Source organism: Elaeis guineensis, chromosome 6 (assembly GCF_000442705.2).
Source record: "Elaeis guineensis isolate ETL-2024a chromosome 6, EG11, whole genome shotgun sequence".
Lineage (NCBI taxonomy): Eukaryota > Viridiplantae > Streptophyta > Magnoliopsida > Arecales > Arecaceae > Elaeis > Elaeis guineensis.
The window spans coordinates 35,752,023-35,804,522 of record NC_025998.2 but is presented as its reverse complement, the minus strand read 5'-3'; the positions used below and the strand labels follow the sequence as shown (position 1 = coordinate 35,804,522).

The 52,500-nt window shown below is 38.7% G+C and overlaps 2 protein-coding genes across 7 annotated transcripts in view; one reads left to right on the top strand and one right to left on the bottom strand.

Annotated features, from left to right (window-relative positions):
- LOC105046842 (protein RRP6-like 3) overlaps window positions 1–14,645 on the top strand; it is a 27,478-nt gene extending 12,833 nt beyond the window's left edge. For 2 of the 6 annotated variants that reach the window (XM_073259472.1, XM_073259471.1), the window contains exons 6-12: window positions 4,747–4,867; window positions 6,457–6,644; window positions 6,741–6,779; window positions 9,429–9,940; window positions 10,018–10,516; window positions 11,679–12,328; window positions 14,375–14,645. In XM_073259472.1, coding sequence (XP_073115573.1) covers window positions 4,747–4,867; window positions 6,457–6,644; window positions 6,741–6,779; window positions 9,429–9,940; window positions 10,018–10,516; window positions 11,679–12,328; window positions 14,375–14,444 — 2,079 coding nt within the window. In that variant the 3' untranslated portion in view covers window positions 14,445–14,645. Of the gene's footprint in view, window positions 1–4,746; window positions 4,868–6,456; window positions 6,645–6,740; window positions 6,780–9,428; window positions 9,941–10,017; window positions 10,517–11,221; window positions 11,425–11,678; window positions 12,329–12,431; window positions 12,490–14,374 lie in introns of those variants that run through there. The other 4 variants (XM_073259473.1, XM_073259476.1, XM_073259475.1 and 1 more) reach the window with 4 other exon arrangements.
- Window positions 14,646–18,260: 3,615 nt separating this feature from the next.
- On the bottom strand, window positions 18,261–44,153 carry LOC105046818 (NEDD8-activating enzyme E1 regulatory subunit AXR1). The gene is made up of 15 exons (XM_010925544.4): window positions 43,969–44,153; window positions 42,168–42,340; window positions 41,930–42,093; window positions 39,493–39,603; window positions 39,290–39,369; window positions 39,049–39,199; window positions 38,852–38,945; window positions 26,324–26,412; window positions 21,286–21,359; window positions 21,036–21,198; window positions 20,594–20,679; window positions 19,132–19,215; window positions 18,860–19,040; window positions 18,684–18,789; window positions 18,261–18,584 (listed from the first exon to the last, which is right to left on the bottom strand). Exons 1-14 carry the CDS (start codon window positions 44,007–44,009, stop codon window positions 18,706–18,708), a joined length of 1,575 nt encoding a protein of 524 aa, XP_010923846.1. The 5' UTR covers window positions 44,010–44,153; the 3' UTR covers window positions 18,261–18,584; window positions 18,684–18,705.
- Between the last annotated feature and the right edge of the window lie 8,347 nt (window positions 44,154–52,500).

The window sequence follows — 52,500 nt, the reverse complement described above, 5'->3', positions numbered from 1 at the left end:
TGCTGAGAGGAAGAATAGGACCATAGTTGAAGTGGCAAGAAGTATGCTCAAAGGCAAAGGACTTCCCAACGATTTGTGGGCTGAAGCTATTCTTACAATAGTATATATTCTGAACTGTTCTCCAACAAAAGCGGTTCGAAATAAAACTCCCTTTGAAGCTTGGACTGGAAAGAAGCCATAGGTAAATCATTTAAAGATCTTTGGTTGTCTTGCCTATGCACTGAACAAAGCCTCGAACAAGGATAAATTTGATGAAAAAGAGAATTTCTATTTGTGGGCTATAGTGATAAGTCTAAAGGCTATAGATTGCTGAATCCACATAATAAGAAGTTGGTTGTGGCTCGGGATGTTTTATTTGATGAGCTGGCAGAACTGGAGTGGGGCAGCAACACTCAAAAATCGAATACATAATCAGATTTTTCTCCAACAAACAGAACAGAAGAAGTTCAGCAGCAACAGTCCTCAAATTCTAAAGATTTTATAGCTAGAATTGCAAATTCAGAACCTGAAACTTCATCTTTACCTCCTGTTTTGAAAAAGATCAGACAAGATCAGGCGCCCTCTTGATAGGTATGGTGATTTTTGAAGTTATTATGCTAACCAAACATGTGAATTTGCTTTGTTTTCTTGTGAACCTTACATGTTTGAAGAAGCAGTGAAGGAAGAAAAGTGGATTCAAGCAATGGATGATGAGATTGCAATGATTGAGAAGAATAAAACATGGGAGCTTGTAGATATTCCTAAAAGGAAGGATGTAATTGGCTTGAAGTGGGTCTATAAGATAAAGTTTAATGAAGATGGAAGCATTTAGAAGCACAAAGCAAAGCTAGTTGTAAAGGGCTATTCTCAGCCGTTCAGAATTGATTTCAATAAAATATTTGCTCTGGTTGCTCGCATGGAAATAATCAGAATAGTGTTGGCCATTGCAGCATAGCTAGAATTGCAGGTATTTTAGCTTGATGTAAAGTCAGCTTTTCTTAATGGAGAGCTTGAAGAAGAAGTATATGTTGAGCAGCCTCGAGGATATGAGCTTGAGGGCAAAGAAAAAAAGGTATATAGGTTGAAAAAGACTTTATATGACCTTAAACAAGCCCCCAAAGCCTGGAACAGCAGAATAGATTCTTATTTCCAGCAAAATGGATTTCTAAGGAGTCCTAATGAGCCTTCACTATATATGTAGTGTGGGCAGAATTTTATGTTGATATATTTGTATATAGATGACCTAATCTACATGAAAAATAATCAGAAAATGCTTGCTGATTTTAAGCAATCTGTGATGAAGCAATTTGAGATGTCAAATCTGGGAATCATGAAATACTTTCTCAGGATCCAGGTCAAGTAAGCAAAGGGTGAGATTTTTATTTCTCAAGAAAAATATCTGTTTGATCTTTTGAAGAAATTTCAGATGCTGGATAGTAAACCTACAGCTATTCCTTCAGCTCTTAATGAAAAGCTAAAGCAAAATGATGGAGGAAAGAAGGCTGATGAAGGTGTGTACAGAAGTTTGGTTGGATCCTTGTTGTATTTAACACACACAAGGCCTGATATTATGCAAGCAATGAATATGGTGTCAAGGTTCATGAACTAGTCTAGCAACTTGCATTTTGTTGCAGCAAAAAGGATCCTATGGTATCTTAATGGAACTAGGAAGCTGGGAATCAGGTATTCAAAGGAAGTTGATTGCCTTTTATTTGGTTTTACTGACAGTGATTGGGCAGGTTTCTTGGAGGACAGGAAAAGCACATCTGTCTGTGTGTTTTGTTTGGGATCAAATGTCATTTCTTGAAATTCAAAGAAACAGCAAACAGTAGCTTTGTCATCAGCTGAAGCTGAGTATACTACGACAATTGAAGCAGCATATGAAGCTGTTTGGTTAAGAAGATTGCTTGCTGACTTAGGTCAAAAGCAAGAAAGGCCAACTGTCATTTATTGTGACAATATGTCAGCTATTGCTATGACTAAAAATTCGGTTTTCCATGCCAAAACAAAGCATATTGAGTTGAGGCATCATTTCATTCGAGATCTTGTTCAGAAAGGAGAAATTCAGTTGGATTTCGTCAGTACACATAAGCAGCCAACAGACATGCTCACTAAAGCCATTACGATAGAGAAATTTGAGAAGTTCAAGGCTCAATTGAAAATCACAAATTAAGAGGGGAATTTGTGAGTAATCTGTGATTTTCTAAAAAATATCAGTGTAGGGCCCGGTCAACAATCCAGGTGGCATTGTAGAAAAGTCAAAGATTCTGGAAAATCTCCTTAATGGCATGCAATAAGTTCCTAAGTCAATTTGTTAAGTCTTTAATGTTGTAAAGAACAATAAGTGATTGTTCTAGTTCCAAAATGAGTTTTTTGACTTCCAAAGTTGTATTTAATGCTTGATTTTCGTCCACTGCATTATGGCCTTAAATATTGTAAGCTAATAATAGAAAATATGTGAGAAAAACATAAAAAAGATTGCAGGAGCAGTAGCTCTGCAAATTTAGCTTCCTATTTTCAGTTTTCAGCAAATATTCTTCAGATTTTCTCTAAATAAACACTTTCCTACTTGTAATTACTCTCTTTTACCCAACAGTATGCATATGCATATGCATAGCTATGCATAGGCATATGCATATGTCTATGCATATGTATATATATATGGATATACATATATATATATGTATATATATATGTATATATGCATAGCTATGCATAGGCATATGCATATGTCTATGCATATGTATATAAATATGGATATACATATATATATATATATGTATATATATATATGTATATATGTATATATATATATATGTATATATATGTATATATATATAAGTATGTGTGTGTATATGTATATATAGGAAGTGTATCAAGTGAGAAGAGTGGCTTAATATGAGAGGTGAGAGAACATAATAATAACCCTTGGATCCACATCAACGGTTCAGATGAAAACGTGGTTGTCCAAACTATCCAAATACCCTTATGGTTTATCCATTCCTTCCTTTTTTAGTTTTTTTAACGCGCGCGTGGTGCTCATCTGAACCATTGATGTGGATTCAAGGGTTATTATGTCCTCTCACTTACATCAAGCCACTCCTCTCACTTGATACGTTCCTCATATATATATATATATATATATATATATATATATATATATATATATATATACACACACACACACACACATAATACATATGCATAATACATATGCACGTGTGTGTGTACACACATATATATATACACACACATATATATACATATACACACACATATATATATACACACATATCCACACACACACACACACACACACACACACATATATATATATATGTATATGCATGTGTATATGTGTATACATATACATACATACATATACATGCATACATACATACATACGTACGTATGTATATGTATGTATGTGTACGTAACCATAATCATCATAACCATTATCTTGTCACTACTATTTTGTGGTATATATACACTCACAAAGGCATATTTCAGATGGCATGTGTATATGTATGTATGTATGTATATAATTCTTTAAAGGTGATATTGCATTAGGTGATAAGAAAGATCCTAAATTCATCAGTGTGAAGAAATCAGATATGGAGAAATCTTGCATTGAGAAAAGTTCCAATATATAATTAGGAGGAAAAAGCTCACATAAGTTGGTCCTTTGGTTGTTTAAAAAATTATTTTGCAATGTTCATTAGTTCAGCATATATTGTGATGTCAACTGAATAGAGATTTTGTATTATAATGTTAATTTTCAGCATTATCAATGTGTTGGGTTAATAACCAAAAAGAAAATTCAATTTCAACATGTTTCATCTACATAGGCGTAATTTTTAGCAATTCTTTTTTGATACATAAAGCAGTTACTTTTTCTTCTTTCATTTAGTGAGGCACATTTTCTGTTTCGCTTCAGGGCTTAATGGTACATACATACACCTTCAGCTAATTTTATGTTCAATGAACAAAGTTTGTACTTCGTTGAATGTAGACTTGTCTTTGACACTCTTTCCTGCTGCACTCTGATTGCAGAAAAAGTGAATTCTTCTGAAAGTTTATGGTTTAATACAGTCTTTGCAACTTCACTGCTGCTGTTCCCATCACTCCTGTCATTTCTTCGATGCATTCACCAACATAATTTTGGTTTATTGAATGATGTTGATGGAATTGCTATTGAATTTGACCACTTTAGATCTGCCTTTGAAATTGCATTAGGAATTCAGTCTTCTGAAAGTATAAAAGCAAACTACAAAGACACTATATAATGTTAAGCTGGAACTAAGCACCACTTGGTTGTTTGTATCATTTTAAAGATTTGGCTTTGGTGTCTCCTTAATCATATATTTGTTGGTATATCATCCTTGTTCCACTTTCAGCGAATGAAGGCTTCTAAGGCCATCAAAATTGCTAATGGTTGACTCTGGTGACATCGTATGCAAATCTTATTGTATATGATGTGTCATCGTATTTTTATGTAGTTCTATCCAAACGTTCAACAAAAACTCATGGTGGATGGCTGTCTTGTCACTGTTGGTCTGCTTTTGTTTTAGTTTACCTACATTCTGATTATTTTCATTCTTCATTCATTAAACACATTTATGCTGCAAAATTAGGATACCTTCATTATACCTCAATACTATTTTCTGATGAGCTATATTTATTTCCTTAAAATGTATAATAATTTGTGTTTATGATCTGTTAGCTGGTAGACAGCATTGGCTTATTCATTCCATGTCCGAATTACAGCGTGAAGATTGGAGAGTACGCCCATTATCAGTAGAAATGATTGAGTATGCTCGTATTGATGCTCACTATCTGCTATATATTGCTGACTGTTTAGCCTCTGAGCTCCGAAGAAAATCCCCTGGTATGTTATTATTCTTTTTATTTAAACATGATATCTATTGTTTGGGCTCATGGCTTATATGTTCTGCTAAACTTTTTGAAGCACGTGGCTTGAACCTGACTGATTCGTCATGGAAGTCTATCATTGAGAATTTATTGTATTTCATGATTTATCGGCCAAAGGTTGCAAGGAAAGTTAAATCATGGAATATTTCAATATTCAATTTGGTTAACAGAGCCCTTTAAGCGCTCTATATATTCATATGGAATTAGTCCAACTCTTTTTTTTACTATAGTATTTGCTGTATCTTAACTTGGCTTTAATAACAATCCCATCCTAAATTTCTGTGAGTTTTATGTATAGTGCCAAAATATGCGGGCAGTATTGAGAAGTTCTCTTGTTGCATCTGACAATGCAATTTATCTTGATTGTTGTCCTTAACATATAAAATATGACTTTTCATGCATTTGTAACTCCCAAGACTTCATGAAACTTGGTATTGCTACCTTATCATTGAGTTTGACCCCTTGACTGATGTGAATACTTATTTGAATTGATCAGGTTACTTGGAAATTTTTATTCATTAAATCTACTGGGAATGTAACAGGTCCACACATGCAATCTGAATGATGATTACAAATGTGTACGATTGCTGCACCATAGCTTTCTTTTTTTTACTATAGTATATGCTGTATCTTAACTTGGCTTTAATAACAATCCCATCCTAAATTTCTGTGAGTTGTATGTATAGTGCCAAAATATGCGGGCAGTATTGAGAAGTTCTCTTGTTGCATCTGACAATGCAATTTATCTTGATTGTTGTCCTTAACATATAAAATATGACTTTTCATGCATTTGTAACTCCCAAGACTTCATGAAACTTGGTATTGCTACCTTATCATTGAGTTTGACCCCTTGACTGATGTGAATACTTATTTGAATTGATCAGGTTACTTGGAAATTTTTATTCATTAAATCTACTGGGAATGTAACAGGTCCACACATGCAATCTGAATGATGATTACAAATGTGTGCAATTGCTGCACCATAGCTTTTTGTTGTACAAGGACTAGATCTAGTGTTTGCAATATCTTCCTAAAGCAGTTCTGGACCAAAGTGATCCCGTAAAGGAAGTTTGGAGGCCAATATTTATTAAATTTTGCAATACTGAAACAGCAGCCTTTGTGAATATGCTTGGAGTTGGAATCATGTGTACATGCTTATAAGATGACTGGCTCTTTGTTGGTGTTAGTGATGGACATGTAGTGGATTCTTTGCATTATTCTATTGAAACACATGCTACTTAGGTTACACCTGTTAAGAGATGCTTTTACTGGAAATGCCTTCTTTATATTTCCTTTCTCACTATTTCCATCCAGATCAGCCAAGGTCTTCCTTGAACAGAAAATTTTAGTCTATCTCCATACTGTTGGCTTCTTCCATAGCCTGTACAATTGCTCCTATTTGTTCAGTCAATTTACCATCTCTGGATATTTGCAAGAGAATTGCCTAAATTTTTTATTTAATGCTCGAGCCCAACCATTGCCATGGTGGTTGTACTTTTATAAACCGGTTAGCAGTTATTTAATCAACAATTACAATTTAATCAGATACATCAGCTTGTCCCGATGACAAATTCAATTTTTTCTTCGAGGCCAGCCGTCGTTCAAACATGGTGTGCTTGCAACTTTATGTAAAAGAGATTGAATCTACTCCTGGTGCTTCTGCTGCAGCATCTATATTATCACGTAACCTGAGTGTTCAAGGAGTTACCTCCTGGAAAAGTAGTGAAATAAAGGTATTCCTTGCTCTTCTTTTGTATTGACCCTAGTTTGCATACTTCATAATTTGATGATCCGTTTCATATTGCTTCTATTTCTTTTTTTGATTTCAGGATCTGATCTGGAAGCTGTGCGCATGGAGGGACTTAATGGTTAGTTATCTTATCCTTGATGTGTGTTTGATAATTGCCTACTGACTTTCTTCCTCCATGGTAGTTTGAATTGCTAAGAAGTTGCCATTTTAAAAATTTGGAGAGAATTGATTGCAATGATACTTGATTTGGGAGTTAGTGATATACATTCCAAAGCCTTGCTCTCATCTGCAATATAATAATGCTCTAAAGAACTAACTACAGCTTCTTAAATTGTTTGTGGAGCACTACTACATTGCTGCAACCTAGTGTGTTGTCTACCAGCTTCAGCTACGTGCTAGTCTGGTTTGAATGGCTTCCGTAATCTGACAGCTGGTGCATGCCAACAGAGATGACTTGCAATCTGCAGATCAGTTGCTGTATTTATACTTGTGAAACAAAATTCTTATTTCTACCATGCATGCAAACAATTACTGACATTTTGTACTCTAGACAATCCCAAAATCCTGTTATCCTTCGTGATTTTTTTTGCTCATGATACGTCTATTAATCTTCAGTCTGTAACTTGGAATAAGTCATAGATTCCTGAAGTGGACATGTGACAAAGGACTGAAAATTTAGAGGATGGTGTCAAACTTCCGCTATGCAGAATTGAAGTGTTGTGACATCCTGTATGTGCATTATGGAACTTAATTGCCAGCAAGACATGGGTATGATATATATATCCTTTAGCGTGTATTAGTTTACTTGGTCAGCATGCATTGGCATGGACCAATGCAAAACTGACCCAATTTTATTATTGTGAGCCCAGGCATATGGCTGGGCACAACAAGAAGGCACCACATGGTGCAACCTAAGGCAGCTTGGTACAAGAAGTGACATTTCCTGGGATCTCAGCAAGGTGTTTTCTGGGCTTCGTTATCCCACCGGTCAATACCTAATCACAGTAATGATATTTCAACTTCTTTATCGTATCAGCAATCCTTGTGCCTCCTACGAGGGTTGGCTGTCTCTTCACTTAGGATTCTTTGAAAAATATTGCACTGATTCAAAAATAAATGAAAAGAACTCTATTTTGGAGTGTCGACGGGTGTATAAGTGGCATAAACAACTATTTGGGCTCAAACTTATTCATACTATGTATATACTTACCACATAACAACAAAAAGAATAAGATAAAAGAATTGGTTAGTATCTTACTGTATGCTCAAACTGATGGATAATTGTTTTTGGTCTGACCTATGAAGAAGTCTTAGAATTATGTAAGCACATCACGTTACCACCTTTGTTATTAAATGATTAATTTATGAACATACTCAAGTTTTATAAAATATTGAACTTTTAGCACATCAGATGCTGATTTGTGGCGGGTAATATGTAGTAATTGCTATATATAAAAAATGAAAAAAGCAATAAAGGGCATTCATGAGTATTTTATTCTCAAACAAAACCACAACTGTTACAAAGTAATCTAGTTCAATTGTGTGATCTAATTTTATGCTCCAGTATATCTGTAAGAAAGGTGCTTGTCTATATAATTAGTGCTCAACTAATATCAACATGTGTTTCTCCGAAGCATGGCATGTTGATGAGTTGCATATAGGATGCCAAAGTTATCTGATGGATGATTGGTTCATCCCTTCAATCTCAGCTGCGTAATAGTGTGTTATAAACTTTTAAATCCCGTGGGACAGAGGTGTCCTGGTATCTGTATGGAGCTGGATGCCTTGTTCTGTCCCGTCATGTCCCGACAACTATCCCATAGATATCCTCCATCTTCCTTTCTTCTTTTCTTTCTTTTTTTCCTTCATTCTTTTCTTTCCTTCTTTTTTTCCTTTTCTTATCACTGCCTTTCCTTTTTTTTCCTTTTTCTTCTTCATTTTCTTTCCTTTCCTCCTTTCCGTCCTTTCTTTTTCTTCCTCCCTTTGAATCATTTTTATTCTTCTTCTTTCCTTTCACCTTTTCCTTTTCATCTTCCTTTCTTTCTTTCCTCTTTCTTCTTCTCTTCCTACATGGATGGATTTTGGAGTCTCGACCTTGTCCCGATCCTGTTTTCTCATAGGAACACGATGGGACAACTAGAACACCCCCTGTCCCGTTGGGACATAAAACATTTGTGTTACACAAAGGCAACCTGTTCTATGACTAAGTATTTTTCCTGATAGGATTCTCCATAGCTAGATTTTCTATATATGCATGTGTCGCTTCATCTCTCTTATTCAGTTGTTATTTTAATACTGATTTTATTACAAGAGCTGGATTAGAATGACTTGGTGTATCTAAATCATGTGTCTCTTGCCTTCTTTCTTATATACAGACCCAACTAATATCGAGTCTATTGCCTACATGGTGATGCCATCTGTGCCTGCAAAGCATATATATAATTCTTAACCTCAAAGCATATGCATGAAAGAGAGTGCACAGATATCAAATGCCTTTTGAAGATATGTTTATGGGTTTTACAGTCAATTTAAAAATTATGTAATCACACACCTTATCTGTTATTGTCTTTGATTTTAACATCTGTACAACATTTGTCATATCATCTTCCCCTCACCATGTTGCATCCTTTTGCTGCAAGAATGTTGACAAGCTGATTACTAGGCTACTCTTCATTCAACATTCTCAGAACTGCTGGACATTATTTTTGTAGAATTTCTATATATTTGCATGCTGTGTTTTTACTCTAATTCCTTGACTATAATTCAGGCTCGAATTCATGATGAAAGCTTAAGATATGTCTTATCAGATCAAGCTATTGTTTCTCTTGCGGTGAGAATTCCAAAGGAACCAATTGAAGTATATGATGTCATACAGCAAGCTGATTTGGATAATGGTTCTTCAAATATCTATTCTATCTTGCCATCACCGTCACCTATTGTCAGTACCCACATAAAGGAACTTTGCTTTCTCCTTCGAGAAGCGAGTGCCAATATTGATGATGTTTTTAGAAGATTTCTGCAGAAGCACCTGGGTCCTATTGGATGCTGTCCATTGTCAGCTTATAACTATGCTATTTTATCTGAGTTCAGTTTGAAACAAACCAACACATTATTCATGAAGCATGCAGGAGAAAAGTTTACTTCAACGATTGGTAAAAAGGCATCCCGTGAGCTTTTTGTTCAAAAATTCTCCTGCAAATCCCCAGTGTATCACAACTGCAGGATCTATGCGAGCGATGGAAGATTGCTTTGTTATTGTGATCGCAGAAAGTTGGAATGGTTAGTGGCCCTTGAAATATTCATATTTAGCAGACTATATATCATTGTGTGACATTTACGTTGTTATTATACTGCAGGTACCTTAAACGAGATTTGGCAAAGGTTGTTGAAGATGATCCTCCAGCAATTATGCTCCTTTTTGAACCAAAAGGCCGTCCAGAAGATGAAGATAATGACTTCTATATTCAGAGTAAGAAGAATATATGTGTTGGATGCGGAGAAAAGAATCACTACTTACGTTACAGAATAATTCCATCATGCTACAGAATGCACTTTCCAGAGCATTTGAAAAGCCATCGTTCTCATGATATTGTTCTACTTTGTGTGGACTGTCATGAAATAGCTCATTCTGCTGCTGAAAAGTATAAGAGGCAGATAGCAGAAGAATTTGGGATCCCCCTTTTTGTGCGAAAGATAGTTGACTCAGGAGAGAGCACGGTAGCAACTGTATCATCAAAATCTTTGGGTGTAATTGAGGAAACAGGTGTGTCCCCCTTGCAGTTGCGAACTGCAGCAATGGCTCTTCTACGCCATGGATCCAGCATGCCGGCAAGAAGGTACGAAGAGCTGATTCAGGTCAGGAAATGCAACTTTAAAGCATAGTTATTTGCTATTTTCAGTTTGCACCATTTGCAGCTTAGTATCTTTGAATGATGAATAGTTGTATATGCTGTTTATTTCATACCTTTTGTTCACTTTATTATGAGGTTTGCCTTGCATAATGACCTCTTTTGCCAAGAATACACAAAAGCATTTTCTATCTCATAGCAATAATTATGCTGGTGAAGAATGTCAATGTGATGGATTTATTATTTTGGATATCACTTTAATGCATTTTCAAATATGAGAAGTTTTTAAGTTTGATCTGTGAATCCTTGATGCTCATCACTGGAGACTTCTACGTGATCAGAATCAGATGTTACAATGAGACTATCTTCTCTTAATTCATTTAAAGTATCTTCAAAATGTTAGATTTTTCTTTCTTTATTTGTTTTTTGTTTTTCCCTTCATGTCTTTGTTAGTACAAGTATCAAGCCACCATACAACTTTACTGTTATCACAAGTAAAAAGTTTTTGTTTTACCTTCATTTGAGTATTCTTGTTCATTTTTATGTAAATGTTTGCTTTCAATGCAACAATGTTCCATAATTCACCTCTGAGACCTGCTGTGGACTATTACTTGCATCGAGTACTTCTAGAAGTTTTTTATGTTCTCATCACTTAAACACATTACTCTGTTTGCTGACTTATGAAAGTTCAATGCTTGTCTTCTTGGTTCAGAAACCACTTCCTCTGTGCAACTTGCTACTTCCATCTTTTGTCTAGTTGAACTACTTTCTTGTTAAAGAGAATGATCATAGCTTAGTTTAGGAGTGGTCTGTTACCACTTGCCTGCAAAATGAGATGAAGTGGAACCAATTCTGTTGGTGATGATATTAAGAATCCAGTGCTGCAACTTACTTGCATCATATGGCTCTCTCTTTGAATGTTGTATTCATTTCAATATCACATCTGCCCACCATGCAGGTATGGAAGGATACCACCATATTCTCAGGTAAACATATTAGAATCTTGTATCTGTGAACTATTAATTGAAGATGTCCAGAAGTTCTAGCAGGGAACCCTATTCTGTTTACCTTTTCTTATTATATGAACTGCTTTCTGCTTGTACTGGAGATTGTCATATTCAAGAAAGATGCTTCCTACACCTGTTGTTATTTATTTCCTTCCCTTGCAGATCGTAAAGGCATATTTTGGGGGAAGAGAAATATCTCGCGAAGACCTGGAAATGGCATTACTTGTTGGCATGAGTCCTCATGAGAGAAGAAGACTTGAGAAGAAAAAAGGATTATCCTTTAGACATCATGAACAGAGCATTATCTATAAAAGTAGCACATCTAGCAATGGTGAAACAATTGAGAACAATATTAAGAGGAACAATAGCATTCATATATCTCAGGAATCATTAAAAGATTATGTGAAGAATATTGATGGTAGACAAACAAATACATCTGCTAGTGATATGCATGCAGGTTTGTTACTCAGTGGAGATAATTCTCCTAGTGGCAATGTACAATGTCTTAACAAAACAGAGGAATGGGAACGACGAAATATTTGCATTTTAAGTAATGGGCATGGACATGGGGACCTACAGAAGGAGACTTGTGAAGCTGTTCTCCCATCCACATCTTATCAAGTTCCCTCTGCAAAAGCTGCAAAGAAGTTATCATTGTTGGGGCACGGGCCTCATGGTAAACAAGTTGTGGAGCATTTACTAAATAAATATGGGGAGGATGGCATTCGCCAGTTTTGCCAAAGGTGGAGGCAAGTGTTTGTTGATGCCATTCATCCTCGTTTCTTACCTTCCGGTTGGGACATAATGCACAGGTAAGCTCATCTTTGATCCTGTTTATTATTTTTCCATAGTAGATCTCAAGGATATCTAATGCATTTGCCTATCTTCTTTGTTTTTTTTTGATCCACTCTATAGTTACCTTGGACCCATGAAAGGAGCGGGAGTGTAGTGGTGGTACCTTGTAGTTATATGGGTGATTGTTTCCAACTTTTCTATACTTGTGCTACTAATTATTTTACTCAAGTAAGTTATTAGAATTTATCCAATTCTAGTGCTGAAATTGAACGTAAGTCACATAAATCCAATTTGTGAGTAATAATGGTTATATTTAGGTAAATTTATGCCTTTATAAAAACTTGTTTGGAGAGTAAGGATTGCTAAACCACCCCAGATCAAGTAGTTTGGACATACAGAACCGGACCAGCTAGTAACCAAGATAGTTCAACTAGTCAATCCGATTTGAATAGGATTTTATTAAAATCCTCTACCGTCTCCCTATCCTCTCCGCTTTCTTGATTTTCCTCTCTCTCTTCCCTCCTTGTCTCTCAATTCTCCTCCTCTCCCTCTCCCCCTCTCTCCCTCTCTCCCTCCTAATCTTCCTCTTCCTTCACCCCTCCGCAACTCTCCTATGACAATATCAAAGATGTCAATGCCGGCGTCGATAGTTAGGGTTCCGCGACAATGACTTTACAACTAGGGTTAGGGTTTCGTTGCTACCATTGAAGCTAATGGTGTCGGAAGGAGGTATGCATGTCCGTCCCTTTCTCCCTCTTTCTCTCTCTCTCTCCCCCTCCCCCCTTCCCTTTATTTCGATACACCTCAGGTCGGCACAGTATGTATGAATTTTATACCAAATCGATGGTTGGTATGATCTCCAATACTAGTTTGGCGAACCTATTATAGACATAATTTACTTGGTAGCATCACCTCATTTTGACCAAATGGAAATTATAATATTTACACATTCTGAAAATGCAATTCCCAAAAGCTTAAATGCCTAGTGACTTCATTTTGGAAAAGTGGACTGCTTTTCGGAAGCTAGGTCACTTGGTTGTCATTGTCTGCGAAGTAAACAACTCACAGTTGCAAGGTTACAAAAACATAAGTGGGTTTCATGGAAAAAGAAATGCCTACTATGAGCACTAAATAAAAATGAACAGTGGAAGAACTTCAATCAGATCCAAAACATATTTATGTCTATTGTTAAGACCTTTTTTTATTTAGAAAAGTGCAGCACGGCCTTGTGAAATGCTTAGCTTAGCTTAGGCCGTTGCATCAACTGGTGGTCAGTCTTCCTTTATTTTTTTTATGTGGACACATGAACCGCAAAATTTTCTGCTTTAGAAAGTGCAAGTAGATTGGTTTGATTTTTTGTTTGTACAGTTCACAATTTAGGTGCACCTTGGCTAGGTCACTCTAGGGTTCATCCGATCAAACGTACTCCATACGACTTGGTTTGGCCATGTGGTGGGCTTCCGGGATGGTGAGCTTTAGAGTTATGTTTTATATGTTTCCTTGGGGGGAGTTTGTTTGTAATTCAAGGGGTCACTTGGCCAGGACTCAAGGTTGCATTAGTGTGCCAGTAGGTGCTGGCAAGAAAAGGAAAGAAAATGGTGAACAAGTAAAAAATAGGAAATAAAATCCATTATGGGGTGTTGATTAAGACTTTTTGTTGAGGGTGTGATTAGGTGCTCCAAGTTTTTTTTGGGTGAAACGTGCTTCAAGTTGATGAAGTATTTTGCGCTATCTGTACCACGAGCTTGGTTTCTATAATCTGTACAGTGGCAGCTTGTACAACCACCCAAGTATGTCATATTTTGTGGTACAGATGGCGAAGTTCATCACTATAGCCTCTATTCATTGAGGAAATAAGGTGCTGAAATATCATTGTTAGTGCTTGTTACAACTATTAGCAATACAAATGATGCGAAAGATCTTCTTGATGATGCAATTAAAATTACATTTTTTATGATGCACATATTTGTAACTGAATTAAGATTTTATCAGATGAATGAATTTTGTGCTTAACCACCATACAAATTCTGATTTGTTGATAACTCTGATGTCTCTTTTGACAGTGGACGACGGGATTTCGGTGAGTATAGCGTCTATAATCCTTCAAAGAAAGCCCTTCACACAGCAAACTAGTAGAGGTAGGATCTTAATTTTGTTCCACTTAGAAGCTGCTATCTGTTTCATTTAGAAAGTCATTTGTTGTGATGTTAGAGGATCCTTTGAGAGTGTTGTCTTGATGGGAACAGTATCCATTATGTTGGAAACGGGTTGGAATTAATGTCTTCATTGGATAGTAAATTATTAAATGATGAAAAAGATGAGAATGTTTAATCATGTCTTTATTTTTCAGTTGTAGTTCTCTTTATTCGGTTCGTTTGGTTGGGATTTGTCAGATTAAGGAGAAATATTATAATTTTTGAAAATAATTTATTTGGATAAATGATTGTAGAGAAAAATAAATTTTATCATATTTGATTGGTGAAAAAATTGCTTTGAGAAATGACATTGAAAAAAAGTTATTATATCTGGTTGTAGGTAATCTTATAAGAATATTTTTAAATTTTTAATAATGTCAGTGAACAAACAATACAAGTAATAAATTTTTTTATTCAATCTTTTTGTTGACCATCATTAGTTTACGTGGACATTTCAACAGAAATATATTTACATAAGTTAATAAATATTTTTAAATTAATCATATATATGTTAATATTTTTTATCATTGATAATATTTTTGGTATATTAATAAGTTTTATAACTATATTTATCAACAAATATATTAATTACTAATAATTCCTACACCAGATTTATTGATAATTAATAAATATTTATGAATTATTTATTAATAGTTAATAGTTAATATTTAGTAATAAATTTATTAGTACATTATAATTTATATATTAACCATATATACAATTAATTGATATAAATATTTATTATAATCAATGTATAATAAATACATATTGATATTAGTATCTATTTGGTAAATATTAATGTACTATATTATATAATTAATGTTGGGCATAAAATACCCTCGGTCGAAGTTCTTGGCAGGGTCGACCCTCGCGAGTCTCTTCTGACTTTCAACAACTGTTGGTGAGCTCCCGTCGCTCCGTCCGGACTCCTACGGGAGTCGGGCTCCGTCCACGATTTCTACAGCAAGGAAGACTCCGCCCGGACTCCTACGGGAGCCGGGCTCCGTCCACGACTTCTATAGCAAGGAAGACTCCGTCTGGACTCCTACGGGAGCAGGGCTCCGTCCACGACTTCTACACCAAGGAAGACTCCGTCCGGACTCCTACGGGAGCCGGGCTCCGTCCACGACTTCTACACCAAGGAAGACTCCGTCCGGACTCCTACGGGAGCCGGGCTCCGTCCACGACTTCTACAGCAAGGAGGACTCCGCCCGAACTCCTACGGGAGTCGGGCTCCGTCCACGACTTCTACACCAAGGAAGACTCCGTCCGGACTCCTATGGGAGCTGGGCTCCGTCCATGACTTCTACAGCAAGGACTCCGCCCGGACTCCTACGGGAGCCGGGCTCCGTCCACGACTTCTACACCAAGGAAGACTCCGTTCGGACTCCTACGGGAGCCGGGCTCCGTCCACGATTTCTACAGCAAGGAAGACTCCGCCCGGACTCCTACGGGAGCTGGGCTCCGTCCACGACTTCTACACTAAGGAAGACTCCATCCGGACTCCTACGGGAGCCGGGCTCCGTCCACGACTTCTACACCAAGACTCCGCCCGGACTCCTACGGGAGTCGGGCTCCGTCCACGACTTCTACACCAAGGAAGACTCCGTCCGGACTCTTACGGGAGTCGGGCTCCGTCCACGACTTCTACAGCAAGGAAGACTCCGTCCGGACTCCTACGGGAGCCGGGCTCCGTCCACGATTTCTACAGCAAGGAAGACTCCGCCTGGACTCCTACGGGAGCCGGGCTCTGTCCACGATTTCTACAGCAAGGAGGACTTCGCCCAGACTCCTACGGGAGCCGGACTCCGTCCACGACTTCTACAGCAAGGAGGACTTCGTCCGGACTCCTACGGGAGCCGGGCTCCGCCCACAATTTCTGCAGCAAGGAAGACCCCGTCCGGGCTCCTACGGGAGCCGGGCTCCGTCCACGACTTCTGCCGCTGGTAAGCCTCGTCCAGACTCCTACAGGAGCCGGACTTCATTTTTTATTTCGATTGCAGGAAGATTCCGCCCGGACTCCTACAGGAGCTGAACTCCGCCTACGACCCCCAACTGCAAGAAGACTGCATCCGGACTTTTACGAGAGTCAGACTCCGTCTTCTATCCCGGCTGCAGGAAGACCTCGTCCAAACTCCTATGGGTGCCGGACCTCGCTACCGACTCCAACCGAACTTCGGCCAACAAGTCTGGATCCCCTGACAAGCCACAGTAACGGACACCACTGCTCCACTCCTTGCGGCGGACCCTGCGTAGCCCCATTACTCCCTGACAGGCCGTATTAACGGCCACGACTCTGCTCCACTCCCTGCGGCGGATTCTGTGCGAGTCCACCACTCCCTGACGAGTCACGACAGCGGACACCGTTCGATTCCCCGTAACTGATTCCACGTAGCGAGCCACGGCGATAGCCACGATCTCACTCCACTACCCTCCGCAATAAATTCTTTCTGACTCTGGGCGGTCCACTACCAGACGGTTACAGGCGTTGCTATCAATTTGTTGCCCCCTCCCTCTATAAAAGGGAAATCCCAGATATGTTATTCTATAAGCTCTCGTTTTTACCTAAAAACTCTGTTAAAATTTTCGTTCGAGCACTCCATTCTTGTTGAGGCAGAGAACTGACTTGAGCGTCGGAGGGTCTTGCCGGAGCAACCCCACCTCCGGTTTAGACTTCTTTTGCAGATCCCGGCGGCGACCGCGACTCCCTCGACTCCAACTTCTCCGGTGCAAGCGAATTTTTGCACCAACAATTAATATAATAAATTATATAATATAATTATTATAAATTAATATAATACAGATGGGTTATTTCCATCGAACAATGATATTTTCAGATTACTCTACTCACTCAGATTACTCTACTCGGTATTATCACTCCTGCTGATTTTTGTTTTATTTTTTCTCTTAGTAAAATAACGGTGAAATTTATCATTTAATTTACATCTTTTATCGTCTTTCCATATTACATCTTTTATCGTCTTTCCATATGAAATCTGGTAATCGGATATGGAAGTTTATTTTTCTATGCTACATTATGCCCACCGCAAGCAGCCAACAATCCAGAGCACGTGTTTTTGGTTACCGGAGAAGGTATTGTTTTTATGGGCAATATCATGTCCGTCCCCATACTGGGCGTGGCCCCATAGAATGGGATGGTCTTGATAAGTGATGTATTCACCCTATGTACGGTCGTTACCTGTCCAACTTCACAAAAACTCGTTGACCAACATTACTTAGAAATTAAATTCTTAGAGAACAATTGAAGAATTTTATTATGACATCAAGAAGGAAAATAAGCGCGATGCCATTCTTTTTGTAATTGGTTGCTGCAACCATAAAATGGCTCCCTAATTTGAAATCAAGTCGAGAAATTGCAATTACTGGTATCTTGCGGACGGTATAGAGGCTCAGGACCTCTGGAACATAAGGTGCCCCAGATTGCTGTGTTACTCCTGGAACCGTTCTTGGAACAGCTCATACCGGGTCCTGTCATTCATTAATTCGCAAACTCGTGGCATCGGCCGATGCAAGCTTTCAGTATTTGGCCCACCAGATTTGGTGCTGCGTAGGTGAGAAGCTCAACCTGCCTGCGGTAATGAGCGTATTTGCATTATCATTTTATTAATTTGTACTCCATTTCCCCTTTCTTTTTCCTTCTTTTTTATGGTTTATTGCTTGTGGTAGTGGTGGTGGGGCTTGTGGGGTGGGAGTGGTTTGTTGGCTTGATGATGGTAACTAGAGAGATTTGGCATGTCGAAAGGACGCAGCTTAGGACCATTTCTGTGTTTCGAATCATTCCCCGTTACACAGATTCCTGATATGAAGGCAGGCACAGTCTACAACCTTTCAGCAACTACGAGCGGTACGCATACATGGCCAACAAATGAACCATTTGGGATGAAGTTCTGGCTAATATAATGATCACTACAAGCAATGTCCCCCAAAAATTTTGTATCATAACAAGTAGACCTCTTCAATGGTGATCGCCGACTTCCTTTTTCTTTGGCCTTGCAAGACTTGCAAGAATCTCCATATATTGGTTTCGAGCAAGGTCCGATGTCACCGGCAGCCAGTCCTATGAGCAAAAGAAGAGGATTTAAGTTCTCCCGGGCAAAAAAAAAAAAAAAAAGAGAACTGAAAATTTCATTATCCCTTGGACACAAAGTTAGGATACCTTTATCAGCTGATGCTTGCAATTATAATGCCAAGGCTTGTGATTTTTGATCAATTCCATTAAATACGAATGTCCCAGTCAATGGCACAAACTGCTCAGTCACAAGCTGAAACAAGCCATAAATACATGAGCATGCTTTTGCAGAAGAGCTTAATAAGAGAACTTAAGAGACAAACCTTGATTACTTCTTGGGAAGCTACTCCCCCTATGAAGGCAGCAACTGCATGCAGCTCTGCACCTCCAAATCTGCACATTTCATTGATTAGATCTTCGGATAACACCGGACCATGGAATCCCAAGTCGCTCAATAATCCTACTGCAATAGTCTTCAATCTTGAAATGTCTTCGTCCACTTCACTGTGCAAAACCATCTTGACATAGTTAAGCAACTTTCATGACGGAAGTTGACACAAAAACAAAAAAACAAATCAAGAGTTTCCAGACATACCCATCAAATATGCCAGGAAATCTGTTGTAATTAGCAGCAAACCGGTCAACAGCTCGAAGTAGAATATAAAAGCCAACAGCAAAACTGCAAACATATAAATAAGTAATTCCTCAAAAGACGCTGCTTTTTGACCGCTACTGTTAATTAACACATCAGAATTGCATAAGTTTCAAAGCATTTTGCCTATAAGCACCCGTATATCAAATAATCAGCATGTAATTTGAAGTTGAATTACGATTGTTAATATCTACTATACATCTCAGGCATTCTGAGATCCACAAGTTCCTTAAAACTGAAATGTTTATGATGTAACATGTATTCGGCACAAAAAAGGGCATTGAAATCAGAGCTTAACCATAACAAACAAGCCTAAGGTTACCTATTGCATTCCACCTTCAAGTTACAGCACATAAACAATCATGCTCTTGCAAAATAGTCTGATCAGGTAATCAGCAGTCCTCAAGGACGTCCAAGTCAACTGTCACCTCATAAAGCTTTCTTTTTTCCTCTTTGTTGCCCTTTTCTTGGGGCAAGGTTAGTGTGACAGACAAAATGGGGCAAGCCTTTTGCTAGCAATAAGCCACATGGACCAAACTGGGCAAAGAGTCCATCTTTTGTTCCACACATTGTCCCATGGAAACTTTACGCCATATGCAGCCACCAGGATACCCAAAACCCACAACCTCTTGCAAACAAAAGGCACATCTAGGGTATGCTTTTATACTCATTCTCTTTTATAATAATACAATAATCATGGAAGATCAATTAAAAGCATAGAAAAAGGAAATAAGCAACATTCATGGTCTTGGAGAGAATTAACCTACTGCAAGATATGCTTCCAACTTAATAGCCATATTATAATCTGACCATATAATTTGGACATTATAAAGTTGCACAATCAAAGTTCAATGGAATGGAAACACGAGGCAAGACAATAAAGAAGCCAGTAAATAAAGAAAGCCATGGGATGAAAAAAAATCTGGAGGAAAAAGACACATTTACAGGGCAAAGCAGTTAAGGAAAAAACCAAAAAAAAAAAAGGTATCGACTGCAAGTTTAAGTGGAAGAAAGGAGAGAAGAAAGTACCAAAGCCAACACAACTTCATTACTGTAACAAAACAAAGTTTGTTGGAATTATATTTCAATAGAAATGGCTCGCACTCAACAAGCACTAATAAATCAAATATAATTTCCAAAAAACTTTTATAAGCGTAACAATTCCAGCAACCTTAAGCAACTTAAACAACTATGTGTGAAGAGGAAGTGGGGGTGGTGGAGTGTCTGGTCCAGTCAATAGTTTCCCCTGAGTATGCTTCAAAATATTGGTAAATGAATTGATAATTTACAAGAAAAATATCAGGGTCAACTACTTTAGGATCATATGGTGAAGGAATAATATAAAATTAAATACACACACAAAACATCTTGTAACATGTCAGAATGACCATTTTAAGGGTCTCACTTGTAATCCTCCTCTGTCAAGTACTTCTGTAATTCTGGCAGATTAGGAGTGTTGAACTCATCCTCAATATTGCGGTATCTGCACACCTGTGAAAGAGGGATCAACAAATGATTTGATAATATTAAAGAAACAGAACAACAGTGACATGATTATTCTCCAGGATGGTAGTTTCAAAATTTGTGATCAAACACGACAACATCCATAAGATCAATTTTACAGTTTGCATATAACTTTTACAATAATAAAGTGAAAATGAAGCAGTTGGCATAAACTGCTGAAGGAATATAGCCATGTTTGGAGGCAGACAAATACATGGAAAAAGTCTGCCTACCGGCCGATCTGTTGAACAACACATAGTAGCTAAGGTACTTAGGAAGATCTCAGTTGAAAAATAATAGATGACTCAACAAAATTTAGTTTTAAAGGAAACGAGAATACTTACAGTGATCTTCCTAGCATTCCTACAGAAGTTTTTAATATATGCTTTTGTGATGGCATCAGGATCTCTACCAATTCTCTTCAGGATATTTCTCACCCGTTGCTCCATCACAAGACAATCAGACTCGGCCTTAGCTTGGTAAATCTTTTGCAGGCTGACATAGTACCTGTACAACAGAAGAACCAATGATACAACGAAATGTAGTAACTCAAAAAAAGAACTGAGTTATGTACATCAGGATCCAGTCACTAACTCGGTTAAAGATGTCATATCAGGTATGGATCCCTCGAGAGGTGGCTCTCCATCACCTTCATTCTCAATGAATTCCTGTGAAGAACAATACTATGAAAGATTAGGCTTAGAATGTAGGATGTTAAGTTGTATCTACCTAAAGATGAGAAATCACTTAAATATACACAGGATATACAGGATACTCTTAGACTTCATAAATATGAAACAATAGAAACTTTTGTTTATTTTGCACTCACAGACTCCTTTACAAACCATACTATTTAGATGGTAAGTATAATGTGGGTAATGATCTTACATACAAATAAACAGGGACCAAGAGCAAAGCTGAACCATTAGGAAATCCCAGAAGGAATAAAAATCCAGCATTATTCAGAGGTAATAAGCCTTTCACCCATTAATATGTTATCTGAACTACCTCCTCCATGAGCCAGTAATTGCTTGATCTAACTTCAGATATGAGAGAAATAGATGAATTGGTGATGCGCAATATGAAATTTTACACTAAGCTGCTGCAAGATGGCTTTTCAGAATTTTAGGTTCTATTTTCAATTCTAACTTACCTTGCTCTTACTTGCCAGAACTACATCACAGCACTTTTGTTAAGCATTGAAGCTTCATTCAAGGAACAATGACTTTTCCTTGCAATTGTACAGAGTGCTTTACAAAACCTCTTTCATTGAATAAGCCATGGCCACCAAGTACCACTACTTGGCATCAGAATAAATCTCATCGTATGGCCTCTTATCTTTCCCAATAAGCTCATTATTCATCTTGCATTAACTAGACGTTCATATCCTTAACCTATGTAATTTGATGAAGCTTAATTTTACTGTGACATCTATCTTATATCCAAATGTCGGGAAAGAATAAAAATTATTGTCATGATAATAGCAAAAAAGCATATTTGAAGGATGAAGAAAAACATGCAAATCCTAGGAAGTATGTACAAAAAATTACTTACATTATCTTTTGTATGCAGGAAGCACTGTTAGCCTAGAGTTATCCAGGGCAAGGAATGCCTTACTAAACCAAACCACCCAGTATGGGACATACCCAACCAAACCAGCACAATATCAGGTCAGTTTGACTGTTCAAGTCAGTAAAGAGCCATCAAGCGGGACTGCCCAGCTCTGCTTGGTACAGAGCGGTTTGGGATTGTTCAGGCCCCTTTCCACCCCAATAATAGAAGGGAGTACATGAAGGCCATCCCGTGGCCTTCTCCTACCTTTTTCTTCCTTTTTCTTCCTCAAAAACAGTAGTTTTAGGTTTAAAAACTCAGAGAAGTGGGATTTCTTGCCAATTTTGAGGCTAAATTTCACCAAAATCAGGTATAGTCCTCCCTATTTTCTACTCATTCCTCTCTTTTTTTTTCTTTTTGATGCTAAAATAGGCCAAGAATCGACAAAATCATGCCAAAATTTTGTATTTTGGCATGATTTCATGGCATCTAAGAATGATCTATGCATAGAAGAAGGAATCATGATTTTTGTTGGCCTAGTTATTTTTTAGATAAAAATATTTTTGGATTAACCATAATAACAATAAAATAATTTTCAAAAAATTGAAAAAGATATCATGTTTGAAGGTATGCATGTTACTTGCTATATAATTTTGATGGCAAGCTATTCAAATTTGGGCATGATTATGGCTACCCAAACCTAAGGCCAAATTCAAAAAAATTTCAAAAATAGGTCACAGTTACAGCATATCCATGTGCTAAACAGAAAAAATCGTAGCACTCTTGATAAGATTTTATATTAATCCGAATTAAAATTAATATTTTATATATTTTATAACTAAGTATATATTTATTATTTAAAAATAATTAAATATTAAAAAATATTTGAAATAGAAAAAATAGCATTCCATGTAGATAATGTAAACTATTTTTTCCAAAGTAATTTGACCATGTTCCTTTATGATGTAAATTATGAAATTTTTAAGCACTTAAATAATTATTAATTTTACAAAAAATATCAAAAATATGGTAATGTTTAGTTGTACTTGGGGCATATTTTCTATAACATCCATAGTTTTTACATAATATTATAAATTATATTAAGTAAATTATAAAATTCACTAATTTATATAAAAAATTAAACTTTTATTTATTTTTTAAAAATTGTAGATTCAATTTAAGTAATTTATGGTGATGAATCAGGTGGTCTATGGCATGCGTGCATAAAAAATTTGCAAATGAATTTTAGTAAGCAGGAGAAGAATATTGACATAGGTTGGGAGCACACCGTGATGATTATGGGCCGGTTGGAGATGCAAGTAGTATGGTTCTAACGGGTGGTTAGGACTGAGCATAGGTCGAATTCGGTCGGATTGAGAGAAAAATTTCATCCGACCGAATCCAATCGGATTGAAGAAAATTCAACCCACTTCCAACCGTTTATCATATATAAACCGTTTGAAACCGAAATGAACGGTTTGTAACGAGTTTGGATAAGTTGCATCGGTTTGGACTTCAATGTTGATCTAATATTGATTTTAAATCCAATGTTGACCCACTCAAGCTTATTTACTTTTTTTTATCAATTTAATGCAAAAAAAACCTAAATCTTATAAGTTACAAATTTTAGACTTATTTTTGAACTTGTACAAAATAAAACAGAAAAAGAAAAGATTTACTCATCTGAAAGCAACTACATCTGAAAATTTTTACTTTAAAATTGTCTCAAATTAATATGCTTCTATCAATAATTCAGCATTACTATTCCCATGAATCCAAATGGGTGACAGAGTGTTTTTTAAAATGAAGTATTGAAGTCTAAACAATGCCGTCCCAAAATGAAAATTTGTGAAATACTATATCGGTTAGGTTCGATTTCATACGGATTTAAAGTGTAGGAACCGAATCCGACCGTAAATAATCAATTTTTTACAAACCCCAAGCCAATTCCACCCGATTTATGTCTTTCAACTGATCGAAACAGATATTTATTGGGTTAGATTGGGTGAGTTTGTTCGAATTTTGGTCATTTGCTCAGTCCTACTGGTGGTTATCTCAATATGATTATATGTAAGAAATACACATAAAAGGTCTAACAGTTGATGAAAAAACACTTTACGACTTTAAAGAGAGCAAGAAAATTGCAGAAAAACATGTAGAGATTGATTTTCGGGCAACTGAGCGACCATCACTCATGGGATCCGAAGGACTATGAGGTGTCAGATCTAGATGACAAGAATGAGGCCAAGATTATGGGATGCAAAGATGGGTACAGTATCAGGGTTGCAGTCATATCCAGGGCTTTGACTAATGAATAAGATCTCATAATCTATGAGCAGCATGGTCATTCGATGAGGAACCAGATGTCAGTATATATTTTATAATTTAAATCAATTTGATCTATGCAAGGTTTGCTGAACCGGTACCGCCGGCCGTTTCAGCCGGCCGGCGGTACGGTTCGGTATGATTTCATACCGTACCGAACCGACGATCCGAACCGAAAAAAAAAGAAAGACATTGAGAGAAATAGAGAGAGAGAAAGAGGAAGAAAAAGAAAAGAGGGGAAGGATCCGGCGGGGCCGTCGGAGGGCGCCATCCACGCGCGCGGTGCTACAGGCATGAAACAGAGGCATCACCCCTGTTTCGTAATTTTTTTAAAAAACATGATTTTAAGTGAAGTCGGCAAATGATTTGCCGACTTCACGATTTTTGTTTTTTTTTTTTTAAATTATTAAGTCGGCAACCCAGTTGCCGACTTCATAAGTTTAAAACAAAAAAAAAAAATCGAAACAGACGTCGTCTATTTCGAAAAAGAAGGGGGCGGAGCCGCGGAGGGGCTCCGCCCGCTCGACCGCCCTCAGGCCGTCGGCGTCGGCTCGCCGGCCACCGAGAGCCTCGCAACGGAGATGGTGGCTCCGCCCGCTCGACCGCCCTCAGACCGTCGGCTCACCGGCCACCGAGAGCCTCGCAACGGAGGCACCGTCTGTCCAGTAGGTTCCCCGCCCTCCCTCCGAGCGCTCTCTCTCTTTTTTGCTCTCTTGAAAGCCCTATCAGACGATACGGGGCTCGGAAGCCCTCCGGCGGCTCCCACCTCCCTCCCTTCCCTCCCCTCTCTCTCTTTCTCACTTTCCGTTCTTTACTCTTCGGTACCGCTGGTGTACCGATTTTACCGGCCGAATCGTGCCGGTTCCCCGCCGGTCCGGTACGAGATGGGGTGTACCGGCCGGTTCGGCACGGTATGGCAAACCCTGGATCTATGTATTTTCAGGATCAAGAATATGCATTGTCTATGTTAATTATTACAATTGCATCTATTAAGCAACCACATGATCTCTCACGACTAATACAATATTTAAAAAATAACATTTAAATACCCTTAAACATTCATTAACCTCAAAATAGTCCTTAAGAACAAAAAAAATTGAAAAAACAAAAAAGACAAAAAGTATTGTACCAATATTGAACTAGTAGGCATTACCATACCAAGTGTGATACAATATGGTGCAGAACCATAGTGTACCAGTGCAGTACTGATACTGAAACTGACCTTGATTCCAGATATTTTCGCCAAACAAAAATAGGAATAACTTGCAAAAACAATTACTCCTATGAGAATGACCCCTATTTCACTTTTTATTTTTGCTGAACCAAATGTACCTGAATGGTTGAATGATATCATCAGATCAGATTCAAATATATATGGTATGATTTTAATATTGTTGATTTAGACACATATTAAATATATAATTGGGCTCCATCACCTTGACACAAGTACTGATTCCTTTCTTCCTTCTTCCTCTTCTAATATCCTTTCCCAGCATTATCAAGAACAAATAAGTGGAATTTAAGTTGAAATGGGACTTTAAATCTAGTATTCGCAGAGCTCTAACATCACAATGCAACAAAGGCCATGGAATAAATATCCAGGAATGTCACTGGCATTTTTGATATGTTACCACAAGAACCAATGGAAATTTTCATTTAAGCAAAAATATGATTTGAAAAGATGCCATTAAATTTTCTATAGCACAAATGATATGAGAGGTGGAACCTTGAAAACTAATAACAGAAATGACTTCACCTTTAAAGCTGCCACCAAAACCCAGAAATCTGGCGATGTTGAGTCCACTTGAACAGCAGCATCATTGATAATTTGACAAAGATGAGAACCTAATTTGTTGGAAACAAGCATTAGCTTCCAAACGTACAATCAAGTTATCAACAATCCAATACTAATTTCCCATACCTGCACATGCAGACTTAAAAGTTAATTACATTGTGCTCATCAAGTCAAACCACCACTATAGGTGTCAATAAGTGTTAAAAGGAAGACTAAGACAAACAAATTAAATAGAACCACCAGATTGACTCATTGGGATTAGCAACACATCAAACACACAATCCCTAACCTCCCCCTGTAACTGCCAATATCAACACCACTTGGCAAGCAATGCAGCACTATTCGCTAACTACCGAAAATATCCCAATAGGAGCTTGTAATGCAATCAATTCGAATATCAATTTCCTAAAAAGCCAAGAATCTTTCTTTGGATTTCTCAATATGCTATCAGATCAAGCCTATCATGAACTTAATCTCAATTTATGCTACAACAGCCTCGGAGAATTATGAGATGTTAATGGTTTCAGAGTTTACTGCACTGGCCCATCTCATAAACCTGATAATATGATGACCTGCTCTCAATTTGCAGCATTTGGGTCACATGGTGCCTTGGTGTTTGATAATCAAATATTATGCAGAAGGCCTTCATTGACAGAGTACTCCTCATCCTCTCCATCCCCTTCTCTATTTTCATTTATAGTTTTCCTCTTTTCTTTTCTATCAACTACTTTCTCTTTTCACTATTTCTAGCTATTTAATGTGTTCTTCTATAGCTCCTACAAAAACGTTCCCTTTCAAAGACCATATTTATCATGTTCCAGTCTCATCATTGTGAGCCTAAGTGTTCCATGCCGTATTACAGCAAGATCTATATGCGACAGCAATCTAGAGCGTGACATTTTCTTTTATTTATGCTAATACATTGTTGCGGCCAATCCCCTATTGCGCCTGTCGCCGGTGAAAAGCACCTACAAAAAGAAATCCATACTGACCGAAATTGTGTCCAGCGAGGACCCTCCGATGCTTAAATCAGTGAGTGGTGAACAGCACAAAAATATTTAGAATCACAAAGTATCAGCCCAGAATTGTCTTATCAAATGCTGTTCATTTATCTCCTTTTATAGACAAATAATTGGTAACCATCTGTAACGGTTAGACACGTGGGTCCTGCTCGTTTCAACATTATATGATGTTGAATAGATGATTATACCCGTCACTAATCATGTTCTGGCCATTATGCGCGTTCTGCACTGGTAGTTTCAGATAAGCCGACTATATGTCGGTAATCTCAGTACATCGATCGTATATTGGTAGTCATTTATGACAGAGTATCAGCCCAGAATTGTCATATCAAATGCTGTTCATTTATCTCCTTTTATAGACAAATAATTGGTAACCGTCTGTAACGGTTAGACACGTGGGTCCTGCTCGTTTCAGCATTATATAATGTTGAATGGATGATTATACCCGTCACTAATCATGTTCTGGCCATTATGCGCGTTCTGCACTGGTAGTTTCAGATAAGCCGACTATATGTCGGTAATCTCAGTACATCGATCGTATGTTGGTAGTCGTGAAAATCCGAATGAGCATTGGTCGGTAACTCTGATATGCCGATGGTCATTGGTATGAGATCAGCCGAGTTGTCGTGATTAAGTTCGTTAAGGGTTGAGGTTAGCCGACTGTCAGTCGGCCAATCGATTGACAGTCAGCAGGTCGTGCTTATCAGACCGATCGAAGGTCAGAATCGGAGAGTCGGCTAAATCACCCCAACAGTTGCCCCCCACTCCCAAGTCCAAAGTAGTCTGACATGCATGTTATCACGTAGTCTGTCACGTTGGACGAAGGAAGTTGCCACATGTTGTCTCGAGCCCCGATTCAATTGCAGGCATTAATGATTTTTTGAAATACAAAAGATCTCCAGTCATTTAGTTGTTTCGATAACTATAAAATCATTATTGGGGTGTCGTTTCGGAAAGATAATTCGGCATCCGAAGAATCTGGACGATTTGATTCTGACTAGTAGATTTTGACCACGTGTCCAGATGTCGTTAGCTCTATGCCGTTCACGCGGATAATGGTGAGATGGCGTGATTTGGGAGTAGGTGCGTCGAACTGTCCGATCGATGATCGGTCTTGATGTAGCCACGTATCCACATCTGAGAAAATCCTAATTTGAATGACTTCATCTGGACCATTGAAGGATCCTATATATACAAAATCACTTTCATTTGGACTTTCTGCTTTTACATTCTTCATTCTTCTCTGCAACAGAAGATTCTGCCCCAGTGTTAGGAGCTTTCCAAGTTTCTCTGTTCTTTGCGTCATCCCTAGTTCCAGGTTGAGTTTCTATTCCTCCCTCTTAGGTTTTTGTTCTTTTTCTTCTAGGTTCTTTTATTTCCAATGGCAAATAAGAAAACGAAAGCTTCATCTTTTCGGAATAGTCGGTCGGAGAATTCGATCGACAATTCTCGTTCGGACCCAAAGACGAAAGTCTCTTCCTTGTCCGAGCCCAATGTCGAATGGCTCCGGAAACAGTATTGTATCCTGGAGAATATCAGCTTTCTGCTCCTGGTCCCGACGATCGGATGAACTCTCCTCCTCCGGATCCGGTTGCATTTTATGTCGAGGACCTTCAGACCGATCTTCGATTTTCGATTTCGGAGTTCGTTCGGAATCTTCCTGATTATTACAGTCTTTGTCCGGCTCAGCTGGCTCCGAACTCCATCCGGCTGATTATCAGCTTCGTCTTATTTTGTCGTCTTATCCGGCCAATCCTCGTCCTCTTTTTCAGGCTTTCTTTGTTCTTCGTCCTCATCTCAAGGCCAAGAGTTGGTGATTTTTCAACCCGAAGAAGGATCTTTCTTTTATCTCCGATCTTCCATCGTCCATTCATGGATGGAAGAATCAATTTTTCTTCATTTCTTCTTCATCTCCTTCGAGCTTTCCTTCACGCTGGTGCGATCTGAGAACCAGCCCCAACGAGCATAGTCGGATTGATACCATCGATCGGGAAAACTTTCTCCGATTTAAAGATATGAAAGTTCCACCGCAACGAGAGCTGATGACAGAGCAGGCTCTTTATGATGCCGGACTTAGTTCGGTAACTTCTTTAGGTATAGCATAATCAGTCACATCACTTTTCTTTTTGTTTGTTTTTGAATTTTATACTAAACTTTATCTTTTGATTGTAGTCATGCGGACGAGAGCATGAGTTTCGACTGCCGACATCCGCCTACATGCTGCCAAGAAGAGGACAGCGACCGACGCTGGATCATCCCGACCATCGAAAAGAAGTCGGATCGATTCCCAGTCGGTACCGACAGGGGAACCCGACATTCCGTCAGTGACAGCTCCCGAGCCGGTTATAGTGTTGTCGGCTCCGACAACGCTTCCTCCAATCAAAGTGCCGTCAACTGGAGTCGGGACGACGAGAGACGAAGATGCCGCGGTAGAACCATCAACAGCTCCATCAGTGGGGGTGCGGGCCGAATCAGAAATCGTGACTGAACCTGAACAATCTGCTGCTGCGCCAGCTGTTCCTCCGGTAGAGCGATCTCAGGCGCAGTCAAGCATCGATTTTGTAACAGTCTCAAGCGCACGACCGCCGACTGGGGACTGGGGCAAGGCGTCGGCTACTTCTGCCGATGACGAATCATCTACGGGCCTCCCACCCTCTTTGACATCCGAATCTCCGCCGATGAGTCGGCTTTGGCCAATTCGTCATTGACCAGACGACTCATCGAAACTACACTTCTCCCAACTGATAGGGAGAACAGGAGAAATCGGACAGTGTCCGAAATATTTTTTTCATTTTATCCGATGATGCTTGGGGTGAGTCAACAGGATTTTTTTTTTTGATCCGACTTGTCTTTTCCTTTCAATGGGCACACGATATATACGCTCTAGAGAGCGGATATCGAAAGATTGCCGATCTTCGTCGGGCATGGATGGACAAAGTGGCGGCCGCCAACACCGAAAAGACTGCTGCCGTTGAACAGCTTCAAACAGCAGCTGAACGGGAGAAGATGCTCCAAGAAGAGATCTTCCGTATGACGGCCGACCTGCGGTCCTCCAAAGCCGAACTTGAGTTGGCTCGTCAGAGCATCGCATCTCTCGAATCCCGAATCAAGAGCAAGAAGCATTCCATCAGTCGGCTTCGGAGAGAGAGACGGATGCATCAAGGAGCTTGAAGCGGAGCACAAAAGGCATCGAGCCACCATGGAGAGGCTGGCACTGGTCGATGCAGAGTCAGCTTCCGTGAAAGAAGAAACTGAGTCGGCGAGAGGTGCTTTGAGTCTGGCCATCGAGAATTTCAAAGATTCATAAAAATTCAAGGATGAAATTCTCGAGGAAGGATTTGCCTCCTACTGTCTCGGATACAAGGACGATAAAGATGCTATCGAGAGATTGTATCCGGACTTGGAACCTGAGCAGCATCATCCCTCCTAGTTCGGGAGAAGAGATTGCTGAAGAGACCACCGTGCCGACTGAAGGAGATGCACCGACTGCACCAGAACTTGCTCCCACCACCGAACCAGTTCCAACCACCGAAGTACCGGAGCAAGATGATGAAGAAGCCGACTGGTGATCGGTGTAATACTTTTTCTTTTTTCTTGTAACTAGATAGTCCAATTTTGTAATCAGACCTTTGGGTCCAATTTTGTAATCTTTTTCTTCAATGAATGAAAAGAAATTTCTTGAGTACAGAATCTAATGTCGTTAAATAATAGTCGAATTTTCAATCATCCATTATTGAATTGAATGTCGTCCTCTAATCATAATAGAGTTTGTCTGCTAGTTGGATGTCAGCCAACTTAGCTTACATATATTTTAGGTATCTGATAGATGGTGATAAGCCGAATATCCTTCGACTGACCGTAGTCAAGTCGGTGTATTTCCTACTCAACCGGAGTCGAGTCGGCATAATATTCCGTTTAGTTAAAACTAAGTCGGCATTCGACTGAAGTCAATTTTTACAATGAAAAACCGAGATATAGTCGGTAAGTCGGTTTTTACAATGAAAAATCGAGATATAGTTGGTAAGTCGATTTTTACAATAAAAAATCGAGATATAGTTGGTAGAAAATGACTGATTATTTGTCGGTCTAATGTCATTTTGTAGATAACTTGTGGATGACTGAAGCTTCCATGATTCTGAATCCCAATATTTCATTTCGAATGTCATACATGTGAACAACTTTATTGATAGTACATCTTCAAATTACCGATATTCCAAGTTCGAGAAATAACCATCCCATCAAGGGCTTCTAGTCGATATACTCCCGGTCGAAGTGTTTCGATTATTCTGTAAGGTCCTTCTCAGTTCAGAAATAATTTTTCCTAATCTAGAGGCTTTGAAACTTTGACTTTTCTTAGGACCAGGTCTCCTAAACGAAAGACCATCAGCTTGACCTTTTCATTGTAATACCGGGCTATTCATTATCGATATGCTGCCATCCGAACTTAAGCTTGCTGTCAGATTTTCGAAAGTTTAGGTCAGCTCTCCGACATTCAGAATTGCTCGGCTTATTATACTGCTCCACTCTTGTTGATGGTAATCCGATCTCAAGTGAAATCATCGCCTCCGTCCTATAGGCTAGATTGAATGGTGATTCTATCGGTATACGAGTTGTCTGATATGCCCATAAGATCGGATATAATTCTTTTATCCAGAGACTTTTAGCTTCATTCAATCTGATCTTGAGACTATATAGGATTGTTCGGTTTGTTACTTCCACTTCACCGTTGGATTGTGGATGGCCGACTGATGTGATTGTGTGTAATATGAAATTTTGCACAAAACTCTTTGAAGTTCTGATTGTCGAATTGTCGACCATTGTCGGTGATGATCGTGTGCGATAGATTGAATCTATATATGATTGACTTCTGAATGAAGTCTTCCATCTTACTTTCAGTGATTTGTGTCAAGGATTCAGCTTCTACCCATTTGATGAAATAATCGATGACAACTATAAATTTTTTCTGATCGGATGTCGGAGAAAAATGATCAAGTATGTCGATCCTCATTGTGCGAAGGATCATGATGCAACAATTGATGTCAGCTGACTGACCGATTGATGTTGTATGTTAGCATACTTCTGACATGGTTCATATCTTCGGACAAGTTCAGCTGCATCTTTCTTCATGATGAACCAATAATATCCTTATAAGACTTTATTAGCTAATGATTTGCCCCGAAGTAATTTTCACAAATCTCTTTATGAACTTTTCGAAATGCGTAGTCGGCATCCGTCAGTTTTAGACACTTCAATAAAGAAAGAAAGAATGATCTTTTATAAAATTATCCATTCATCAAAATGTACTGTGAGGCTATCCATCGTAGCCATTTGGCTTCTGAAGGATTTGCAGATCGAATTCTATCAGTCAAGTACTGGATGATCGGATCCATCCAGCTTGGCTCATCATCGATTTGTAGCACTTCTTCGACTTTATCAACGCTCGGTTGTTCAAGACATTCGATGAACGTCCGATCCAGCGAGTTGAATGAAGTGATTATAAATCGGCAAAATACGTCAGCTCGAGAATTCTCTGTTCTTGGAATGTGAAAGATCTCAAAATATTTTAAAATCGATATAAGATCTTTTACTTTCTAAAGATACTTCATCATAACGAGGTCTCGAGCTTCAAACTCGTCCTTAACTTGCCCGATAATCAACTGAGTCGGTAAACGCCTTTAGGTTGTCAATGTCAAGCTCTTTGACAATCTTCAAACCAGCTAAGAGAGCTTCATACTCGACTTGATTATTTGAAGCTTTAAAATTAAACCAAAGGACATATTCGATTACAATCCCTTCGAAATTGGTAAGGATGAGACCAGCTCCACTGCCTTATGCATTGGATGCTCCATCAATATGTAACACCCACACCAATGTTAAGTTGGCCTCAGGAGTTTCAACTTGCTTTAATTTATCGTTGGATTAATCCTCAGAGTTATTGTCAGATATAGAACACTTAACGACGAAATCGGCCAAAATTTATACCTTCATTGACGGTCGTAGACGATATTGAATATCAAACTCGCTGAGTTTTATAGCCCACTTTGCCATTCATCCTGAAATATCAGGTCGGTATAAATTACCTTCAACGGCTGATCTGTCAAAACGACTATAGAATGTGCTTGAAAGTACGAACGAAGTCGCTGTGATGATATAATTAGAGCATAGATCATTTTCTTCACTCTTGAATATCTTATTTCAGCATTATGAAGAACCTTGTTGGTATAATAAATTGACCATTGAATTCGATTTTCATCTTTCTGGATGAGTACCGAACTAACCGCTTATGTCAAAGTCGCTAGATAGAGATATAAAATTTCTCCCACTTTCGATTTTGTAAGTAATGACGGAGATGTCAGATATCTTTTTAAATCTTCGAAGGATTGTCGGCACTCGTCTGACCATGAGAAGTATTTTGTTTGTCTCAAAATCTTGAAGGACAAACATCTTTTTGCCGACCTTGAGATAAATTGACTAAGTGCGATGATCCTTCCATTAAGTTGTTGTATCTCTTTTTTGGAGCTTGGATGCTTCATATTGATGATAGCTTTTATTTTCTCGGGATTGGCTTCAATTCCTCATTGTGACACAAGAAATCCAAGAAATTTTTTAAAAATTACTCCAAATGCACACTTAATCGAATTCAATTTCATCTGATATCGTCGAAGTATGCCGAAGGATTCTTCCAAATCCCGAACATGATCAGAAGTTTAAAGACTTTTCACCATCATATCATCAACGTAGACTTTCATATTTCGTCCGATTTGTGTCTTAAATAGTTTGTTGACTAGCCGTTGATAAATAGCTCCGACGTTTTTTAAACCGAACGATATTACTTTATAACAATAGACGCCTTTGTTGATTATGATTATGAAGGCAGTGTGCTCCTTATCTTTGAATGTCATCCGAATCTGATTATAACCCGCAAAGCGTCTATGAAGCTTAAAAGTCGGTGTCCCGAAGTCACATCAATTAGTTGGTCGATTTTTGACAAAGAAAAATTATCTTTTGGACAAAGCTTCATTTAGATTTATGTAGTCGATGCAGATTCTTTATTTTTATTGATTTTTTTCACCATCACTACATTGACGAGCCAATCGAGATAATTAGCTTCTCTGATAAAGCTAGCTGCGAGGAGCTTGTCGATCTCTTCGTCGATAACCTTCTGCCTTTCAAGAGCAAAAGATCATTTTTTTTATTTCACCGATCTAATACTAAGATCAATGTTCAACCGATGAGCTATTACTTCCGAAAGAATTTCTAGCATATTGGTTGCCGACCAAACAAAAATATCGACGTTTGCTCTTAGTAGATTCACCAGTTGTTGCCGCTTCGGATCAGACAATTACAACCCAATTTGGACCATCTTTTCAGGATCTTCTTCTTTTAACGGGATAGAAACCAGTTGCTCGGCTGGTTCACCCCTTTCTTCATTTTCTCTTTGGTCTAATTTATCAACGGACAAAGAATCTTCGGATTGATTATTCTTTGTAGAGATCAAAAAGCAACGTTGATCAAGTTGTTGATCTTCACGCATTTTTCTGACTCCATTTTTTGTTGGGAATCAGACCAGTAAATGATCTTATGTTGAAACTACTACTCTCAAGGCACTAAGTCCGGATCGTCCAAGTATGGCATTGTAAGCCGACGAAACTCGAACGACTATGAACGTCAGGAGAACAATACTTTGTTGTGGATCTGTTCCTACGATTAGTGAGAGAGTAATTTTTTCTTCCACAGTAACTGCATCTTCAGTAAAACCAACTATAGCATAGACTCTTCTGAGTCGATCAGTCGGTAATCGCAATCGAAAAAAAGTCAAAAGAACATCAGTTGAGCTTTCATTATCAACTAAAATTTTTTTTACATTATAGTTTGCTATCGTCGTCGAGACGACAGCATCATCAGAGTTTGTATTCTCCTAACATTATCTTTTGAAAAAAAATTACATTGTCAAGTCGTCATTTCTTTACCGACTCTTTTTCAAAAGTTGCCCCCCAATCTTTCGATCGCCCAAAGATCATATTGATTACTCCCGCCGTTGGCCGATTGTTGAACGTTCCTCAACTTGTAGCTAAAGCTGTTGGTCGGTGAGAAGTTGAGTCAGACGATCTCATTAAAATTTTTTGAGGTAGTCATATCGAATCAGAGCCTCTATTTCGTCTCTGAGTTGAATATACTGATCGGTATCGTGATCGTGATCACGATGAAACCGACAGCATTTCTTCTTGTCACGACTCTTCGATGGCACTTTCATCAGTGGGAGATGTCGAAGATACTCCTCTCCTTCAATCTCTATTAAGATCTGCGCACGAGGAGCAAAAAGAAAAATATAAGAGTCATACCTGTTGTCAAAATTACTCGACTTTGGACTCCGTTGATGAGGTGAAGCTCGCTTATTGGTAGTTGACCAATTTGGTTCGATCGGAGCTTCAGTTTTCTTTTACTTCTTTTTCTGACTTTTTTCTTCTGTCTGGCACCGATCAGAAGCACCTTCATCCATGCGAAAATACTTGTATGCGCGCTCTAAGAGTTCAGCATAGGTCCGAAGGAGTCTTATCCAGAGAATAAGTGAATCTGGATCTCCTCAGATCCCTCTTCATGGCCGATATGGCCATATCTTCATTAAGGTCCCTGACCTCAAGTGTGGCCGCATTGAAGCTAGCCACGAAATCCCTCAATGTCTCTGTCTCGTCTTGTTTGATGGAGAAGAGACTGTCTGATGTCCGTGGCACCTTTTGGCTAGTGCTGAAATGGACCACGAAAGATTACTCAAGCTGCTCGAAGGAGTTTATGCTCTCCGACTAAAGTCCAGAATATCAGGCTCGAGCAGCCTTCCGAATAGTTGCCAGAAAGCCAATACATGGAGGACGTCGGTTACCCCCTGGATTATCATGAGAGCCTTGTAGCTCTAGGTGATCAATTAGGTCGATGGAGCTGTCGTATGGCTCCATCAGCGGCATCTTGAATCGAGACAGCATCGGCTCATCCAAGATGCGCTGAGAAAGGGATTGGACAATGTGAAAGTCAGTCGTTGGAAGACTTCCGACCTTCCACCTGAAATCAGACAAGTTGATGGTCGATCTCCTTGAACTTGCACTCGTAGTCGTCGAGCCACTGTTGCTGAGATAATCCGGGGTAGAGTCCCCTGAAGAATTTGAGGATGGAGGTGTACGCGGCCTTTTCCCCTTCTTGATACTCTGTACATGGGAAGGAGAAAAAGATCGCCGTGAAGGATAAGCGGTGTGACGGAAATATCGAGAACGCGGTTGCTCGACTCGATGAGAGTGCCAAGACGACCGTCGTTCTGAAGATGAAGAGGGTGAACGTCGTGGAGAACGACGGCTGTGCCTAAATGGCACTGAATGAGCCACCAACTCTTTCGCCTACGGTTGCTACTGTTGCTGTGTCTGTTGTTGTTGGAGATTGTGGACCACCTCCGTCAACACCTTCATTTGCTGCATTAAAGCAGCAATTTGTGCGTCCGTAGTAATTATTGGACACGAAGAGCTAGACTCTGCGAATGGAGGTGAGGGAGGAAGATCTTTTCGATGGAAAGATTGCCTCACTGATCCTGTTGAATGTTGAGCTCTGGTCTTGCCATGATTGCTTGTATTCTCCCCCTACCTGACGTACCAATCTGTTGCGGCCAATCTCCTGTTACGTCTGTCGTCGGTGAAGAGCACCTGCAAAACAAAGTCCACACTGATCGAAATTGTGTCCGACAAGAATCCTGCGATGCTTAAGTCAGTGGAAAGTGGTGAATAGCAGATAAGTATTTAGAATGGCAGAATATCAGTTTAGAATTGTCTTACCAAATGCTGTTCATTTACCTCTTTTTATAGACGAATAGTTGGTAACCGTCTGTAACGGTTAGACATGTGGGTCCCGCTCGTTCCGACATTATATGATCGTGGGAATGATAGTTATACCGGTCACTGATCATGTTCTGGCCATTATGCGCTTTCTACACTAGTAGTTTCAGATAAGCCGACTATATGTCGGTAATCTCAGTACATCGATCGTATGTCGGTAGTCGTAAAAATCCGAATGAGCATCGATTGATAATTCTGATATGTCGATGGTCATTGGTCTGAGATCAACAGTTGTCGTGGTTAAGTTCGTTGATGGCTGAGGTTAGCCGACTGTCAGTTGGCCAACCGATTGACAATCGGCAGGTCGTGCTTATCAGGCCGATCGAAAGTCAGAATCGGAAAGTCGGCTAAATCGCCCCAACATACATCACTAAAAAAAATACTCAGAATTTAAGAATTGCATTAGAGAGTTTATTCCATGTCATCCAAACCATTCCATTAGTAATTCAGGCACATGCATGCATGCACCACTAGCATGCTTTTATTGCTATATCAGGCACAAGCACCGACATAAATTATACTGATAACTGCCTTGTTTATATACAAATATATGGCACTATTAGAATAGTGAAAGTAAATTGAATTGATCAAATCACATAGGAAAGCTTGTCTTATATATTAGCAAACATACCAATAGAGGCAGCTACTTACACCAACAGCCACAGACAAACAACTGCACGGGCATGCATGCATCCATACAAGCATATTTGTAGGTATAAAACTAAAAACCTGATCAGCCTTTATAACACATACAAATTGGCTAGCATTATGTTTCACAAAAGTATACTTTTGGAGGACAAAAGACTCACAATAAAGTAGAATAATTGTACATAAATCAAGATTTTAAATCCCATGGAATAGAGGTACCCCGATATCTCTATGAAATGGGACAACCCGCTGTCCTATCCCATCTTATCCCAACAATTATCTCAATAGATATCTTCTATCTCTCTCCTTTTCTTCTTTCCTTTCTTTCTTTCTTTTTCCTTCTTTTCTTTCTTTTTCTTCTACCTTCCTTTCTTCCCTTTCATTTTTCTTTTTTTTCTTATTACTTCCCTTCTTTTTTTTCCTTTTCTTCTTTCTCTTTCCTTTCTTCCTTCTTTCCTTCCTTTCTTTTTCTTCTTCCTCTCTTTCTTTCATTTTTATTCTTCTTCTTTCCTTTCACCTTCTCCTTTTCATCTTTCTTTCTTTCTTTCCTCTTTCTTCTTCTCTCCCTACACAGATGGATTTCGGAGTCCCGATCTTGTCCCGATCCTTTTTTCTCATAGGAATGGGATAGGACGACCAGGACACCCCCCATCTCGCTGGGACATAAAAACTTGGCATGAATCTTGTAGCAAAATTAGATGTTTACCGTAGTCACAGTCCTCCTTAAAAGTGGAAATCCTAAATGAAAGATTTGCAGCACAAGGAAGCTCAGTTTTTTTGGGGAAAAAACGCTGCATTGTCTCAAGAAGGTGAAAATTCCCATTTTTTACAACAGACTATAACTTATTATGATGATAAAATTAACTCCATAGTTACCCAGAGGTTATGCATTTCATTTCAATGATATAAATATAAATATTGATCTTCAGATAAAAACATCAACTTACTAATTCCTCGAGGAGTGGAGACTTTAAATGAGGCTTCAATAGCTTCTTTATAATTATCTTCATCTAAATTAAGCATGTGAGCTTTTATTAGATCCTATAGAGAGAGGGGAAAGGTTGATCAATATGCATGGTAATCAAGTTACTGAACAAAATGAAGAGTGAAGAACAAATTATTTAGAATATCTGCATGCCAATACCTTAAATTCCTTTTTCTCTTGTCTAGTTGATGGCAAGCATCCATCATGTGCATCAGCCCATTTCTCAGCAAGCCTAACAAGAATAACTATATATGGTGTATGTTTGTGTACAACTGGATCTGTCACACTTAAATCAATGGTCTTTGCAAACCTGTAGAAAATTTGTCAATGTCAGCAATGGCTATGACAAATTAACAATACTTATACAGGCTATCAGTTGTGGAAGGCAAGCAATACTTACTGTTTGAGCTCAGGCCATGGGTTGTGAAGGCGGAGATCATCTAGGAAATGGTCAGGTTTTGACTCAATCACATTGTGCTCCTATTCATAGATAGAGGGAGTAATGGATTTTGTCCAATTGACTAAGGGCACAGCTTTTCTGGAAAACTTTTGGAATAAATATTAAAGCAGTAACAGAAGTCAGGTTTATGCCCATCAGATTACCTTCAAACTGATTCGGACAAGCCCAGTGAGACCATATGAGCGTGCAACAACCAATATGACATTCGCTTGCCTACAGATCTTATCCAACTTTAATAATGAATTTTCCAACAACTGCCATGCCAAAGGTTTAGCTTTGAGTTACCAAATATTAGTAAAAAGATTTAAATATTTAGGCCATCAGCATTAAGATTCAAGAAAAAATTATTTAACAAATATTATTAAATTTCATTTTAAAACTATAGAAGTTGGATGTGTGAAGTATTTAGTTTCACTTATGATGTAGGATGCTGACATGATACCAATTGTTTTTACCTTTAGAAAACAGATTTTAGATGAGATTGGTAAGCAAACAGGCATCTTGTAGGCCTATCTGGCTATCTCCATAATGTTCGTACTACCAATGGTTGTAAACCAATTGGTAGCCCATAATGTGGATGACAAGACAAACCATTGCTATTCTTGTAATAAACAAATAAGTTCAACATTAGCATCAACTAGTATTGGAAACTTGTGAATCAGTATCAGATGCATAGCTTCCATCTATTGCTCTTCAAGAGATGTAGATCGGCCCTCCAAAAACTTATCTACAACAACTGCTAAGATCTGAAAGTCATAATTCAGATCTGACTTTCAGACGACTGAAATTTCTGGTAACATGCAGGAAAGTATTCAGTTAATACAAAAGTAAGTATTTAAGCCTCAAGTTGACTTTAAGGAACCAAATTTCAAGAATAAAGTGGATATTAGAAGAAAGAAAAAGGTCTTATTAGTTTCAATTGAAATCCGCATTCCAAGCTTAGTTGTACTTCTAATAGTCCTATGACTCCCCAAAACATCCCAAAGACAATAAGCCATCATACTTATCCAATAGACACTAATAAAAGAAAAGAAAAAAATAGTTTAGGAAGGCCTCTCCCATTGTTCTCTTTCTTTAATTTCTTCTTTCTTTCTCTTTTCCCCTTTTCCTGTTGTTTTTCGTATTCTCCTATTCTTTAGCCTACTTTCCTGCAGCCAGGAGGGGTCTGAAATCTAAGATATCCATCCAATATAGGGGATGGGGCACACACCCACCCTGCTTCTTATTGATTGGTCTAGGGTCCACATACTTGGCTAACTAATCCCTGCTGACTTGGATAAGTGGTTCAGTCATTTGGATAAGGAACAAACCCCTCCTAATTCTTCTTGATTGATCTAGGGTTCGTATACTTCGCCAACTAATCCACAATGACCTGGACTCAATTGGATGCGGACCAAAATAAGTCTGGAAAGGACCACTGCAAGTATTAATCCTGGCTGTTAAGCGAACAAAGAATGAAACACTAACCTAAAACACCTCAAAAAGGTGAACTTAGCGTAGATGGAACCTTGATCTTTTGATTGACTGACTAAAAACTCCTAAAAGCAAATTAACTTAAAATTTCACTTTATGGTGTGCAAGTCAACCTCCTCTATCCCATATGCAAAATCATCATTCCAGACTAAATCCATTAGCCATGTTGCTACATGATTATGTCTATTAGTACTTATCCTAGAAAAATATTTCAATTTGATTATTCAAGTTGCGTTCCTAATAGGGACTCTAACATTAAGCTAGAGAGTCACATACATACATAACTATTTGGGTGTTGTTCAGTTTATCTATGACATCCAAAATTTGCATTAGCTATTATATGTCCATCAATAAATAAATAAAAGCCAACAATCCATGCACATCATTTGCCCGATCCTTAGTTCCATCCCTCTTGTGAAATGATACAAATGCATGTTCCGCCCTCACTTGATTCATTACTACCTGTCCATGGGAGAACAGCATTTTTTTCATATCAACACTCTGTTCATCACTTTCCTACTGCTAAGAATGCTTGGTTAGGCATCAAACACTTAGAACACCATCTGAAGGTCACCAACTACAGAACTGACATATAATTTACCAAACAGATTTTTATCTATCATCTATTCATTGATGATAACAGCCTCTGTATCCAGTGTTAGTTGTTAATTTTTTTGTTAGAAATAATCTATTCTTCTTCTGCCCCTTTATTAGATCATGGTCAATATATCTTTCATCCCCTTTTGTCTCTTCATGACCGTCCAAAATTAAATCAATGTTTCTTCTTCATTCAAAATTACTTCCCTTTTCTAGCCTATGAAATAACAATAAATTTTATATTTTAGGGATCAATAAAATAATAATATATCTCTTTTCCATGGTTTTCATATTATCAACATGGCATTGTGAGGAACACCAAAGAACTATGTTCACCCCTTCATGAGACCAGAACCATGTGCATCAGGATGTCTACCGAAAGCATGCCAAACTATTCTATTTTATAGCTATAAAATGTCAACTACATTAAGGACTACAAATAAGTGCACGCTTATGCACAAAATTTTGAAGAAAAAAAAGAGAATCTAAGAAAAAAATAGAGCAGCATACCTGTGTTGCTATCACTAATGTAAACTGAGCAAAAAAAGATGGATTTGTTTCTATTAAGGTATCAGGAGACTCCTCAACAAACTTGGCTTTAACAGCATCATTTAGCTCTTTCAGAAAAGAACATACACATTTTGCCTTCGATTGCCCCAGGCTTTCCTCATCCACTGACAATTTCCAAAAAGTGTTAGTACATGAACGAAAGCATGTTGAAGTTATAAAATGCAAGAGATGAGCATACACATAAAATTGTTCCCAAGATCATATGCTTCCACTTTAGACCCATCAACCACAGTGATACTTCCAATACCACCTAGAACAAGATTTTTCAGAGCTTCAGATCCGGTAGGACCACAATTAAGCAAGCATATGCTCGCTTTCTCCAATGCTGCTTGTCCTTGTTCTCCCCAAATCCTGCAATTTAAATGAAATTTTGATAATAAGAAACAATACATAAAAGGTTTTACTAAGTAGTGGAAAACTAAGGCACATAAAGAATAGAGCACTATATACATACATACATACATATACATATACATATATATACACACACACACACACATATACATATATATACATACATATATACATATACATACATACATATATACATATACATATGTATAGGTATATACATATATATATGTATGTGTATATACATATATATATACATACATATATATACATACATACATACACATATACATATACATATGAATAGGTATATATATATACATCCGTGTATATACACGTATGTGTATATACACATACGTGTATATATACACTTAAAAACCACACTTTTCCTACAATATTGATCGAGTGGCAGTTCAGATAAGAGTATGCATTAAGCATATCATAGCACAAACAAAAAGCTCAAAGAAAAAAAAACAAGTTGAGAATTTTGACTGCATCATCTACAGAGAATGGATTAAGATATATATATAAATATATATATGACCACCATGCTGTCTAGAAACTGAGTCAATTGAAATTAAGTTAGAACCAACAAAGATGTGGAGTTATCTTATACTTTTTATCATTAAAAACTAAAAAAACACATAAACACCCTTCTCTTTGCTATGAATTGAATAGATAAGCTCAGTTCTAAACTTGTGCCTGTGTGCCCTCCTGATTGCACATACTCGTGCAGGAACTAGAACATATATGTATTTTTAACAAGACATGGATCTGTTGAAGTGGCAACATGTACAGCAAACGAACAGCATAGAAGCAACTTGAGCAAAGTGGCAGTCAATATTAATCTCCTTGATCAGCTCATAAGCACCAGATTTTTGATTATTTGATTGCTTTAATGACGATGAATCAAAGTGCAGAATTTAAAACATTTTAGAGAGAAGATACCACAGATGGGCAACCTCAACATTACTGTTTAACCACGTCTGATCCTGTTACACGTTTTTATGGGAAATAACATAACAAAAGAAAGAAAGCCAAGGAAGAATTGAATAGAAGATAAATCAAAATTGTAATTTTTTTGGTTTAAGGGGAACGATTCGAGAAGAGCGCTTGAGGACTAACGCTGTGGGGGTTAAATCATGCGTAATGTAATTCACCATAAGAAAATTCATGCAGGACATCAAAATCTATCTACCTATCTCCATGACCGTGACCGACCGAACTGTCATCGTTCATCAATCTTAAAGTTTGCGGGAACAGGAGGACCAATTAAGTCCAAGATGTCGCTAAAGAAATAGGTTTAGAAGAAACATCCGCACATCAAAATCTTGATCTTGATGTTGTGATCACTCAAAAAGTATGTCTTTATCCTTTTCTGGGACAGCTCCATACATGGAGCAACCAACTCTCGAATCGCAAGAAGGGTTCAAAGATTATTGGGCCAAAAACTAAAAAAAAAACTTTCTACGGTTTGAAGGCTGAAACTATCGACTTAGAAGTGAGTGGGAATCTCCGGTTAGGAACTTAGGGCAAGAAGAGAATGCCAATAAACGGCAAGAGAGAGTGCAAGAGAGTTCTATGCCATCGTTATGAGACTGGAGAAGAGAAAGGGGTACAGGCGGTACCTGAGCTGGCGATCGTATTTGGTCTTCGATTCTGCGGCCATCGTCGGAGTGGGAAAGGGGAAGGGAGAGATTGGAGAGAAAACTCTCAGCTTTTGGGGTTTTTGGTGGAGGCAAAAAAAATGGTAAAGAAAGATGAGCTTCTGGTGGGGCTTTAAACAGAGAACAGGGACTCGGTCGGAGAAACACGATTTGGTCCGATCACGCTCGGCATTTAAGGCTCGGGCCCAGCGGGTAGAATCGTACATGACAGAGCGTTATGGCTTCACTTCGCGTGCAGGCGAAGCGATCGAGTACTAATAATATCGGCGGTGATTTTTGCGGGCGGTCGGGCGGACTTCTATGGATATTAGACCCGCCCTTGATAGGATTTGTCATGGGGTTATACCATCTCATGTTTATGCTCGAAATTTCTTGCAAGATACGCAAGGAGGCAAATCACGGCGAGCATTATTTAGATGTTCTATTTTTCCATTAAGAGAGCCCACGTCATTATAGTTCCAACTTGAATTTTTTAGAATCAGAAGAAGCAAATGATCTCTTCAAATTTAATTCTTGAATAAAATCTTCAGCCAACCACCGACGATCATACCATATTAACTTTGAAGAATCTTTGAATATTGAACCATTACAAGAAAAATATGGATTAACCTCATGTTCCTTAAATATCAAACAGTTTCAACAAAACTCTCAATAGTTACAGCAAAACGTGATGCATAACTTAATACTATTAATCATCTATTACCCATAATTCATTATGGATCATGATTCTCCGTTACGATTATCAATTATTGAGATAATGTATTTCTTTCCTCTCCTGTATAAAAGGAGACTACAAAAGATCTTTCGATAAATTTTTTTACGCTTAGAAATTCTGCTCCCTTTCTAGATTTCTCTCTCAATGTTCTCAAAATTCTAGCTAACTTAGGCATCGGAGGATTCTTTATTGAAGAATTTCTAGTGATCAAACTTTTTTTGTAGGTCTTAAGAACTCCCAATCGTCTTTGGATCACTGCTGACCACCGAGCTCCTCCTCAGACCACCACCGACCAAGCTACTCCACCTCGGACCAGAGCATTACAACAACAAATTGACATTAGAGGAAGGATCAGGCCCATCAAAATATCGAAAGAATTATGGTAAGACACAACAACTCTACCACTTCTCGCCGACAGTCTGCTCGATGAAGCCAGGATGGAGCCATCCAACTGTCCGTACCTCATGGGGTCGCACAACCCACACAACCACCCATGATGGCGGACCCCCAATGGTTCGACAATTTGATCCGACAAATCTAGGTGTTGGCCAACGTCGTTCAATATTTACGACAAAATACAGAGCAGCGACAACCGCCACAATCTGCTCCCCAAACTATACCCACCCAGCATAGCCATCAGAATCACTCTATGGTTCTTGAGAACCCCCTTCAGGGTGCATCGATCTCCCCCACCCGACCGACGACCGACGATTGCCATCCCATTGTGGGTCCATGTGCGAGGAATCATGCCACCACTTTCCAGCCTCCTTCGATGAAGATTGTACCTCAAGCTATTCTCTACGGTTTAGAAAATATCATCGAGAGGAGGTGATGCGGGACAATCCTAAAAAAGAAAATCAATCCTAATAATCAAGCTCTCTTCTGTTCATCAACAACAAATCACGTCCGGCCAGGGGCTCATTATTCCCAGGACAGACAGTATAGTTGCCTATACTCTGCTCAGGAGGCGTGATTGATTGATACGAGACTAAAGCGAGATCAATCTAAATGATACAGACGAATGCCATTCGAGAGATCAGTAAACAATTAGCAATAGAAAATTTCATAAACAAATAGCAGAAATTAAACATGCTCACGAGTAAATGCAAAAAAAAAATAAGAATGGAACGAGAGAAAATAAAACATTAAACCCGTGAGAAAATCCAAGAAGATGATAAGAATCCGGATCATGGTAGTTAAGAAACTACTCTGATTAGAGCTCTTAATCTTTTAACCAAACAGATCCATCGATAAAGAACTAGGTCTTTACCAACATCGGATTAAAAAAAAAATCAAAGATCAACTGTTAAGGAACGAAGGTCCTTGACAGCATATGATCTGTAGAATAAGAAATCACTCCTTCTCTCAGCACGACAGATGAAAATTCTGGAGGAGACAGATCTTCTCTTGACGGAATAGGCTTGCGTGGGTAGATGGTGGAGTCGATCAAAGTCGTAGGAACACTGAATCTTAAGTAGAAGGAATAGGATAGAAAGTGGGCCTCACACCCTCCCCTTGTGGGGCGATTTTGGATCTCACACCCTCTCCCTCTCGGAGCGATTGACACAAGTATTTGTGGAGTTTGTAAAATCATTCATTGTTTCTTTTTATGAAAGATACAAGGATTTATATAGGACTCTAAGGGTCCTGTTTGTTTAGGAATCTCTTATTTTACAAGAAAGAAATCAACCCTCCACAAAAAAGTAAAGCATTATAATCTACCATAGGAAAGAAATCACCTTCAACAAAATAAGTAAGTAGCCAAGAACTCTTAAAGAATTCTAAGGAAGAAATGGAACTCCATGTGGGTGCTTGATGCTTGACACAACTTGACATGAGCACGGCACATGCTGGCATGCATATTTCTTCTCTTGGCATGTGGAGAGTGGTGGCTCCAAAGGTGACGTGGACAAATCCAAGTATGGCCCTATGGATCCAAAGCCAAATGCATTAAAATTTATTGACTGAAAATAAATAACTGAAGTAGAATCAATTTAATGATGCTTCTTCGATCCAAATCGAACTTAAATCATGTTGCCGATTTTTGATGGCTCTGGTGTCTGCACCAATTCTCCCGGGGTGGGAAAAACTCGACCCTGTCGAGTGTGGGTCGATTCCGCTCTAGTGATGCTCAAGTAGATCGGGATCAATGCGTTGCAGCTCTTCTCGAGTGATCCAGGTATCTTCAGACTCCGGTCGACCTCGCCATCTGACCAGATACCGCTGATAGCCTCGACTTCGGGTGGAAAGGATCTGCTCATCCAAAATTCTCTCAATCTGATCGTGTTTTGCTGACATTTTGGCTGGTGGACACTCAGGGATAGGTTCGCTCTCAAAGGTTGGTTCAGGCTCAAATGGCTCACTGGTATCTGAGTTGGTTTTTTATAGGCGACAAGATCTGTAATGTTAAAAGTAGAGCTAATTCCAAAATCAGAAGGTAGGTCCACAACATACACATTTGATCCAATTTTCTTTATGATCTTAAACGGACCTGCTCCTCGGGCATGTAATTTCTTCACGGTTCCGGAGGAAAATCGTTCAGGCCTCAATCGAACCATCACATAGTCTCCATCTGCAAACTCTTGAACACGTCGATGAGAATCTGCATTCTGTTTATAAACTTTATTACTCATACTAATTTTTTTACTGATCTCTTTATGCAGACTCTTGACATGCTGTGCAAATGACTCTGCAGATTCGGAAATCCTAGCATGCATGGGTAGTGGGATGAGGTCTATTGGTTTTCTAGGTTGATATCCATGAACTACTTCAAAAGGACTCATGCCAATGGACCTATTAACAGAGCTATTATATGCAAATTCGGCTCGGGACAGCAAAAGATCCCAATTACCCATATGTTCCCCAATCAAGCAACGCAAAAGATTTCCAAGACTTCTATTAACCACTTCGGTCTGACCGTCTGTTTACGGATGATAGGCAGAAGAAAACTTTAGTTTTGTGCCTAAAAGATGCCATAGGGTTTTTCAAAAGTAGCTCATAAATCTAACATCCCTATCAGAAATAATGGTTTTAGGCAATCTATGTAGTCTAACAATCTCATCAAAGTATATCCTTGCAACTTTCGATGCATCAGACGTTTGGCAACAGGGCAAGAAATGGGCCATTTTTGAAAATCTATCTACAACCACTAGAATAGAATCATGCTTCCTAGCTGTCCTAGGTAATCCCAAAACAAAATCCATACTAACATCTTGCCAAGGACAGTCTGGTATAGGTAAGGGTATATATAAGCCGGTGTTTTGTTTTCTCTGCTTGGCCACGGCACATGTTCTACATTGGGCAACAATTCGAACGACATCTCTTTTCAAGCTTGGCCAAAAGAACTGGGCTTCTACCAACTCTATAGTTTTATTCTTGCCAAAATGTCCAGCTAATCCTCCAGCATGTAATTCCCAAACTAAAAAATCTCTTAAAGATGTACGAGGGATACACAGCCTAGTTTCTCTAAATAGGTAACCATCCTGAAGGGTATAGTCACTACGTTCTCTAGATGGCTCCTTACGTAAAGCGGTAAGTATGTCACCAAAATCTGGACACTCCTCATAATTTTCTTTAATCTTATCAAAACCAACAACTTCTATACTAACGGTGGACAGCAAAGTATGACGACGACTCAGGGCATCAGCACACGATTCTCTACACCTGCACGGTGTTTCAAAATAAAAGTATAGGCTTGCAAAAACTCGACCCACCTACCGTGTCTATGATTCAATTTCTTTTGAGAATTCAGGAATCTAAGGGCCTCATGGTCAGAGTACAAAATAAATTCTTGCGGTAGCAGGTAATACCTCCAATATCTTAAAGCTTGAATTACCGCATAAAACTCCTTATCATAGGTAGAATACTTGAGTTTAGAATCGTTAAGTTTCTCGCTAAAGTATGCTACCGGATGACCTTCTTGACTAAGGACACCACCAATCCCAACTCCTGACGCATCGCACGCTACTTCAAAAACCTTAGAAAAATCAGGGAGACGTAAGATTGGGGCATGAGTCATCTTGTCTTTAATGTCTAGAAAGGCTCTATTGGCTGCCCTAGTCCATTCAAAATTTTTCTTTCTAATGCAGTCAGTGATGGGAGCGACTATGGTGCTAAACCCTTTTATGAACCTACGATAAAAAGTTGCTAATCCATGAAAACTCTGTACGTCATGCACACTCTTGGGCATCGGCCACTCAACTATTGCTCTAATCTTTTCAGGATCAGCAGATACACCATTGGGGGTAACAACAAAACCTAAAAAGATGATATGGTCTGTCATAAAAGCGCACTTCTTAGGATTAGCATACAAGCTTTCTGTTTTAAGAACTTGGCACACTCTTTGGAGGTGATCTAAATGGTCTTCCCTAGTTCGACTATAGATCAAAATGTCATCAAAATATACGACTACAAATACTCCTATAAATGGTCGTAGTACTTGGGTCATCAACCTCATGAAGGTACTAGGGGCATTAGATAATCCAAATGGCATCACCATCCACTCATATAAACCATTTTTTGTCTTGAAAGCAGTTTTCCACTCATCTCCCGGTCTAATCCTTACTTGATGGTAATCACTCTTAAGATCGATCTTAGAAAAGATAGTGGATCCGGCCATCATATCTAACATGTCATCTAACCTAGGGATGGAAAAGCAGTACTTAATGGTGATCTTATTAATGGCACGGCTATCTATGCACATCCTCCATGTACCATCCTTCTTTGGAGTCAGTAGTGCAGGAACCGCGCAAGGACTCAAACTCTCCCTCACAAATCTTTTTTTTATCAGCTCTCCAACTTGTCTTTGTAGCTCGGCATGCTCATTAGGATTCAACCTATAGTGGGGCAAGTTGGGTAGGGTAGATCCAGGAACTAAATCAATGGCATGTTGAATGTTTCTCATAGGCGGTAAGTAATTTGGAAGATCCTCAGGAAAGACATCATGAAACTCAGTAAGAAGGCTAGCTACTTCCTTAGGATAATCCACCTTAGAATCCTCACGAACTTCTCTAGCAACAAGCATCCAAACTAGTGATCCTTCACTCATGATCGTCTCTAATTCTTTAGCACCTATCAGATTGAGACTTTTCTTCTTAAGATTTTCTTTTGGTCCATCGCCTATCTTTCTATTAGTAGCCTTAGGTGGGGAAGGATTAATCGTGATCTTCTTACCCTGATGAGTAAAGCTGCAGGAGTTGGTACGGCTATAAATCGTAACATCATTGTCGAATAGCCAAGGCCGACCTAATATGATACTTCCGACTTCCATGGGTAAGACATCGCACCACACATGATCTTGATAGGAATGAAGCTGGATGGGCACACGGCATCTAAATTTGATGGGAATAGAGGAGGAATCAATCCAAGACACACGGTATGGACTAGGATGATCTACAGGAGTTAATCCTAATCACTTAACCGTGTTGGTGGAGATGGCGTTGATACAGCTACCGCTATCAATGATCACCTTACAAATTTTATCGCCAAATTTTATGAAGGTATGAAAAATAGAGGTCCTACGTCAGTCTTCACTTTCCTTAGTTTGGACTAGGACATACCTAACGACTCCAAGCCTAAGGTCTGACTCAGGTGTGGCATAACCTAGGATGTCCTCAGTACTCTCAAATTGCTCGGCTAAATCTGGATCAGCTTCATAAACTTTCTCCTCCATATTTTCTAGAGTTTCTCCTTTTAATTCTTCTACGAATAATGATCGGTTGGGGTATTGTGCAGCAAAGTGACCGTAACCATGGCACTTGAAGCAATGAGATCGAGAACTACTTCCTTTTGATAACTCTCCTATAGCTCCTTTTCCTTTATCTTCTTTTCTCCCAATAGGATTTGTAAGTGGAGGTCTGTTATTAGGAGTTTGATTAATATTAGGTCTCGATCCAGAAGGGATTACTCGGTTGGGTTCAGGACGACGGGGAGTCGAATATCTAGAAAATCTTTCAAAATCTAAGGTAAGTTGATAAGCTTGTTCCAACGTGGTTACCTCTCGCAGAAAGAGCTCACGCTGAATATCCTCTCGTAATCCAGCTCTAAATCTAGATAAGGTAACAACTCTATCTTCAGCTACTCCACATCTCATGAGGTATTCATCAAATCTTGTGATATACTCGGTGACTGATCTATTCCCTTGAGTAAGCCTCTGCCATTGATCTAAAAGTCTTTGTTGGTAAGAGGTGGGGAGGTACTTCTCTCTGAATTTTTCTTTCATCTCATCCCAGGTTTCTATCGGATCTTGTCTTCTCTGATTGAGAAGACACTTAACACTTTCTCAATAAAGTCGGGCTTGCCTCACCAATTTCATCCTAGCAAACCTAACTCTCCTTGCTTCAGACATTTCATACCATCCAAAATAGTGGTCCATACCTGATTCCCAATCTAGGTACTCTCTCGGATCTAGACAACCATCAAAACTTGGGGCTTCGACTTTCACATTCCTAAGAATATGCTCATCTTGATCGAACTGGTTATGGTGCGGACGTGCCCCTATAGGTCGATCAAGTTCTAGATTCCTACCTCTTTGTCCTATGGTAGTCGGGGAGACTCAGGTTCAGGTTGTTTCTGCCTAGCTTCTTCTAATACCACTATTCTCTCATCCATGGCCTTCATAAAATTTTTTATGTCATCAAACTTTTCAGTCAGAACATTAATGATGGCTGCTATATTGGGATCCATATTGGTGTTGGGTGGGGAAGTAGGATGTTGGTACCAGGTACCTGATCTAGTGGTCATGCAACTCTAAGATGCAAAAATAAGGTACAATAAAAATTAAAATGCTTGAAAGTAAAGTACAAAATTTAGAGTGCGAAAATTTAACTTGCGAAAATTTAAATTGCTGAATTTAAACTAAAGCCCTAATCAACCTGCTCTGATACCAAATTGATGCGGGACAATCCTAAAAAGAAAATCAATCCTAATAATCAAGCTCTCTTCTGTTCATCAACAACAAATCACGTCCGGCCAGGGGCTCATTATTCCCAGGACAGACAGTATAGTTGCCTATACTCTGCTCAGGAGGCGTGATTGATTGATACGAGACTAAAGCGAGATCAATCTAAATGATACAGACGAATGTCATTCGAGAGATCAGTAAACAATTAGCAATAGAAAATTTCATAAACAAATAGCAGAAATTAAACATGCTCACGAGTAAATGCAAAAAAAGAAATAAGAATGGAACGAGAGAAAATAAAACATTAAACCCGTGAAAAAATCCAAGAAGATGATAAGAATCTGGATCGTGGTAGTTAAGAAACTACTCTGATTAGGGCTCTTAATCTTTTAACCAAACAGATCCATCGATAAAGAACTAGGTCTTTACCAACATCGGATTAAAAAAAAAAAAATCAAAGATCAACTGTTAAGGAACGAAGGTCCTTGACAGCATATGATCTGTAGAATAAGAAATCACTCCTTCTCTCAGCACGACAGATGAAAATTCTAGAGGAGACAGATCTTCTCTTGACGGAATAGGCTTGCGTGGGTAGATGGTGGAGTCGATCAAAGTCGTAGGAACACTGAATCTTAAGTAGAAGGAATAGGATAGAAAGTGGGCCTCACACCCTCCCCTTGTGGGGCGATTTTGGGTCTCACACCCTCTCCCTCTCGGAGCGATTGACACAAGTATTTGTGGAGTTTGTAAAATCATTCATTGTTTCTTTTTATGAAAGATACAAGGATTTATATAGGACTCTAAGGGTCCTGTTTGTTTAGGAATCTCTTATCTTTACAAGGAAGAAATCAACCCTCCACAAAAAAGTAAAGCATTA

Excerpts from the sequence above, each read along its gene's own strand:
- LOC105046818 (XM_010925544.4), bottom strand. The coding sequence starts at position 44,009 with ATGGCCGCAGAATCGAAGACCAAATACGATCGCCAGCTCAG. Across the intron at positions 38,946-39,048 it reads AAGAGAAAAAGGAATTTAAG|GATCTAATAAAAGCTCACAT; the intron begins GTATTGGCATGC and ends CTCTCTCTATAG. Across the intron at positions 21,199-21,285 it reads GATATGACATCTTTAACCGA|GTACTATGTCAGCCTGCAAA; the intron begins GTTAGTGACTGG and ends TCTGTTGTACAG.